Below are 60,948 nucleotides of genomic sequence, written 5' to 3' on the forward strand. Positions count from 1 at the left end.
TGCTGCGAGAACTTTGAGGGCACACTCCAGCCTCAGAGCTCTCTCCCTTGCACAGCACAAGGCCCTTGTTATTACCCATTTGGCGCCTTCCAAGCCGTCTCAGAGATGAGAACAATTACAGTAGCAGAGGGGAGAGACATCAGCACAGTAGATGGAAAGGGGCATTTTTATTCTCTCCCCTCTTGCCTCCCTGTACGCTTTGGCAGAGGTCTGTGTTAATACTGGAAACCACACCTGCCGGAAAGCAGTCAGTAAGTGAGGCTTGGTCCCTCTGCCCATGCAAGGAAGGTCCCTGCAGGTGCTGTGGGGTCCCCTTCCAATGGGACACAGCCCAAGATCACCTTCGTCTGGTTACAGACAGCTTTAAGTGCTTTTGGTCAAATTTCCACAGTATCATTCTTGCTAATACACTTACCATGGGAGATGGTTTTAATGGCTTCAAGATGATAGAGGGGAGATTTAGATTAGCTATTAGGAAGAAGTTCTTTACTACGAGGGTGGGGAGGCACTGGCACTGGTTGCCTAGAGAAGCTGTGGCTGCCCCATCCCTGGCAGTGTTCAAGGCCAGGTTGGATGGGACTTGGAGCACCCTGCTCTAGTGGAAGGTGTCCCTGCCCGTGGCAGGGGATTGAGACTGGGTGAGCTGTAAGGTCCCTTCCAACCTAAACCAGTCTGGGATTCTGTATTTCCCACAGCCTTCATTTACCAGGGGAAAAAAAAAGAAAAAAGAAAAAGATAATTTGCAGATGCAAATCTTCACCCAACTCTTGGAGCTGGGCAGAACTGAGAGCACAGCCTGAGGGTCTGAAGTTTCATTTGGACCCACCAAAAGGGAGCTGTTAGTGTCCCCTCTGTATGAACAGGCAAACTTGGGATAATGCTGGTGTAAACCCAACTCATTAAGGCATATGACCATACCACGCACTTAGGGTTGAAGCTGTGTGATTTTGAATACAATTCAATGCATAAGCATTCATGGGAACACAGGTTGTTCTGCACATCGTGAATGGTTCTAACATTTGTCATCTGGTTCCCTTCTCCTGTGGCACAGCTGTCCCTCCACCTTCCACCTTACAGGAAGTAAGGTGGAAGTCTCTACAGCATTCCAGGTTAGCCCAAACTGTGCCTCAGTAACAGAGGGACTGAAAGGTGAAACAGCACAGGGGGAAGGCTGGGGAAAAGGAAATACTTGGCTACAAAAAGACATCGCTTGGGTGGACTCTTTTCAAGCTTCGATAATAAAAAAGTATTAATGCCATTGAAGACTTCTTTGCATTTTCATGTGCCCTGAGAAGAAAGAGTTACATCTCTTAGCTGAGTAATCCATAGACGTTTGCCTTTGAATCTGTGCTTGGACAAGAAGTGAGCAGAGGGGCAGTGTAGGTGGGACCCAAAACCTTGAGCAGGGAAAGCAGAGCAGCTCCTACATGAACCCAACCATGAGGCTCAGCTCCCTCCAGCTACCTCTCTTGTGCAGAAGGATGGAATTCTGGTTGCAGTTAATTAGGGGTTGGAGGCAAAGGCCATTCCTTACAGATGTTTTATTCCTCCCTGTGCACGAGGTGTTCCATCAACCATAAAATCACATTTAGGCACGCAGGCAAGAACCCAGGTGCCAAGAATGCTCTGGTCACAGAATAAATGTGCAATTGCTGCAGTGAGTCCCCACAGCCCTCCATGCACCACCTGCAGACACGCTTGCTTCCTTCCTGGGAATCCTGAGGAAGGTTTCCCAGCCTCAGGAATAAGTGCATTTGTGCACCTGACACTAACCCCAGTTATCTGAAATCAGTTCCTGTCTCTGCCCCCCACTCCGGCTCAGCTTTGGGCTGCAGCAGGAGACAGAAGAGCGTCCCAGTTTCATCAAAACCAGATCTGGGATACAGATACAAAGTAATGCAGATACAGACATCTTGGAGGCACTTAGCAATTGGTCTCTTGCACATAGGGAAGACCTGGACCCGAACAAACCCAACCAGCATGGACCTTGCCTAATTAGCGTCGCACAGGGGCGTTAGAAAAGGTTTGTCTTGGATTCAGATGAAGGAATTTGGGGTTTTGTCACCTGGACAATGACACTCCTAAGCCTCAGCATATCCTGATTTACTAGATCTAGACCAGGTAACAGCACATGGGGAAACCCGCAAGGCAGAAGTTTGTATGCGACAAACCAGCATCCTCGCTGCTTTTTTGCCTCAAGGCATTTTAAGCCCTGTCTCCAGCTTTGCTCTTCCCCACCTCTCCCTGTGCTGTGCTGCAGTCGGACCTGCTGGGTCCAGGACTGTCACGTTGGTGTAAAGAACCTGATTTGTGGAATAAAAGCACCAGATCTGCCAGGAGAAAGCTGCGCTCCTCTCCTTCATGAGCATTAAACCAAAATGGAACACAAAGCTGGCAACTTGCTTTCCTCTCTCTTGTCTCCATGACAAGGCACTGAATGCATGGGGGACCCTAAGCTCCAAATCAAAGATTAAATGAAAACATTTCTGTTATGAATACAGATAACCTGCTCCTGGGTTTTATTATTGCAGTGAGAAGCTTTTAAGCATAATTCTAAGAGTCATTTTAGAAGGGATACAAAAAACTTCCTTAAAATCTAACTTAATCTTGGAGCATTTCTGGATGGCAGCATCAGGCATTTATTTTCCTCGATAAACATCAGTATTTCCTCTCCAATCCAAACTCTTTTTTATTACTAGGAGAGACCACAAGCTCCTGTTAAACCAGCCACTGCCTCACTGCCCACTGCTTCACAGCGTCAAGGAAATTCTCCTTAAGCCCCAGGAACAGCTTCCAAGGCAAACCTCTTACTGCAGGCACCCTCCTGACTTACTGCGTGAAGCTTTCTGCTGGGCTTCCACTTCTCTTTGTTCAGCCCTTGCCAAGCAAGCCCATGCTTGCATGGGGAGGATATTCTTGTGCCATCATCTCTCATGGGCTCATATCCCCACTCACCAGGCTCCCCTGGCAACCTGCTTTGTGCACAGGATACACCTGAGGTCAATTTAAGCACCTTTCCAAGCAACACCCAGGCATACTGTGTGTGCCCACAGATGTCCTGACCTGAGTTTTGAACATCAACCAAAGTCAGACAGCGGTGTCCTTGCTTAACAGTGAAGCCATTCCCTGCAGCATCAGGCTGAACACTGCAAGCTTTTCTTGTTTTAGGAAAGGATAAAATACTTACAAATAAAAGACATAATACATGGTGCTGCAGGTTTATCTGAGAAGGGTGCATTGTGCTGGTAGAGCATGCACCATCAGAAGCACTCCTCCAGCTTTATGTCAGTGCTCAACCCAGTGACAAAAAGCAGCTGTTTCTCGCCATTTAGCTGTGTGTCACACTGCATCAGGATCTTCAGAAAGAGATGTGGAGACCAAGCATTAGAGCAGCTGCCTGTGACCAGAGCTCTGCTAAAGTTCTTAAATGGGAAATACATTCAGAGTCCTCCTTTCGTGTCCAGCCTCCGGATTGTGATCTGGAAAACCTGTCTTTTCTGACCTTACTTGAAGGAATTGGAAAGGGTTGGTGGGCTGCCTTGTGGAAAATAGATAGAAATCAATAATAAAAATAGGTTTGGCTCTCCTCAAGGTGCACCACTCACAAGCCATCATCCACCATCCACCCTGGGTGTCTTCTGACATTGGGATTGTGGATGAAGGTGTAAAGAAACTGGGAATTAGTGTGGGGATAAACGACCCTGGTAGCTGGCTGCCAATGAGTTTCAGTGCCTCTTCTTGGGAGCCTAAAATTCACACGATGCAAAATGCAGCTCCTCTTTCATCTCCATCCCTGCACACACGTGCAAACCTAGTTAAGTCAAGAGAGGCATTTTTAAAATCACAGGCTAATCTTAACATGTTCATAGGCTGGAAGGATCACTCTGAAACAACCCAGGCTGCAGAGGAGTTGTCCTTTCCACAGATGCTTTCTCAGTTAATATAAAAGATAAATCTATTTACTAAAAGATTGGATTGGGGCAATCGCAAGCACAAACACAGGCTGGGCAGAGAATGGATGGAGAGCAGCCCTTAGGAGAGCAGCAGGGGGGTGGAACTAGATGAGCTTTAAGGTCCCTTCCAATGCAAACCAGTCTGTGACTCTATGATCCTGTGATTCAATGACTTGGCAGTCCATGCCAGGCTTTTGCACAGCACTTTATTTTTGCCCAAAGTTTCCTTACAGAAATTGTTTTATTGTCTTTTCACAGAACGTGAGAGAAGGCAGCATCAAATGTTCTTGTGCTACCCACACTGTTTACATGTAATTTTACTTTAAAATGCATTACTAGTTTATGCACTTTGTCAGAAGGCTACATGGCATCACAGGGGTAAGTAGGTGTGAACCCCCTGTCTCTTGCATAAAGTGTAAGTTACCCGTGGTGATAACAGGAATACACTGGCAGCAGCATTGAGACCGACAATGAAATCTGTTACTGCGATGATAGAGACTGAGAGCTTCTCCAGGTCTTTCCACAAGACTTTCCAATTATAAGTGGAACAGAGCATGTCTTGAGATGCTAACCCCATGCTGCATGACAGATTAGTAAAACATGTCAGGAAACTAATTTGAAATGGACTCAGGCACTCACATTGGCCCTTTTGCCATCAAGAGAGCTGAATCAGAAGCATAGATACACTACACTAGGGTGAAGAAAGCCCCACAATCATGGAAAATTTTCAATAGGGACATGGTAAGACCTCAAAATCGACTCTGAAATATGTCTAAGTTTGTGTATCCTTTTCAAATCTTGGGAGAACAGATGCGGATTTGGATGTTAGTGGGAGCCAATTTTGTGGTAAAAACTAAACCAGAGGGAGAATTAGTAATACACGGACATCTGTTGAAATTGGGATCACATTCTACTCCCATTCCAGACCTTAATCCCGATGAGATGGCAAGTGAACCAGGAAGAAGATGGGGAGGAAAGAAGTAAGAAATGAAAGACAAATTGAAACGGACCAATTGATCTATTTACCAAGAAAAAACCCAGGGTGAAAATCTGATGTTAGGATTAATGAAAGAGTTTGCTAATTTGCACATGTCACAAATGACTGCTTGTTTTCCAATTCCAAGAGCAGTGGGTGAATCACTCCCGTGGGGAATTTTAACTGTGAATCCGACAATTTAAAGAAAACATGAAACCACACCTTGTGAACAAAAACCTGTGGCTGCATGGCAACACCAAGCGGAAACCATTTGGGAACAATGGAAATCCTCAGGTAGTGGAGCTGACTGTGAGAAATTGTTATGTGTTTTCCAAAACAGGGAGATCTAAGACTCATCATAGTGTTTCTATGATGAACAAAGAAAGACAAATGGGAGTCAAATGATCATGGAACGGAAATGCAATGAGACAAGTCCAATACAAAAGAGCGAGGCAAACTGCGTCTCTGTTTGGGGGACTATGGCCATTTTATCTCCATTTGAATACATGGCTAAGGCACCTTGGTGTTTTATTTGGGGTGGAATGACTTTTGCAACCTGGACAAATGTAAAGGATAGGAGTAGTTAATGGCGAGAAAAGGAAAAGTGAGTGTCTTGGTGGAAGTGTAAAAAGGTATCTAATTGTAATAGCACTGATATGGCGATCCAGGCTAGTCCTCCTTTAGCTGCGCCTTTAAAATATGGATGCTTGTGTAGGGGCCTTAGGAATGACTTTAAATTGACTGAGACATACATACCCAAAAGAGAAGCAGTACTTCGTTGCAAAGAAATCTGCACTCCGGAGCCCAGGACACTTAGTGTGGACAATGAGGGATGAGACCTGGACAACTCATTTCCTCTAGATGGTAAAGGAAGACAACATGAGGCATGACAACTCCATGTTCAATCTGGAAGAGAACTCCGCTTAGAAGAGCATTATGAAATTCAAATTGGAACGGGTGAAGAGGTCAGAAATAGATGAAGAATGGAACGAACCTTCAACTGGAGTGAAAGCTGGTTGGGCTCTGGAGTCTTTGTTGACTCCTTTGGCAATACAGGAGAACAGGGAATGCATCTGTCAACTAACAGGACAAGTAGAAAGGCTAGCAAATGCAACCAGTAAAGGATTTAAGGATTTGAATTTACAATTACAGGAAACTTCAAGGATGGCTCTACAAAACAGAATGGCTTTGGATATGCTCTTAAAGAGCATGGGGTTGTATAGAAACATAGAATTGATCCCTGCTGTATACACATTCTGAATGTGACTCAAGATGTGGAGCATGACTTAGACTTCTTGGAAAAGGTAGAAGAGAATACTAAAAGCTTCAATAGGACATACAAGAAAGCTGGAGAGATAAATCTTCAAGGGGTTAGAATGGAATTTGAGTTCATGGATAAAATCACTGATTAGCACTGCATTAGCCATGTTGATAATCTTTTTAATAATTACTTTGATCTACTATTGCTTAAAATACAGAGCAACACTGCATTTAATGGCATGACAATCCAAGCAGTGGCCAGGCAACATGACAGACAAAAATCAATTCCGAAGACCCCTGCTAACATACAATGAATGATTCCCACCACCAAGTAATAAAAATAAATATTATGTTAGAATAAAGTTATAAATATATAACATATAATTATACAAAAATATAAATGTTAGAATGAAAGTACTGGAATGATTTTAGAAACTTTGCAAGGGAGGGGAACGCCAAGCAGGGTCGGGCTCGGTTAGTACTTGGATGGGAGACCGTCTGCGAATCCCGGGTGCTGCAGGCTTTTAGGGTGCTGCAGCCGATAGGGGATCCTGCGAGCAATGCCAGTCCCTTTTTGTTGGCGGGGTGGTGCAGATGGTGAGGTTCCCGGGGGTCCGCCTTGCCTCGCCCCGCTTTGCCTTCCCGTTTCTTCTTCAATCCCAACACATCCTGGCTCTTCAGCCTCACCCACAGCGCGAGTCTCCAGCCCCCGCCGGTTTTGCTTGCTCTAAGCCTGAAACAGGGAGTCCGAAACAGGCAGCCCCAAACCACACCGAGTACCTAGATGTGACCAAGCACCTCAAGGTGCTTAAGAGTCCCAAACCAAGGATGAGGGGGGGATTCGCCTCCTGGACCTCCACGCTCTCGGGATGTGACACCTGCGCAGCACCTTCCGTGCATGAACCCTCGTTATGCTGTAAAGGCAACGCGGTCCCTGCTTTCCAGGGCCAGCCCGACACACAGAGCCCTGCCCCCTGTTCCCAACCAACCCTCTTCCCTCTTCCTCCTCTTCACCCCCCGATACCGCCGCCAATACACCTCCCATGCTCCCCCGCGCCCCCCGGCAGCCCTCGCGCGGGGCAGGAAGCGGAAGCGGAAGCGGGGCGGCCAAGGCGACGTGTGAGCCATGGCGGGGACACTGGAGCCGCATCTGGAGGCGCTGCGGCGGGAGCTGCTGGCGCCCGATCCCACCGTGCTCTCCGTCCTCCTGGCGCTGATCGCCGTTATCGTCACGCTCCGTGAGTGACGGACCCCGCGGGTCTGTGTACCCCGCGCCCTGTGGGCCTGCCCGGGAGCACCCGGCTGAGGCAGCGGCTGGCTGAGGTGCTCTGTCCTCTCTCCTGCAGTGATCTGGAGGCTGGTGCAGGGCAGGAGGAGCAGCCGGAAGGCGGTGCTGCTGCTGGGCCTCTGCGACGCGGGGAAGACGCTGCTTTTCGCGAGGGTGAGCTGGGAATGGGGTGCTGGGAGCTGCTGCAGATGGAGCCTCAGGCGGGGAACTGCCCACCTGGAGCAGGCGGAGCTGAAAGATTGGGAGGCAGTCTTCCTTCTGGGCTTAGCAGTCATAGAATGGTTTGGATTGGAAAGGATTTCAAGATCATGCAGTTCCAGCCCCCTGCCATGGGCAGGGACACCTTCCACCAGACCATGTCACCCGAGGCTTTGTCCAACCCAGTCTGTAACACTGCCAGGAATGGAGCATTTGCCACTTCTTTGGACAACCTGTTCCACTGGTTCACCATATTTGCAGTAAAGAACTTCTTCCTTATATCTAACCTGAATTTCCTCTGTTTGAGTTTGAAACCATCACCCCTTACCCTGTGACTGCAGTCCCTGATGAAGAGTCCCTGTCCAGTGTCCTTATAGGCCCCCTTCAGATATTGGAAGGCTGCTATGAGGTCTCCACGCAGCCTTCTCTTCTCCATGTCTGACAGGCCCAAATCTTACAAGCCTGTGTTCATATGGGAGTTGCCACAGTCCCCTGATCATCCTCCTGGCCTTCCTCTGGACTTGCTCCAACAGCTCAATGTCTTCTTATGTTGAGGACACCAGAACTGTACACAATATATTTTATGTTTTTCTTTTAATGAGTGTTTTTTGGAGAAAAAAAACCACAAACCCAAACCTGAAACTGTTTCATGCACATAAATTGAAATGGATGTCTCAAGATACCAATGGATATCTCAAGCCCCTTACAGATCGTTTCAGTTTCTGAGTGGATGGAACACGGTGCCAGTGTTCCTTTGGCCTCCTTCTCCTAAAATGACTTTTTTTTCCCCACAGCTGTTGACGGGAAGATACCGGGATACCCAGACTTCGATAACTGACAGCTCTGCAGTTTACAGAGTCAGCAACGACAAGGTGAGCAGGCAGGTTTCTGGCTGTAACTTCTGAAGGGTTGCTACAGCAACCGGTGTCTGTCTTTTTCTGGTATCTGTGGTAAACCTGGTTTGATGGGTTTTGTGCTGCTCAGTCTTCCCAGCTCGAAATCAGTCTCAGGTTTGGTCTGAGTGTAGGATAGGATTTTTCTGGGTGATCAGAGCAGAGAAGGCAGGAAAATACCAGGAGGTATTAGGGGCTCCTCAGCTCTGCAGGTGCTTTTTAATTTGCTTGTCAAATTGTGACATTTGACTGAAAACCAGGTCTGTGTATCATGTTTTGAAAGGGGGGCAGTGTGTGGTGGTTTTTCCTGTAGAAGAGGAAAAGGAGCTACTTTTTCAAGTGGAATGAAACATGCAGCTCTGTGAGGACAGTGTTGTGCTTTGGAGCAGAAGGGAGATGTGTGAGGGAACATTTTTCTGTCATATTTGGTTGGTTTACTTGGCAGTAATTTCAGTTTCTTCCAAGAAAATCTGAAATTAAAAGCAGGCTTAAAAAGAACCTACCAGTTGAACTTCACGTAGTCTCAAAATTTCAGGTGCTGGACTGCTACAGACTTAATCAGTTTCAGTTTATGGCAATTTCTTTCATTTCAGAAGTGTTTCTTGCACTGGGTGCACATGTGGCAGTGAAAGCAGCAAGTTGGCAGCACGATACGTGCTGGGGAATTGAAGCAGAGGATGGTTTTGTGGCTTCTCTATGGCAGTCTTCAGTAATAGTGTTGATAATAAGAGGCTAAAAATTTAGTGAAGGGAAGTACAGGGTAATTTTTGTGTCCCTAAGATTGAGCAGATAAGTATTTAGAGGGGGAGAGGAAGGAGAATGCTGTAAGGTGGACTGCTGCTTTCCTGATTATTAGTATTTTTTAAATGGTAGACAAGGTTTCCATTACAATCAGAGCAGTGGGTAGGTGGGCTCTTGGGTAGTGTTCTCTTCCCGTCTTGAGAATGATGAGCATCATCTTGAGAATAGTGACATGATCCTACTTGGCTCCATCTTGATCAGGAGTGTGAGAGGCATTTGTGCTCTTAAATGTCCTTGCTGTGGCTGACATGCTGTGGAAAGGGAAACACTTGCAGCTTTCAATTTAAACAATCTATTGCAAGGGCATTTTTGTGTTATTCCCAGTAAAGTTTTGTGTGTTTAGGTAGACTTGCGGTAGGGTTGGTGGTGTGCATGAAAGGATAACTTGATTAAGAGGCTGTAAGATCAGTATTCTGTACTGGGGACTTGCAGGACAAGAGTTCATGATTTTGCTGTGCAAAGATCTATATGCTGTCACTCCAGGGATGGTGTAAATCTGCTGGTGTACTGATGAAGCTTTAGCACTCACACTGCATGCATTGTAGTTGTAGTGGGGTTGAGCATTATCTTTCCTCTGCGGCATGCTCTGTCCTCTCAGCAACGGTGAATAGTTTGCTGGTATTGGTGCCCTCCTTACTGAGTCCTGGCTGTGAATGTTGTTCCTCAGCATCTTTTTTGCCTGTCAGAACTGGGCTGGTTGTGTGTGTATGTGAACCATACATGGTTTCATAATGGGATGAGTTATGTGCTTCTGCCTGGTATAGGGATTCACTCATCCACTGCTGCCTCAACACCGGGCTAACTGGAATCCACTAGCAGACTGTTTTTCCCCAGTCTGTGATCACTGGGTGTCTAGGTGCCCCTAGATTAGGTGTTGTTAATGCCTTCTTGCTTTTGTCCTCAGAGTGCTAACGTCACCTTAATAGACCTTCCAGGCCATGAGAGTTTGCGGCTTCAGTTCTTGGAGAGATTCAAGGCTGCAGCCAGGTAACTTGGAGGAGATTGGCGGGAAAGGAGGGGGCAGGTAATGTTTTGGAAAGGGATGGAAAATGATGGTGCAGGGAATGCTGTGAGCTGGACGGGATTCCCTCTGTGTGGTGGTGCCCTGAGGGACAGAGCTTTGTGATGGGGTAGCAAGGCTTAGTTATTGTTCTGCTTTCCCACTTACCTGTGTCTGTAGTGCATCAGGAGGCAAAGCAACTGCAGTGGGGAGTTTAGGGGATGTGGTATATTCCTGGGGCAGAGAGGAGAAGATTTTCTGCTGGGGCTGGACATGGGGTGCATTTCAAGACAGCAGCTAACCTGCTCTTGGGTTGGATGAGATACTATGTGGAAACAAAAACCTTCGCTCAGGCTGAAATACGTGTAGGGGAAGATGGTTGCAGAACTTCACACCCAGCACATGTTCTTCCCTCTTTCCTCCAGAGCCATCGTGTTTGTGGTGGATAGTGTGGCCTTTCAGCGGGAGGTGAAGGATGTGGCAGAGTTCCTGTACCAGGTCCTAGTTGATAGCACTGTGCTCAAAAATGCACCCGCGCTCCTGATCGCTTGCAATAAACAAGGTATGTGTGCTGCCTTGTAGGCTGGACATTGAATTCAGGCCTTGAATTGAATGAACCTTAGGGATTCATGCCATAGATGATGAATTTCTGAGGAGTTGGGATTTCAGCAAAATGAAGGCTGGAACTTAGTTTTAAACTTGGACTACTCAGTAGGAACATTTCTACCAACCACTGGAAGAATTTTTAGGCCAGGTATATCTTAATAGCTTTGCAGAGAAGCACCACTTGGGAGAGCTACAGCTTTTTAGATGAGCTGAAATAAGGCAGGTGGCTTACTGCTTGTACAGAACTTACTGTCTTCCTGAATCAGCAGGCAGCTGAAAATGGGATTAATTTGCACATAATGAATTATTTATACACACTTCATCGTTTCAGTGTTAAAATCATACAGCCATTTAGCTGGTGAGATTGTATATTATTTTCTCTTGGTTGGGCTATCAGGAACATCCAGTTACTGGAAAGGACTAGATTTTCAGATCCTTACGGCTTTTACAGTGGAGATGTGAATCCCTGTATAACAGTCTGAAGCTTTTGGGCACTATCAGGTTTGGTTTTCTTGGTTATTTCGTGCACTACTTCACAAGTTTCCTGAGGCCTTCATGGCTCCACATGCCATAGGTTAAAAAATACTCTGTTGAGATCTGTAATGCCAGGACAGGTTAGGGTGCTGGGCTTGTCGTTGTGACATCAAACCCCGTCCTTTCTTTGAATCTACTTACTGCCCAGCAAGAATAGATTAATTCCCTGCATTATATCAGGATTTTATGTTGCTCCCATTCACATCTGCAAACCCAAGCTCTGGCATCCCATATCCTAGTACAGACACAGACATTGTTGTCCTGGTAGCTCTTAGGAATGCAGTGTAAGTGTGCCTTACTGTGCCTTTAGGAAGAGGTACCAGGTTCTGATTTCACACATAAAACCAAAGAGATGATTTCCTTTTCTTTTCTCTGTCTAGATGTCACAATGGCAAAATCAGCAAAACTTATTCAACAGCAGCTGGAAAAAGAGCTGTAAGTATGAAACTGGATCTAAACCTTGTGAGCTTCTCTCTTCTTTCTGTTTTTTACCTCAGGGCTCAGTGAGCTCCCTTTTAAGCTGCATCTAAGTTCATTGTAGAAAATGAGCAGTCTATTTTGTCTTATTTAGGTGTAACCAGGATGAGAGAAGATTGCTCTTTGTTAAATCATGCAAAAAAACAGTAGGCATTGACAGTGTATGGCCTCCTAAAAGCTGTGGGTTGGAGAAACAACATCCCAGTCCTTTCCTAAAAGCTGCCATATCTAATTCAGCAATACTTTCCGTGCCTAGGGCGCTGTCCCCTTTCAGGTTCAGCCAGAGTTGGCTTTCAGATGTCAGACTTCCTGTGAGTGGTGTGAAGATATCAGTAGCTCTGCTCAGCTGTACTGACATGGGTTGGGTTTTTTTATAAGGCTGCTCTGACTCAAAAGGGCTTGGCATGCAAAGCAGAGAGCTGGGGAGAGAGTCTCTAGTTTTCCTGTTCTAACAGGCATTGCAGGAGTCTGGGAGCCCATGTTGGTTCTGTATCCATCCTCTAGGAAGGACGTTAACCTGGGAAGAATGATGTATGATCTATTGCTAATTTCAAGTTCTTAAAAGAAGTGGAAGGAGGAGAAAGTGGCTTATAGACTGTGCTATATTGTAAGCTGCCTCTCTGCAGCTGTACCTTCTAGCAGGTACTTAAAAGAAGCGGCCAAAATGCTTGCCTCTGCCTGTGCCTCGCAGGATAGAGCCATGAGGCCTTCTACCCTTGGTGTAACTGGCATCCTGCTGACAGAGCTGGGTACAAAACATCTCAGCAGCCATGGTGTAGCTAATGTTTCCCTGGTTCACAGTTCTTGACACTCTTCCCTTTTCTGTCTGCAGCAACACCTTACGAGTGACCCGCTCTGCAGCCCCCACAAGTCTGGATGGCTCAGCCATTGGAGGCCCTGCCCAGCTGGGGAAGAAGGGCAAGGACTTCGACTTCTCCCAGCTACCCATGAAGGTGGAATTCGTGGAGTGCAGTGCTCGGGGCAGCAAGGGAGAGGAGGGAGATGCTGACTTTGAGGGTCTGGAGAAATGGCTGGCCAAGATCGCCTGAACGGAGAAGAGCAAGGCTGGAGGGGAGAGACTTGGAGAGGCAGGACACTTGGGCACTGAAAGGAAAAAGAGGGCCTGAAGGACTCAAATCTGTTCTTGCTTTAGAAAGAGAAAACTTAACCTGGAAATCAGCATTGTGGTAACTTCCTCTGCTGCTCAAGGGCTTGTGAGCAACATGACACAATTGCTGGTGTGATTTCCTCTGTCTCCATACTGCAGCATTTTTCTTCTCTCCCCTCTTCCTTTGTCTTGCTCTGGGATGCTGACTGGGCTTCTGTGTTTCGTTAATCTTTAGTCTTTCATTTGGTAGTTGCCAAGCAAATTAGGAAGGAGTGCATTGCCAGATGAGTTTTACAGATTGGAGTCTGCTTATTTTCTTCTTACTTCGTTTAGCATTGTGACCCTGCTGCCTCTTGGAGCTGCCAATCACCTCCTGATTCAGAATTCCCTCCCCAGCCTCTCACTGCTTAGAAGCACTGTACACATTGCCTATGCTGTCCTGGCAAAGGCACAGACTCTCAGTTAGGCAATCATTGGGTATAAAATGATGTTTTCCTCTGTGTCTGCTACCTTGCTGTTCTTCAAAAATGGTGCAGTTCCATTTCTGTGGGAGTGGAGTGGCCTATCAGATACCACAGCAAGGCTGGCAGCTCTGCCTTTGTCACTGTGCTCTGCCTGTGTCCAGCTGCGGTGCCCATATCTTCAGGTGATTTCCACTCTTGGACAGTTCTGGGGAGTTTAATGAGAGCTGTGTCCTAAAAGCTTGTTTCACTCTGCTTCTCCTCCTCTTACTTCAGACATGTATGCACACCCTCCAAGTGGCAGAGTTTATAGTAGGGTCTGAGCTTGTAATCATGAGATGGGCAAGTTTTCACATTCATACTTCCAGTACTTGTGAGATGTGGCATGACAGGCATTTGCTGTGCAGTCCCCTGCCTATCTGCTGCTCCATTGACAGCATCAAGATCTTTTCTTGCGTGTAATTAGTCAGCAGTCATGGCAAAGAGAGCGAAAGTCAAGGAGCTGCTAGGGAGGCAGTGTGATTCTTTCTCCTGAGGAAGATGCTCAATAAAAAGGGGAAAGAAATGTTTTTCTCAGTTAATTTTCATTTGTCTCTGGTGTTTAAAACCAAAGTGGCTGCTTGCAAGGAAGATTCATGGAATGCCTGTAGCTGTCTTGATGGCTCTGGAGGCTGCTTGGAGCACTGGAGGGCTCTCATTCAGCATGCTTGTGAACTGTCCAAGAGACATTTGCACTCCTACTTCTCATGCTTCCATGAGGAGCATTGGCTATACAAAGGGAGATCTTCCCACAGCAGTGGTGGTAGTCAGATGTGAGACAAGAGCCTGGTGCTGTTCATTCAGCTTCCTCTTCTTGATCAGCCTTAAAACACAGTTGCCTTGCCCAGCAGCTTCACAGCGCTTTCTGCTCTGATGTGTCATTTCTGTTCTGCACCTATGTGAGGATGATTGCTCTCCACACTGTGAGGTCCTATGGCATTGGCACACCCCCTTTGTTCTTGATGCAACCCCTTTTAGGGTAGGAAAGAGTGGATGGCTCCTGGTAGATTCTTTTTGTCCTTTGTGGGTTCCTCTGCTCTGTTTTGATGCTCCCTTCATCACTCAACTGATCTATTGTGTTCATTTGCTTTCTGGGGAATTCTCTGCCTCACTGTAGCATTGTCAAGTGTTAGGAGTGTTGGGAAGAGCAAAAACAGTCTTCAGCAAAGACTTGTGCTTGTAACAAAGCATTTCTAGTCTTTTGAACCCAGTGACTCTTCTGCTATCCTTGCAGGAGATGGGGAGGGTTATATTTACAAACTATGTTGTATTTCCTGCAGCCAGAATATTGTTGGAACATGTTTGTCATGCTTTGAACTCCTTTAGCTGGAGATCCTTTTTAGACCGCCTGCTTTGAATTCATGATGCTGAAGTGACATTATTGCTGTTTCTTTGAGTAGTTACTTTGCTTGCAAAGAAAGACCTGCATCCTTGAAAAGCAGAGGCCAAGCACCAGCCTCTGCTTGAGTGAAGTGGGAAGGTAGCATGAGGCCATGATTGCTTTTAAGTTATTAAAAATATTCCTTAAACTTTTTTGTTCTTAAGTGTTTGTTCTCAAGACTTGTTTTTGTCTGTATTTGCCTTGATTATTCTCAGCTGTGTCAAATCTGCGTGGATTGGGGCTTTCCTTCTGCTCAGCATTGATGATATTGGAGACGAACTTCCTGCTTGGTAGCCAGGTCTGTTACCAAAAAACTGCATTATCCACACACAGAGCTTTAGATTTGTCTTTTTTTGGGGTGTGTATTTAGTCTGAATGTTAGATGGTTGGTCTGTGTGGTGCTGTCAGCGTGCTGGGGGGCAGGGGTGGGATCCAGAGAGACATTGATAGGCTGGAGAGGTGGGACCATGTGAATCTCATTGAGTTCAACAAGGCCAAGGGCAAGGTCTTGCATCTGGGTCAGGGTAATCCCAAACGCAGACACAAGCTGGGTGGAGCAGCCCTGAGGAGAAGGACTTGGGGGTGTGGGTTGAGAAGCTCCCCATGTCGCCTCATGCCTGCAAATGGTGTAGGCAGGGTGGAGAGGGCTGGGAGCTGGCACAGCCTGCCTGCTCTCTACAGCCCCCCCATCCCTTGTGGAGTTACGTGAAGGAACACATGCCGCATCTGCTATCGTTTCTTTACCTTGGCCAGTGAGGAATGCACTCAGCATCTGCCAGGATGTGACCGGCAGACACCCCCACCACTGGGGACAACTCTCAGGGCACGGGGGTGTGACCAGCAAAGCACCACAGTTGGAAAAGTGACCTTTATTTAGAAAAAAATATATATATAATAAAGAGCAACAAACCCCCCTCTTCCCCCTCCGTAAACCCCTGGTGATAACTTCACATAACTTCACGTGTGCAGTGTCCACATTGACCTCTGCAAGGGGTGCGGGCAGGGAGGGACACGGGGCAGACTCGGGGTTGGCAGTTGTCTCCCCTGCTCCCACCCCAGCCAGGAGGGCATTACCTGGCTGGAAAACATCACACCAGAGTGGGGACCATTGCCCACAGCAGGCACTTCTCTGAGTATATAGAATAGGGCTGTGATCCAGTCCCCATCTGCCTCCTCTTCCAAAGTGATGGGCAAGGTGCAGCTGGAGAGCCTGGGAGAAGCTGGTCCCAGGATGGGGCTGGCATAGAGCATCCCTCGCTGGGAGGATGGCCCTGTCATGGGCTGCAGGAGAGGAGCTCAGAGCTGCTAAGGTGAAGTTGCTCCCTTAGGAGGAAAAACCCAAAAGAGACAAAGAACTGGCAGTGGGTAATGGGAGGTGTGGAGTCAGTCCTCGGGTGGGTTACACCAGCCCTGCTGCCTTCTCCTGCACGTTGTACTCTTTACTCCTCTTCACCTTCCAGCTGATGAGGGCCAGGAGGATAGTGCCCACCACCTTGTAGCCTATCTGCAGGCCCAGGTATCTGTTAGAAGAAGAGCAGGGAGATGCCATGTCTGGAGGTGGCACCTCCCAGCTGGCACCAGGCTGAGCTGGGGATCATCCCCATGGCCATCCCTGCTGGGGACATGTGGCAGGGGTACCTGTTGCGGAGGAAGTCGTTGTTGTAGTAGGCACAGAACCGGCGCTGGGTGCACTGCTTCTGCCAGTAGATGCAGGAGGAGTCGATGAGGGCACCGAACATGGCTGGAGCTGGCAGCCAGGCTTTGGAGAAGAGAGGATGGAGTCAGGCTGCCCATGCTGCCCCTGCCTGCGGGCTTTGCTTGCTGTCACCAAGAGGGTTCAACACCTCTGGGGCTCAAGCAAGCCTCTGAGCATGCTGCTGCCTTTCCCCAGCCTCCTTAGGCTATGGACACTCACCCAGCAATCTCATTAGTAAGAACTGGACTCCAATGGCAAATGATTTCTCATCCTGGTTCACCACCCTGGAGGAGAGAAGCCATGGGAGGTCAGAGCAGGCGGTGGCTCTGCATTTAGTGAAGCAGCTTTATTTGCCTGTTGCATGTTAAAGAGGCCCCATTGATCCCAGCATGGGGAACCCATTACATCATGGGTTCCCCCTGTGCCTTGTGACCTTCTCTGCCCATTGCTTACCTTAAAACCATCATGTAGAGGGGGTTGTGGGACAGGCAGGCTACCAGGGCAGCAAAGGAGATGAGGAATATGGCAGGAAGGAGCATGTGAGAACAGCTGAGAGGACAGGAGCCTGTCTTGGCAGAGGACAGCCCACTCCCTGCAGGGATCAGGGAACAGTTCCTGTAGATCTGTTGGAAACATTTGGAAAAAAAAACCAAAACATAGAACTCCAAAAGCCAAGAACAAGAGTTTTAGTGATGTACCAGACCCCATCACTTTGCAGAACGCTGACAAGAGTGTCAGATCCGATTTTAAGGCATGGCCATGGGATCCTGCAATGGGATGTGTCTCCATCCCTATTTCTCCAAGCAAAACCCCAGGGCATGAAAGCCGTTCTCTATTGTGCCTTCTCAAGACCACAGCTCCTCTGGTAGATCTCCCTGCCTACTAGGCTTTACCCTGTTACTGCTTTTGTCAGGTTCCTATGGCATCGCTGCAGCCTCCACTGCCACCAGTGAGCATGATGCACTCTGCTTTGCAAACCACTTATTTTACTCACCACTTGTTTGGGAGTGGAGGAATCAGTGGTGCTGTTTGTGCAGCCAGCGAAGCAGGGGGAGATGTACTCCACATTGTTTTCTCCACACACTGGGTGAAAGATGTGCTCAGAGCAGTGGCACCCTGTCGGCGTCTTAACCTGCTGCTGGGAACTCAATGTACTGCCAAAAAAGAGGAGAAAAAGAAGATCATAAAAAAAATGAAGAAATAGGACATAAAGGACGTAAAATCCCTCTCACTGGCTGACCAGGTTCCCTGATCCTATTTGTGCTGGGACACTGCCAGCAGCAGGCTGGCCTTCTGCCAGGCCCTGATCCCCTGCAGGTACCTCTGCAAGTGTACATTGAACTTCTTAGCGGTAATTATGTTATGTCTGTGAACAAGCACTCACACAGTTCTTATTTCCCCCCTTCCCAGCTGAAAACCAAACAGCCAAATGCCTGGAGAAATACATCTGGGCTCCATCCAGAACTGCACAAACAGATGTGCAAGCAGCCCCAGCTGGAAACACCATTCAGACAGAAACTGGAAGCGGGCTCATTTCCAAACAAGCCCGACAACAGCGTGAAATTCAAGAGGACAAACTGAATTATCTGTCCTGTCTTGCCTTACTAGCTAAGGGAACGCATCCGCTGGAGCAGCACAGTCTGTCTTCTACAGGAAGCTGGCATCAGGGACCTGCCCTTGGGCATGGAGGGATGGGGCAGAGCTCATGTTAACCCATCCACATAGTCCTCAGCTACCTGGGGATCCAGGCAAAAGGCATTTTATGCACTGCTGCCATTGCAGGGGGGGAGGTTTCCAAAATAATATAAGGAAACAACCTCTTTTTCCATGCAACTGCCTTCTTGTTACACCAGCAAAACTTATTCAGACTAGTGAGTCCCAGAGGAACTAAGACACTGACACAGGTGGCAAGAGGTGAACACTGTAAGGCCAACATGCCTCCCAAAATTCAGCATCTGCAGCACCTGATCTTGAGCTGAGGGGTCTCCCCACATTTGAAGCCCTGCTCTCACATGGGAAGCTTGAGATGACAGTGCCTCAGGGGTTTCCATATCCTCCTGAGTTCACGGGGCATGCCATGCGGATCTCAGAGCATGTATGCATTTGCAGAGTGCTTTGCTTTCCTTCACCATGGCTATTTAAGTGGTTTTTAAGTGGGAGAAGCACATGGACTGCCCTGTTCCTCACCCCCCCACCATGCCCCTGGGACAGGAGGCTTATTGCTGGCGAAGGGAAACATCTGTACAAAAGCCCCTTGCTGGCAGTGCATTGGGAAATGAGCGTGATGCACTTGGTGGAGTGGAGTCTAATTCTGGGGTGGAGCCTAAACGCAATAGTTATCTTAAAAAAAGACATGGTAAGAGCCAAGTTTCCACCCTGGTGAGCAGAAAGGTGATGTCCAGCTGGAACAAAGGGAATGCACAAGATGCCAATGCGGACATGAGCACTAATACCACTTATTTCTCCCTAGAAAGACAGAGTGGAAAATAAACCCTGCTTGGTCAGTACAGAAAATCAGGTGTTTTGTTTTGGTGTGTTGTTGTTGGGTGTGGGCATGAGTAGCATGGTGATGTCTACTGCTTCTTCCCATCCACTGGCGTGTATCCCACCCCATGGATAAACAGGTCAAGAGCTGGAGGAACAATGAGCTAAGAACAACCGAATGACCCGCAGTTACCTGGGGGGATAGATCCCATCGATGCGCCCTGTGGAGCAGCCCATGAAGAAAATGGGCAGGCAGATGAGGATGGAGAAGACAAGCACCACCACAGCAAACCGGGGAATGGCCCGGAGGGAGAAGGCAAAGCGCTTCATGATGATTCCTCCTAAAAGCATCCCGAGTGCTGCTGCTGGCAGGTTCACAGCTCCTGCCGAAGAACAAAGGCATTAGCTGAGGGGCCTCCCTGCCAAGCACCTCTCTGTGGGCAGTGGGTGGCAGTAGTGGCTTTGTGGACATCGTGGTGGTTGGGAGAACCCGCAGACCCACCTTTACCCACAATAGACCAAACCCCAAGGCGGCTGGCACCTATGAGAAATCAGCCTCAGGAACTTGGCTAATCAAGCTGGGTGTGTAATCGCTTGCTCTTGCAACATCAATACCTAAAGGGGGCCTACAAGAAGTCTGGAGAGAGACTTTTACAAAGGCCTGTTGTGACAGGACAAGGGGGAATGGCTATAAACTGAAAGAGGAGAGATTCAGGTTAGATATGAGGAAGAAGCTTTTCCCTGTGAGGGTGCTGAGGCGCTGGCACAGGGTGCCCAGAGAAGCTGTGGCTGCCCCATCCCTGGCAGTTCTCAAGGCCAGGTTGGACAGGGCTTGAAGCAACCTGGTCTAGTGGCAGGTGTCCCTGCCCGTGGCAGGGGTTTGGAAATGGATGAGCTTTAAGGTCCCTTCCAACCCAAATCATTCTATAATTCTACAATCTTTAAGCATCAGAGTGATTCAGAGCTGCTTCACTGCGTGAACTACAACTGTGGAGAGTCTTTGAGAGCTGCAAGACAGCCTGGCCTGCTGCAGACAGATCAGAAAAGCCATCAACCACCTTGTGGTGATCCCTAGGTCTCATCTGAGAATGAGTTCCCAGTGACTTCCTCCCGCAGGATTTGAAAAGCCTGGGGAATACAGGGAGGTGGCTCCCTGCTGATGGGTGTCCTCTACCGTGCGGCGGCTGCTCACCAATGAGGAAGTTGGCATACGAGGAGGAGGCACCGTACTGCTTCTCCAGGAACTTGTTGAGGAAGGTGGCCAAACCTGCGATGACCGAGGAGAAGCTGCACTGCGCCAGCACCAGCAGGATGAAGAGGGGGTTGAGGAGCAGCCTGAGAAAGATCTTTGGGAATCCTGCAGGGAACCAGGAGGGAAAATGTATTTCAGCCATATGATCCTCACATCGGTCATTCATACTGTGAAAGAAACACAGACCCTTAGACTGCTCCCAGTGAGTTCATGGGGATGAATTTAGACAAGGGATGTCTAAGGTCATCCTAATGTGGCCCAAACCATGGCCAAAGCGCCCTGAGAAGAGAGGTAGAAAGTAGCTCTGCCCACTGCCTTCCTCCCATGCTTTCCAAACGCACAAGCGTCTGGAGCACTTAGCAGCCACAGTGCAGTTGTTTGTCTGGACCAGGGCCCATACCCTCGGGTGGCGCAAACAGACAAAGCCTCAGGGGTTTTGGCAGAGCTCCGCTGGCTGTGTAAGGGCAGGGTCTGGCTCCTGCTGCTGCCAAACAGTGTTTTCCTGGTGGGACATCGTGTCCCCCTGCCCTTTCAGCAGAGGCAGGCTGACTCCAGGCTCCCCAGGAGCAGCTGTTTATTTGGTCTCTGATTAGCCTTCCCCTTCTAGCAAAGACGGGATCGTCTTTGTTCATCAAAGCCCAATGAGGCAGAGGGAGCTGACAGCTCCAGGATATGACTTCGGTGGATGGAGAGGGAACGAGGGAGGGGCTTTATCTGGAAAGAAACCATCATGGAGCTAAAAAAAGTCATTAGACTGGTCTCATTAGTGACATCCCTACGCAAGCCTGTTCCAGCTATGCATAAACAAACCAGTGTAAGCTGCAGTGCAGTGACCTTCCCAAAGCCAGTGGCTGGTGGTGCCGATAGTCCCATGCCCTCTCCTGGAGCTGTGGGTTAAGCCTAGTGTTTTCATGCCGTTTTAAGAGCCTCAAACCAATTTTCAGAAACAATTGAGGCCCCACTGTCTTACAGCAAGAGGGAGGCTGTGTCCGTCTTCCCATAGTCCTTAGGGAAGGGAATTCTACAGCCCTCCTGGTGCCTGAGCTGGCCTGGGCATCTCCACGGGACATGATGGATGGGCTCAGGGGCTCACAAGAAGCACCCTCAGCTTGAAAACAACAGTGTGGTGATCTCCACCCACCCAGCATGGCCTTAGGCCCTGTTCACCCTCGCCTTTATGAGCCAGTCCTTTACTTTTTATGAACTCTAGCAGAGAGGTTTCTTCAGCCATCCCCTTCTCCATCTTCCTGAGCATGCCGGCCTCCATGTTCGAGTCCTGGGAAGGAGAAAAGAGCAGCAACCCATGGTGAGAAGACATGCATGGGTGGCACCATCTCAGCACGCAGCAAGGCTCAAGAGGAGCAGGGTCTATCCCAGATGCATTTGAACCCCATTAGACCAAAGGGGTGAATTAGCTCAAAAATCACAGAGCTGCAAGGCAAAAGCTTGTCCTGATCCAAGAAGTTTTAAGGACTTGAAAAGCTTTTCTCTCCTTAACCCTGATGAGATAGCTGCAAAAAGTCTAAAAATGAAGGTTGGACACAGGTCAGCTCAAGCCTGGAGAGTCCTCTACCTATACTCATGAAACATTTTGGCTTTGATTTTGACCTTTAAAGAACTGATGATTAAACAATTTCAAAACAGCATAATTTTGAAACTGAACCAGTGGGACTTGGCTTTGAACACACTGAAATGAAACATCTTAATAATTTTGCATCTTTTAAAATGTGGTTTAGTGGGAAATTTGTCCCTTTTCTGCAATTTGTTCCCAAAGGAAAATCCCGTTATCACACACACACGCCAGTTCTCCACCCAGCTTTAAGACAGTGCTGCTCCCGTGTATGCCACACTGCAGGATGCTCTGCTCTGAGCAGGGGCTGTCACTGATGATGGGGCTGGCATTAGGGGTGTGTGACCTTGCCAGGGGTGTTGCAGCCATCACCAGCAGAACCACACTTTTCCCTTGTGAGAATTTGTAACCACATCTGAGAAGGGCTGAATGCTCCCTTTTCTCCCTCCCACCCCTCTCCTCTGGGGACAGGTATTCTGTCCATGGGCACAGCCCAGCCATCAAGATGTTCTGACCCTCTGGAGATGAGGTCTCACCTGTCCTTTCAGCATGTACCGAGGGAAAAAGAAATAAGGAATGGATGTGAGCACCAAGCAGCCTGAGGAGATCAGCAGCCCCAGCCACCAGGCTCCAATCCACCGCTGATCCCCTGGTGTCAGGGCCACAGTAGCTGCAAGACACAAGGACCTACCATAAGACTTTTGCTCCTGAACATCTACAGGTGAAAAGGGCAAACATCCATACACATATGGACTGGTGGGGCACAGAGACCATGTGGGCACAGTCCAAGGGTCTGTGCACTGGCAAGGAAGAGCAAGAGTGTTGGTAGCAAGCCCAGCCTTGGTTGCGTTTTGCCACCTTTTCCCCTGGCCAGATCTTTCTCCACCACCTCCCCATCTGAACCATGCTGAGCCTCCCGAATGACTGTAGGTTGGATTTAGTCAGCACTGCCATATGCTCATGGCACATGCTCAACTCTTGCCCATTGAGCCAGCCAGCAAGGCGGCAACTATGGGAGCCTGATTCCATCCTCTTCTGCCTGGGGCCTATGGTAGGTTTCGACCATGCTGTCTGCCAGGGGTGCTGAGCTGAGACAGTGACCGGGAAAGGGCACAGCTACATTCCTGGAACAAACTGCACTCCCATTGTTCCAGGCTTGGTCACTCTCTGCTTGCAGAGACCAAGGGAAAGACCTGTGCCGGCAGAAGAGTGCTGTTAATGAGCCTGGTTTCCGAGTGGATGAAACTCTAGGCGCCTTCTCCGGAAAAAGGAGGAGAAGGTGAGAGCCGCTCTGTCTCCAGTGCAGACATCCTTCAGCTGGGCCAAGCGATGCTCACGGGAGCTTGACGGATTGCTTGGCTTGGCATGGGGACTGCATCTCCCCATCGTCAGGACGTTAAGGCTGGGAAAGGAACCAGCAGCAGCCTCCGGGTGGGAGCCCTGTGCCAGGGTGCGGCACGAGAGGAGCCCACACCCCACTGAAACAATTGCCCCACTTCCCCAGACAGGACCACTCCACTCTTGGAGCTTGGACGTCATCATGGAGCGACCAGGCAGAGGCTGCTAAATTTGTCTGCTGCTGCAGGGAGTGAGCCAACGCTTTTTGCTGTTTCCTGCCCCAGGTTCATTTATTATTCTTATCAGGCACCGGACAAAAATGTCAGGCAAGCTCTGATCTCTCTAAGGAAACACAGGAAAAAGCCACGCTAATGATGGAGCTGGGGAGAATTCTTTAGTGATTAAGTTACCAGAAATAATAAGCGTGCACCACAGATAAAGAAAATAAGCCTTGTGGTGGGGTTGGCTTGATCCCTCTCTTTGCAGATACTGGTGGGGAGGAGGAGAAGTAGGCTCGAGCCTTCCTGTGCACCCATAGGGCAGTGGTTGCTCTGTGATTGCCTTCTCCATCCCTGAATGCTTCAGATGTCCCTACTCCTCTCCACCACCATGTTGGAGTAGTGTGATACTTCCTCAGCATGGTGGCAGTGGGTAGACCCCAGCAATGCCCACCAATGTTTCAGTGCAGCCCCATGAGTAGGACACTGAAATGTCCCTACCACAGGGCTCTGCTTCAGGACCATCTGTAGCCTTCCTCATGGGGAGATGGAGTGGAGAAATGTACTAGGGCTCTTTCCAGGAGAGCCGTTTTGTGGGTCATGGGGCTGGTGGCTGAAGCTCTCTCTCAGAGTGACCTTCTGGCTCACACAGGACTTTTAGGAGGGCCATCACTCCTTGAGAAATACTCACCAGTGTCAACTCTCCCAATGTCCACAAAGAGCCGCAGCACCACAGATCCCAGCAAGTATCCAAAAGCAGGGCCGAACACAGCAATTGCAAAGAGGATGGCTGAAGAGAGGGAGCAGAGCCAGTGTGAGAAGGGAACAGTAACTTCCATGTGGTTTTTGTCTTCCCATGCGAGGCATGAATGGTGTTACAATATGGAGAGGAGAGAAACCCATCTTTTATCAAGCAGCAGATGATGAGAAGATTCCCATTGCTCAGATACTGAACATGGTGTTTATCCAAAAAGATTAGTAGGAGGGCAGGCAGCTGCATGCAGAACTCCCTCTGCTCTGCTGTAATCAAGGCTTTGCTGATGCACCTCCCATATGAAGACAGGCTGAGAAACTTGGGGCTGTTTAGCCTGGAGAAGAGAAGGCTGCGTGGAGACCTCATAGCAGCCTTCCAGTATCTGAAGGGGGCCTATAGGGGTGCTGGGAAGGGACTCTTCATTAGGGACTGTAGTGACAGGACAAGGGGTAATGGGTTAAAACTTAAACAGGGGAAGTTTAGATTGGATATAAGGAGGAAATTCTTTCCTGTTAGGGTAGTGAGGCACTGGAATAGGTTGTCCAGGGAGGTTGTGAATGCTCCATCCCTGGCAGCGTTCAAGGCCAGGTTGGAAGAGGCCTTGGGTGATATGGTTTAGAGTGAGGTGTCCCTGCCCATGGCAGGGGGGTTGGAACTTGATGATCTTAAGGTCCTTTCCAACCCTAACTATTCTATGATTCTATGATTCTATGATGTGCTATAAGCTGTCAGCTACACCGTGAATATCCATGACTCACTGTGACAAAAGGGGTAGCCACAGAGAGCAGCAGGATGCTTGCATCCTGAGCTCCAGCAGGTAACAAAGACTTTTATCTCCTACAGGAGTCCAAGGAAACAAAGCCTTCTCAAGTCCTTAGATCCAAGCAAAGACTCTTGGTGCAAACTTCAGGGGAGGTGGAAAATGCTGAGAGCAAAAAGGCTGGCAGATCCGCCTTGGTTCAGCTGAACTACCCCTTTCAAAAAACAGATGACATGGACATAACCTAACCTAACCTAACCTGTGAGGTCAAAATATTTCCTTTTGACTTCTTTGGAAGGAAAGGATTTAAGGTTCCTCCCTGATAGAAACTCTCTGCACAACCTTCTTACGATGTTCAAAGAGGGATAGTTTGTTTGAACTGCACTGACCCTTCCTGTGCACTTTGCTGGTCAGGAGCCTTTGAGCATACTGGGTATGAAAGCACCTGATCCCATTGCTGTGCCCCAGCTGTGCATCTGTTTAAAAAGCTTTCTTATTTTTCCCCCAATTGGGCAAGGCAGTGCTTTTGTTTCTATAACATAAACCTATGTATTGAAGGGCAGGGTCATGAGAGAAGGAGTATTTAACCTCATACATAGACAGTAGTGTTCCCTTTCATAGGAAGATGTTAGGACGTAAACCAAAACAAGAGTTATGCAATTCAGACTCAGTAGCCGTATCACCTGACACTGACGTTCCCAGAGCCCTAGCTGTGGAATATCTGCATAAATATATATAAAATATATTTTGAATCATAGAATCATATATATTCATATATATGTATATTAAAATCTATATTTTGTAATTTATATATTTACATATAGTGTACATATATTTATATATAATATTCTATATTACAAAGAACAAACCAGTTCCATTTTCCTTCATCTTCAGGACCTTGCAGGTTTGGGATTCCAAAGTGCACTCAGAGGTCCTGGGAACAGAGACCCCTCCTTGCCTAAGGAAGACAACGATGCTCTGTCCCTCCTTTTGCCAGCCCAGACTACTATACTTGAGCTGAGAGGAGTGAGTACTACCCACATGGAAGCCTTTCTGTAGAGCTCTTAGGTGGAACAGCAGCCCTTTCCAGCATGAGCCTGGAGCACAGTGCGCCTGGGTGGGTCTGGAGACCCTGCCAAGCACTCCAGTGCTTGTCCAAACCCCGTCCTTGGGAGTCCAATTCCAAAGGCTTTCCTTCTCCTTTAGTGCTTACCTTATTTTGGAACATCTGCTTTCGATTCCTAAATCACTCTGATGCCTTTGGCTGCTTTAAAGACATTGTTTGGCACCAGGAAGAATTGGGGTTTTAAGTAACTGATGGACTGTGCTCAAAACTCACATGGGGAGGCCAGCACCAGATGGGTTTTGCCATTCGCAGGGAAAAAAAGATCAATTTAACACGGAAGCCAGCACACATCTGCAGTCAGGAAGTCCTCCTGAGGCTGAGAGTCCCCATAGGCAGGCACTGATCCCATGGCAAAAAATGTCAATTTTGAAGCCTTGATGCAAAAGCTGTGTTAATTGGCTTCTGCAGGCTGTCATATCTCTGCTTAAACCATGATCAATTGATGCTCAGTAAGAGCAGGAGGTGGCCTCTAAGGAGGTTTCCCTTCTATTCTTTACCCCTATGGATGACATGAGTTCTCACAGATGCAACATAGAAGCCCCAGCACATCCATCTCATCTCTTTGCCCTGATTCTTCAGCTTCCTAATACCCACACCACAAATACAACCCGACAGAAAACAGCTGACTATGAAAGGGAGGGGAACACAGCCCAGCCTTCTGATGGGGAGGATCTCATCTGAGTCCCACTGGCTGCTCAGCCCTTGTCTGCAGGTTCCTCTCCAGAAAAGCATTCCCATCTATCACCTCTACATCTTGCCTTTAAGGTCCAGTGGAAACAAAACAATATACAGAAATGGTCCCACTTACCAACATACAGTGGGGAGTTGTTTGCTTCTGCAAAGTCGTCTACATAGGATATCCCAAAGGGCTGGATGGGGACTGTCCCGATTCCAGCCAGCAGCTGTGCAATGACCATCATTGCCCATATGCTGCTGGCCTCCTTCTGGGGATCCTGGGTGGTGTTTGGGCACACAAACTTATTCTCTGCATAGCAGAGTTCAGCTTGGACCTGGCTTTTGTTACCTGCAAGGGAGAAGAGTGAGCATTATAATCCTGAGCACATCCCCTGCCTCCTCCCACAATAAATCCCTAAACACTGGGGATCTCCCAGAGCTGCTGAGTCGGAACACACTGGTGGATTCCAGATGGATTGCTCATTTTATTTAGCAGTTCTTACCACTTTTCCCTTTCTTTGGGAAGGTATCAAGGCCAGTGGGAAAGCCTAAATATCCATGGATGAAAAAAAATTGGTTTTCATGCAAAAAGAAGGCATTATGGAGCAAACAGAGTAAGTCCTGGACTTTTGATGCTATCTCTTGCCACTCCGACTTTTCTCTTTTTCTCTTTATTATTTGTAATTAGCTCATCATTCCTATCACGTTTTTCTTATTAAGGTAATAACTGTGGATTTTCTATGCTTCTGAGCAAACAGACACAAGTTTTTCAGGTGATGGGGGGTTTCCATTGGCATAGTGCAGGAGCACATTCCTAATAGCAGGTCACCATAAAAATCCCTGTGTGAGTCAATTCAAAGCTGCGTTGCCTAAAGGGTTCACATTGCCTGTCAGAAGGAGCCTCATTTTCTAATAAAGATTATACTGCAGCCAAAGCAAGAGCCACAGAAGCCTCACACCAGGTTGTGTGCTGTACAGTGAGGCTGTTCTTTGTTTAGTGAGGACAAACCTAATAACCCATGGCTGATTTTGCTCTTTGGTCCCTAGTGGTACCTGGGCAGGAACAGAAAGGGATGTCCCCTGGGGCAACTTGGCTGCCCTGAGCAGGACATCTTGCCCCTGAATCTCCATTCAGCAGCCCACCTCCTTCCAAAGCAAGGGCCTCACATCTTCATACTGTCCAGACATGTCAGCCTGCTCAAGGCTTCCAGCCAAACTCTAACCACAACTGGAACATCTTCATGGGCTGTAAATACTGGGCCAAGACACCTATGGCTTCAGGCAGGGAGCAGGATGATACCTGCACCTTTGACTTGTTTCCTTTGTGCTAAAAGAAGCCCCCGTCCTGAATCCTGACCAGTTCCTACCCCTGCAAATAAATTTAAGCTGTCATAAAACTTGGCGACTGATGCCTGATCCACTTTCCAAACTGGCTGATTTGGAGAACAGAGACATACGAGGCTGTGTAGCAGAGAGGAGGCTGCAAGCCAGCACAGAGCCGGTCTTCATATTCCTGTGTAAGCACTGGCACACTCAGCCCCACACTGGGCCATCATTTTTAATAACATTTCATGGGGTCTGGGCTTGCACATCAGCCATGGCGGTGCCAGATTCCCCTGAGCTGATGGGGGAGAGCAAAGCCAGAGGATCTCTAACCCTTTGGTGGGAGCAGAGGTTGTCAGGCACCTGTGAACAGCTCTGTCCTCACTGCAGCTGGGGTTTGCATTCTGTTGAGGTACATCAAGGTCAGGACCTAACTAAAGGCAGCAACCAGCCTAAGGCCACCCAGTGGCTCTCTGGCTCAGCCAAGACTCCCTGAGCCCAGAGTATCAAGCTAGGATGCGGTGCATGAGGCTCAAAAGGAGGAGAAAGCATCTTCTAACTCAGAAATGGAAGGCTTCCCCTGCTGACACTGCTGCAACCACTGCCATCCCCCTCAGTGGCACAGGTATGGGGGGAACAACTTGGTGCAGAGCCAGTATGTTTTGGGGTTTTCAGAGGTGGCAATCCCCAAGGAGACTAAGGCTCCTGAGGCATTAGGAGCCTGAAGCATTGGCATCCTGAAGATTTAGGGGCTGATGTTTCTTCGGGAAATCCAAAGCCAGCCTTGTGGCGTGTGAGGCAGGCTCTTCTGCATATTGCATTCTGCACAGAAAATGAGCTGTTGTCATACACACCGGTTTGTTCCCAAAGTCTGCCCAGTTACACTGGTAAAAACCTTCTTAGGACAGATCATAAGGCTTACTGGCTAGACAGAACAGGCCCTGGGGACTGGAGATCTTAATTCTGCTCTATCACCCACATACTGCTCAGCAGCATGGAGACGACCTCACTTCTCATACTGCAGCACCTCTGTGACTGATCTGCAGTGCCACAGCTATTAACTTCTTGAGCTATCCGAACGAGACTGATATGGCAAGAACTGTTTGGGTATGAATCCAACTCAGCATTCAGAAAAGCACAAAGCCTCAGTAGCAAGGTACTACAGAGCCCTTCAGGAAATGGAACAGTGCCCCAAAAGAACCAGAAGTGAAATTATTTGTCCACAGTCACACAGGGCATCAGCAGCAGAACCAGCATCTCCTGCACCCCAGGGTTTCAGGGTATCCCAAATCCACTGCCCCATCAGCAGCACTCTCTACTCACAGCTGTTTTCACACTCTCTCCCTGTCTGTTATTTTTTGATAGTTAAATGACATTCCATCATTAATAACAGTGCTGTCATCATGTCCCTTCCCTGGCAGTGCTCAAGGCCGGGTTGGATGGGGCTTTGAGCAGCCTGAAGAGCGAATCCTGCCTGCTGAACTTGAAACACTGACTGCTCCCTCTGGAGGCCTCCAGGAGCCTCTATGGGGAATTTAAGTACATTACCATGACTACAACTCTCTTCACCTGAAACAACAGCTGGAACACGTGCCCAGATGAGGCAAAAGGGATCCCAAATGCAGTTACTGAATTCAGAAGGAGTTGCAAAGCCATGCTGAAGTCAGCCATGAAATAGCAAATCTCTGCCCTAAGTCTTTCCCTCCAAACCCTGTGTGGATACAACCCCTCTTTTTGGGTAGGCACAGGTAACCCAGCCCAGGACAGCCGGAGATGGATTTGTGCTAGGACAGCTGATGGTGATAAGGGGAAGGCACTTACCGATGCTGAGTGTGGTGTATTCATAGGGGCCTGATAGGAAGTGGGGCAGGGTAACCAGGAATGCTCCCAGCGCCAGCAGCAGCCCCCCAGCACCAATCACCCGCGGGCGATGAACTCGGCTGCCAAAGTAGCTGACGAAGATGATGAGGACCACATTGCCAATCTGGAGCGGGCACAGTGAAACAGGGGGGATGTCAGAAGGCATCGTGGAGGAGTTCAAGACCCTATAACTGGTTCCCCATTGCTGTGTAAGAGCTCTCTTACCATGTGGTGTTTGACCCCCACAAGAGCATACCCACCCCGTACACTCACAGCAAGTCAGTGCTTGCTTCTCATCAGAAGCCAGCGGGCCAGCTCTTCAGCTTCTGTCACCTGTGCGCACCCTTTGTTGTCATTGACAGTCATCCACACATCCTCCCTGTGATCTGGTTGGGGCTTTTTCAGCACCCACACCTGCCCTCCCCCCATAGAGTGTGCCATAAACTACTAATTCCCCCAAACAGTCAGAAATGAAGCGTATTGCCTCTATTCCCATGACTCTAAACGGACACAAGTGAAGTCCAGCTCATTGCAAATGTTTGTAACTCTGGACATTTTCAACTGCAGATATGATCAGCTAAAAAGCTATGAAAACATGCAGCTTACTCAGGCAAGTGGACGAACAGCATAAAATGACCATTACATACCATAGACAGCTTGGGATAAGCTGGACGTTATTGTAACCTCGACATGTATGGCTAAGAATACTTTCAATATATGTTTACATAGGCTCCCTTGTTTGTCTGTCTGTGATTCCTGGTGCTGAAATTGCTGTACTCATCAAGCAAAAAGACTGTGGCCCTGGACAGGCAGAGCAGCTCACACAGAGCTGGAGTAAGGCACAGGAATTGCTCTTATAAAGCAAACAAATCAAGATGTATCTGTTGTCTGCAAGCTGTTATTCTTTAACAGATGGCATATGTCCTATTCCAGCCATTTTCCCTTTATATTCTTACAGTAACAGACTATTTTACATGATGTTTGCTCTGGTATTACTTCTCCAGGGATTAATTCCTGTAAGTATATGTAAGTTTTCTAGTGGATAAGGAGCACATGGGTTGCAGCTTTGAGACACTCTGCAGAGCTTAATTATGTCAGTTCATCATTAGCAATGTTACAACTGTCCATACTGGGTGTCTCTCTTTGTATGGTTTAGACCTAGTCACAATCACTGGGAAATCCTTCACTGTTCTCACTAGGCTTTGAACCAGATGTAGGTAATGGTTGTGGAAAGACCTGGGCATCTACTTCCCCAAGGACCTGGGAGGATTCCCAGTGGCCAGCCTCTTGCTGGAGGATCCCATGTGAAAAGACCAGCTGAATGGAAGATGAGCTGCCCACAAGCACTTCTTTCTCTGTGCCATTGCAAGAAAGGCTCTGCCAGCAAGTCCTTTCCTAGTTGGCCTTAAAGAGCTACCAGAAAGGATAGAGCTCATGACAAAGTGAACTAGAAAACCTATTCAAGAGGAGTAAGTGATTAGAAAGTGCTCATGAGAAAATACTCAGCCAGCTCAGCAATGTGCCAGTGAAAGTCAGTCCTTTGCCATAAGGCCATCAGGACCTGGGAGCACTGGAGAAAAAGGCTAGATCTTGGAGAGACTGCTGGACCAGGTCTCCTTTTAGAGAAAGCTTGGAATGATTTGGGCCAGGTTCATTCCTAAAGCCAATGAGAAACCTATGAAAACTGATACTTCCACTTGAAATTGCTCATAGAGTTGTGTGGATACTACTCACGATAAAACGCTCTTCACAAAAGCTGTAAGAACTGTAATGAACGGAGAAGAATCACATTGCATGTATTCTGCCTCCCAGTCTTGTCTCTGCTGGAGATGGATGTGAAATGGTCTCCTCTGAAGCAACCTGCTCTCTGCTGCCATTCTCTAAGGCCATGTTCTCACCACTTAACCCTATGCTCAACCTCGCACCATATGGTACAGTAGAAGTGAAGTGTGAAGATGTGTCCAAGTGCACAGCAGTAGCTGCTTCATCCAGAACATGTAGGCATAAGCCAAGGCATGAACAACCCTGAGACTCTATTCTGGGAAGGTACCTCCCAACATGTATTGGCCACCCCTCAGGACCCCCACATAAGCTTCTCACTCAGTTACCTCATGCAGGCTAGAGATGAAACCTGAAGAGAGACTGGAGAGCCCAAAGCGCTTCTCGATGGTGGTGAGGCTGCTCTTGAAGTTGGCACTGTAGAGGAGCTGGGAGAGCTGGAGAAGCCCATGGCACAGCACAAACACCTGCGGGCAAAGGGAAGTCCCATCCCAGTTAGTACACAGATAGTGCCCCACTGGTGTGTAACTGCTGGTGACCATGTCCCATGCAAGGGATTTGACAGTCATGCACATGTGGACTGAAGCTGACCAAAATGGCTGCATCTCTGCCATGCAACAGATCTACTTGCAGGGCTCAGTCTCTGGTTAACTTCACTTTGCAAAACGAGTGATGCAGTGTTCAGAAGACAGGACAACAAGTTCTGGTTTTGCTTTCCTCTGGTTTACTGCTATTAACATTCACTGGTAGTTGCACTGTGGCAACTGTTGTGCAACCCTCAAGAGCCCTAGGAGGACCCATTGTACTGCTCTGCGGTGTCCCCAGAGCCTTCTCTTCTCCAGGCTGAACAAGCCCAGCTCTCTCAGCCTGTCCCCATGGCAGAGGAGAGCATCTTTGTGGCCTCTGGACTCGTCCCAACAGCTTCATGTCCCTCCTGTGTTGTACAAAGATAAATGAGACAGGCTTGACTTTGCCTCAACTCAGTTTGTGATCCATGTTAGAGACAAGCCTGCGGCTGCTGTGCAACAGCTGAAAGGGAGCTGTACTGGTTTAGACTACCTGTGATCCAGTATTTCCAGTTGGTCCCTTGGATCCACTCAGCTGTAAAGCCAATTAACAGAACCTCCTCCAAGGTGTGTTGCAAGATTAAGCTGAACAGGGGCTTTAAAAGCCCCAGAGGGAAAGCATGAAGTATGCACAATGCAGCCTCACTACTGGAAAACCTCTGTAGTAGTCTAAATACAGCATCTTTCCCTTGAGAGAGGCTGTGAGCTGGGCCAGAACGCGAGCTGGAGGGAGGCACAGCCTCCCTGGGGCAGAGGAAAGAATACAGAGTTTACAGGGCAGGGCAGGAGAGTGGTCGAAAGAGCTCTGGTGGCCTGGGAGAGGAAAGTGCTCTCAGCCAGGGATGCAAGAGTCAGTTCACAAGTGTCTTTTGATCTATATTTAGCCAGAACAGTTCTCCTTTATTTTTCTTGGAATGGAAAGCATCCACATGGTGCCAAAGGTATTTTAAAGTCACTTTAAAAAAAAAAAAGAAAGGGGGGGGTAGAAGGTCTTTTAATTTAAATCTACAGGAAATCAAATATTTGCTGAATACCGGAAGCCTGTCCCACAAAGATAACGGTGGGAAGCCCAAGATGATGAATGTGGGATCAAAGGTACTGCAGGGCTGACAAATTCCTTATGTCCTTGGCTAGGAGAGCAGCAATCTTCCGTATTAGTATTTATGTGAAACAGTGGTAGTGCTCAGAGCCATGACCCATTGTATGGAAAAAAATCCTCAACCCAGAATAAGAACTAAATGGTCCATCCAATACAAGGGATACAAATGATGTAGGTGGGTGAAGTGGCTTTTTGGAGAGTAGAGAGGATGCAGAACCAGCTCCAGCAATAGCAAGAGAATTTGGTTCAAAGATAGGGAAGAAGAGAGCTTATGGGAAGCTTCTCCAGTAAGGCAGGATACCACCAGGCAAAAGACACAGACGGGTATCTAAAAGCATAAGAGATGGGAGAGATGCTGACAGACAGTCAGAGAGAGGAGGATGGAGACGAAGGAGCAAATGGAGCCCTGATAGTGTGAGGGCAGGCTGGGAACAACTTGGAGACAAGTTGGAGATAGGATAGCATCAGGCAGGCATCTGCCACCACAGCAGCTGAGCAGGAGAGGACAAAGTCTCAGGCTGGGACTTTGCCCAAATATAAAGCCGCAGAGCAATGACGTGGAGTGTAACATGGGAAACTCTCCCAGGCTGGGACAAAGTGGAAGTGAAACATCTGAGAGTAAACTCTTGAAGCAGAATGACCTCTACACCCTCCAGCTATCGACTCCTACATAAAAAATACCCATCCTAGCATGTAATCCTACAGGTAAAAACTGGATCCACCACCTTCTCCTTTTATCCCGACCTGGGATCACCATGTGATTAGTCCAGCCAGACTGTATCTCTGGCCAGACCCTATTTAAGTCATTCAAATAAAGAGGCACTAGCTAAACAGTGGAGGACCAGGACACCAGAGATGCAGAGCAGCTGGAGGAAGAGTTCTCCCATTATGAGGCATTAGCTGGAGAAGCAAAGCTATTTACCAATGGGGAGGGAAGGAGCGGATCACTGAGACTGAATTTAGTGCAGCAAATGGCAGCTGAATCCCAGGGCAGATGGGGACACTTTAAGTGTTGGGGGGAGAGGATGCTGGGAGGGAAGAAAGATGAGGAGAAGCAGCCTGACTCCCTGAAATGCTGGTGTTGGCAGGGGTTGGGGAGAAGGTAAAGGCATCAAAGGAGCATGGGGAACCAGCACTGTCTGTGCTTTATGAGAGGATGGAGGGCAAGAGATGAGAGGGACAAGCTGTGGTGAAAGGAGCCAGGAGATGGCCTAGTGATATGCATTGGTGATAACCTGGGGATGGACAAAACAGGGCCATGGATTCCAGAATGCCTGGGAGCAAACTGGGGCTGCCTGCTGTAAGGGAGGCATGGTGAGAGAAACAGCTGGAGAGCAGTGATGTGGGGAGAGAAAGACTTTGGGGGATGACTTTACTGCAGGACTGTGCGACTGGAGCTTGGCTTTTCCACATGTACTTCGACTGTCTGCAGGTGAGAGATGTGCCTGACCTCAGACTTCCCCTGCATTCAGCAGATCCGACTCTAATTAAAATACCAATAGCCCAAACCTTGGAGGCTTCCAAATAGCTGGGAGAGGGGCTTACTTGGAGGCCGCCCCAAAAGGAGCCCCTGTGTTCATGCTGGCCACCCACAGCCTGGTGGTTCATGGAAAGCAGCACCGACCTGGTCTGTTCCAGCTGCAGAGAGCACCAGATGGGCTGCGCTGGCTGCATGCACTCACTGAGCAACACCAGGAGGGGATGGAGCTGCTATCATCCATCTTCCATAACACTTAACGAAGAAGGGGTTTTTAAACAAGAGCCAAGCTCATGTGAAGAGAGGTTTTGCTGATGCAAAGCCAACATAACTGCACTGAACACGAAGGTTAAGGAGTCAGGGACGCTCCCACAAACACAAAGTGCTGACCCTTCAGAGCAGATGCCCCCACCAGACCCTGATGTGTTTTTGGAGCTGCAGGCAATCAGCAATCACAGGAAGCAGCACAGAGAGGCCAAAGGCATGCACCCACATGCACCCACACACACATACAAAATCCCCTCTTAATCATCCCCACGTTTCCTTCAGAGTGCTTGACCAATCCTGACTCCAGGCTGTTTATACAAGACACTTGACTCCTTTCCAAGATGTACTTCATTTAAAAGGGAAGCAAACACAGGGGGGAAGGTCCCTCACAGACACACAGTTCATGGGGCACCTCCCACATCAATGCTTTTTTATAAGAAGGAGAGGGGACTGTCCCCTCCAGTCTGGACAACACTCCTCAGAGTTCAAAGCAGGGATTTGGCAGCTGTTCAGTGAATCCCAACCAAAACCTCCTCCAGAGGAGACATGTTCAACAAGTACTCGACCTGGTGGGGTTAAAGGGGGTGCAGGCTGGGCTGCCAGCAGCCCCCAGGTATGAGGATGCAGCAACAAGGCTGAGGTCCAACACTGACACCAAGGCATCCCTGTAAGATGCCGGGTATGGCCACAGTGGCTGGTGTGCACATGGGAGATGTCTGAGATATTGTTTCAGCCCTTGCATTTGCCTCAAAGACCCACTTGCACCTTTTGCACTTCCCTCAAGCTATCAGGGAATAAAGTAAGGCTCTGGGAGGAGAAAGGGGTCTCCCAGCCTTGTGCTGAACCTATAAAGCAGAAAAGGGTGAGGAAGCCAGAGCCAGGGGGTAAATCATCTTTGAGGTGGGTGTTCTTGGGATCAGAAGCTTGTAGGGTCAGAGAGAGGTTGCTGCTCCGGGGGCTGGATGTGTGCACTAGGAGGAGGCACTGTTGCTGGCAGTGCTGGTAGGCAGCAGGTACTTGCACTACCCCATGTCATATACTGGGGCAAGTGAGCTGTATTCCCTTATCTTGTGGCTCTCTCTTTCCCTATTGCTTACTTAAGATAATGCACTGTCAACACTGTCACTGGCCTTACCAAACAAGTACACAGAGACTGGACTTAAGAAAAGTCTATTCTGAAAGGTGCGCTGTTTCAAAAGAGGGTTTTAGGGGGGCATGCTGGAGGAGCATCCCTTGGTCACTGGGTCAGCCAGTAAAATGCTTAGCAAGTAGGGTTAAATAAGAAAGAAACCCACAAAACAAACAAGAAATGCTTGATAACCCCAGCATGCATGTGCTGGCCACGGGTCAGAACCAAGGCCAGGTAAAAGAAATCAGGTTTGTTTTTATTTCAAAGCAGTGAATTGCCTCTATGGAGCCTCCAGGAGACTCCTCCAGGACCTAGGAGACTCCTCTAGGTGGGAGCCTGGCTTTGCTTTGCAGGAACCAGGGGCTTGGGAAGATGCTACTATGCGTGATATGATCACTTTCCCTTCCTCTCTGCCACCTGGAGGAGTGACTTAAGGGTTAACTCCTTGCTCTGCTTCCACAGCTTCATGCTGAGGTGATGGCACTCATGTCCAAAGTCATCCCTACCTTTTTTTTCAATGTCTTCTACTTGGCAGCCCTGCTTGGAGATAGAGACAGTGAAAATATTGATGGTGCTGCTTACCTTTGAGGAGAAAGCACTGGCAGCTCCTGGCTCTGGCTTTCATGTACATGCATCTGTGTGTGCCCAACAGCCTTCCCATAGCAACACCACTGCTATGATGGATGGAAAGGCAGGGATGGAAAGAGACAGGGCTTAATTCCTGGAGTTCTTAATTAAACCTGCAGTCTTGCATCCAGCTGTGGGTGCAACAACCAGTGGAAGGTGTCCTTGCCCATGGCAGGGGCTTGGAACTGGATGAGCTTTAAGGCCCTTTCAAACCCAAACCAGTCTGTGACTTTATGAGTAATTCATTAGATGGACACAAGAACTGCCTGGAGAGCTGTAAAGAGAAGTGGAGATCCTCACAGAGCCTGTCAAACAGCTCCTGTGTGACTGATGACAGCGAGGTAGGATGGGGCCAAGAGCAGTCATTGCAGGAAGGTGCAAAATGAATCTGTCTGGAGTAAATGTTTGGAGAGGCCTAGGAGTAAGGTCTCTATGTTAGCTCTTTCCCTCCACACAGTACTGTTAGAGCTACATTTTGGGCTCCAGAGGGCCAAAGCAATATTTTTTGCCCATAGTGGAAAGTTATGGCCCCTAGCAGGAAACCCCAACCTGCCCACCTCTGAAGGCTTCTTCTACTTTACTCTCCTGAGCTTTCAAGGGGGGGGGGGAAGACAGAAGGAGGGTGGGGGAAAGACAGGAGGGTGGAACTTTGGGAAGTAATAAGAATATCCCCAAAATCTTAATAGTCAGTGGAAGACAGGCTATTTATTTTAGAGCTTGTATACGATCAACACTCACTAGACGAAGAGATCCTCCTGCAGGAGAACAGCTGAGATCACTCAGTCCAAAAGAAATAAATCAGCTGGAAATGAAAAGTATACAGACGTGTATAGGGAAACACATCCCTCCTTGGCATCTCTTTCCTACATGCAGCTGCCTGGATGTGTAGATCAAAAAGCACTGTGAAAGATGTAAAAACCCCCAACATTCCCACAGGAGTAACCAAATCCTCTGCCACACAGTACATCCCTGAGCCCAGAGCTTGGTCCAGTGGGAGGACTTGGCTCCTAAATTATATTCCTACTGGAAAAAGAAAGAAAAGAAGGCATAAAAATGTAAAAAATAAAAATAAATAAATAATTTAAAAATTGTATAGTTGAGGATTGCCTGAAGCACACCCCTGCCCAGATTATGGGCTGCAATGATGACTGTCTGCTGCCAAGTAATCCACGTTTTACAACCCTCAATTGTCAAATGCAAAGATAATGTTTGCTCTTTTTGCAACAAATGTACACAAGGGATTTCCCTATGCCGTATCCCGATGCCCTTGCAAGGTCCGTGCAAGCCCTGCTTTGCTCAGCTGTTGTAGAGGGAGTGCTCCAGGACTTATGTCCCTGCCTTAACATGCAGGTGTACATTGCAGGTGTCAGAACAGAGGGGTTTGGCTGTGGAGGACAGCTGAGACCAGACCCACAGCATGTGGGGTGCAAGGGTTTGCTGCTTCCCAAGCTGCTGCTGAGAAAACCCTCCTGCCTGCAAACTACAAGAGGTGTTGTTCAGCAGCCTTCCTTCTTCCTGCCACCAGACCGAGTGTGCAGGTGGTTCTGTGGCTGGGCCTTTGCTCTTTCAGTTTTTCCCCAAAGCTCTCTCTTCCTTATGGTACATCAGGATCCAACCATGATTTCCTTGAAGGCAGCTTCAGCTTGACTGTGTTTTCCCTGACCCACAAGCATATGCAAACACTCCTCCCGCACACCAGCAGCCCTGGCCATGCCTCCCGCTCCCTATCAGCGACACTCCTCTCCCACTTTGCTCATGGTAATCTTATCTACGCTGACCACTCCTTGGTTGTATTTGGGCACTGAACCACCTCGCCCCTCATAAAATTATCTTGTTTGATGTCTCCTAGACCTTGATCCCACTAAACTTTCCAACCCATTTTACCGTCTGACTCTGCCCCATCTTTTTCCTTATCCCGCTGCTGGTGTTGTGGGTGAAGGACAAGCAGTTCTTCCCTCTTGAAACCCAGTTCCACCAAAACCAGACAAAAACACAGAGTCAGATCCATCCAAACCCAATCTTTGTTTTCTGATGCCAGCACCATCACCAGGAATGCTGGAAGACCCTGGTCATAGCAGGTGTTTCTCCCTATGCAACCCCATTTGTCCTAATGACCAAGCTTGCTTCTTCACTACTTACAAATACTCATCCAGCTTGCCACCTTTCCTTGCACACCGCTCAGTACTGGAATAGTCTTTGATTTTGTGCTTTAGTCAATGGCCCTAATCAACAATGACTTTCTCCTCTTGATGCTTCCCACTCCAAACCTACAGCCACACAGTCTTCAGATGAATGATGAATCTCCTGTTCTTGCTAACAGCTGAGAAAAGCAACTCACACTCTTTTCCAACAGGACATGAGATCACAACTATTATATCTCCAGGCTTCTGAAATACACTAATCTCAGCAAATTCCTTTAGTCCCTTTAAAGGCAGGGACAAAAAACTTGCCTTGGTGCTGTTGGGACCTCAGAGCCCAAGGCAAGGCTCCTGTTTCTTCTGCAGAAGGCATTTAGCCTCCCCAGTGAAAGGAGAGCTCCCCACTCCTGGCCGTTGCACACCACCTGCCCCAGCATCTTCACCCTGCAATGAGTTAAAGCCTTAACACACTCTGAGAGTCCACAGTTCCCTCCTGATCTTGCTGTCCCCCCTCCCTACACTTTTCCATACCATTCCTCTCCCTATCCCAATATAACACCCAATTTAAATCTGCCCCTAAGACTTTTAAATCTCTCCCTGGACTCCCTCCAGCTGACATAAGTGACAAAAACTTTCTGTTATCCTCCTGTTTCCTCTTCCATGTTGGGCAGTCACAGGGTAAAAGCCTCCCCCTGCCTGCTCTCCCAACCGCTTCGCACTGCTCCCCTGCACAACTCCAGCTAACAGGCTTCCAGCTGAAACCAGTCCAACTCCACTAAGCAACAAGATATTTATAAAGCTCTCCTCCTTTTCATGTTTCTGGGGATCCTGCACAAGCAATTCACTATCAATAAAAACAGCGCAAAACCATGGGAGAGACAATAAAGGTGAAAAAGCCAAAATATCTGAGGCGCTGTAGATAGATAACAGCCTTGATATAATCCTTTCTCAGTGGATGTCTGAAAGGGCAAGATGGGCATGGACAAGATGATTGGAGACAGTGGTTAGGACTCTGGACCCAGGGACATTGATGGGCCATGCATGGGTATCAAAAAGGCTAACTGTGCACCTCAGCTTTTGAATCTGTTTTCTTCCTTTAGGCTCTTCAGTGTCTCCAGTGCCACTGGGTGTTGGCATCCACCCGAAGCTGGCTTCATCCTGCATTTGCCAAGCAGCACAACTGCAACCTCCTAAAATCCCAGTGCCAGTCAGCACAAGCCTGGAAGCTCTGGTGAACTACAAAGTTCCATTCTCTGTTCAATTCAAAGGATGATGCCCTTGCTCATTATCACCTATGTCCACCACTGCTGTAGGATTACTGAGATGCTCTAGACTTCTTCTAGGGGACAGTGCTCAGCAGCAACCTCCCAGCTCCAAAACCTGAAGTCCTTTTGCATTCTGCTTTCTCTCTTTAAGGTGATTCAAGATAAACAGCCAGATTCTAGCAGAGTTCAAGCAACATCTGAGAGAGCACTCAGAAACATAAGCACAATGACCAGGTTTACTCCAGCTACAAGATACAGTGCAGACAGCAAACACGCTGCTGGCTGAGCCAGGCGGTGCCCTTAAGTATCAGTGTAGACAGAGCCTTGGTGCCACTTGGAGTAATTGCAGTATTAGCTACAGTCATTAATACCCACATGTAACAGGGAGTAACTTCCACAGCAGCAACAAGGAACTGCCACGAACCCCATTCCCATAGGGTACAGAGATCAGCTGTAAATGCCTGCTGTGTCAGAGCACAGGTATGAGCCAGCGGCCACATCCACAGGACATTGCCTGCTCCTCAAGCACCTGCTTCTGCACCACTCCTGCATCCCCAGCAGCGATCCCTTGCACACCATCCATCCCCATAGCTGTCATCCCCATCCTGCTCTTCCCTGTGAGGGTGCTGAGGCGCTGGCACAGGGTGCGCAGAGAAGCTGTGGCTGCCCCATCCCTGGCAGTGTTCAAGGCCAGGTTGGATGGGGCTTGGAGCAACCTGGTCTAGAAGAAGGTGTCCCCACCCACGGCAGGGTTTTAAACTGGATGAACTGTAAGGTCCCTTCATATCCAAACCAGGATTCTATAATTCCACTATTTTCCACCAGGACCTTTCCCTTTCTGATGCCCATCTCCAGAATCATCATGATCCCACGCCTCTGAATATCAGCAGCAATGGGGCTAGGGCTGAAAAACACTCCAAGAGCAACAGGAAACAGTGCAGGGAGGCAGTGGTCCCCATTGCTGGGAGCAAGGAAGAGCGGGATGGTTAACATAGCAAAGCAATTCATTATTTTTGGCACCAGCCATGCAAAAGGAACTCCAAAAATGATCCTGGCATGTGAGCTTTATGGATTAAATACGAACTTCTTGATCAAGACTTGGAGCCTGCTACGGCTGGCGAATTTTGTTGTGCTGGAAAGAGTGTCTCTGTCAGAAACTGCTGTTGTTTCTATGAGGAAGCTGTCTCTTATTAATTTTAATTCCTTTATAGAGTACCTGTCTCTGTATGGGATGGTGCCAGCAATTTCCCACACAATTAGGTACTGGATGAAGACTTTAGATAATACGGTATGTGCAGCACCAATGGCTTCTCATAACAAGCAAGTGCTATAAAGCCATATAAACCGAGATGCTTACAGTATGCCTTGTCCTCTGATGACCCATTCACAACAAAAGAGCTTGCCAAACCTGGAAATTCATTAGTGACCCTTAGATTCTCTGTTACTCTGGGAGGGGCTGAGAGGATGGACTGACAACTGTGCACAGGCAGTGCTTTCCTACCTTGAAGCAGTTGTTTTTTAAAAGTATATAGACTTTTAACACAAATATCACAGCAGAGGAAGAATGAAGAGCTCAGGAAAGGGTAGGGGACATCACTGCCTGTCAATTACATACATTTGCTCTTAAAAGCAAGAACTTTTCTCCAAGGGATGGATGTCCTGATTCCCCACCATTCCAGACGGTACACATCATCTGGTGCCAAGAAGCATGTTTTAATAGGGCTCAAACTGTTTCTTAACACACTTGCACAATGCCAGTGTTGGGCTGTTGACTTTTTAAAACAGAAGTGGTTTTCTTCGCACATGCTGGTGTTCCCTTAGGGGCACCCATGGCCCGCATCCTGCCTATAGGATGCAGAAATGGATTAACACGTATTTGCTGGGCTTTTTTTCAAACCTTGAAGTTTTATATCCTGAAAAAGGCATCAAGTCTGGGGATGTTTTGTCCAGATCCAGGATATTTTTGCGTGCTGCCCTGTGAGCACACAGCTGAAAGGAGCTGTGCACATTTCCAGGAAACAGCAGGAGCTGCAAGAAGGGCTCAGTTTGGGGGTGACTTTACTCACTCCAAGCCATGGCAATTACTGGAGCAGCCGATGGGCTTTAGGGCCACCTTTTGCACCTCCAGCAGAGGAGGGGTGAGGTGACCAGTACCTTCCAGAGTAGGCTGGAGGCAGCCCTAAATTACACAGGGTAACTCTTCCTCCTGGAGCTCACAGCCAGAAGGGGCCATCAAGTCACCTGCTGGAATAGCACAGTGGGATGTAGGGCTGAACGACATCACCTGGGATGATGTCTCCAGCCCCAGGAGCCTGGAGGAGGAGGAGCAGCCTGTTGAGAGCAGCCCCATGATACCTTACAGCATTCCCACAGCACCCCAACAGAACTGTTTGGCTCCCCCCACCATGATTTGGTGAAAGTTTTGCTGCCCAGTAACCAGCCACAAACAAGCATAGCCCAAAAAGCAGTGGGCAGTGCCATCCTTCGGGGAAGGCGAGGAAAGATGGGTGGAAAATAAACCCCAAACCCATCCCAGACCACAGTGCCCTCCCCATGGCTGCACACTCCTTGGAACACAGTTAGCTGGAAAGTGCTGACAAACCTCTCCTCACAGCAAACAACACACTCACAGTCAAGAACACCAGTGGGAAATCGCACCCCAGCCCTGGGCACCATTGGCAGCAGCAGCAGGAAGGGGTCCTGGAGAGGGTGTCCCCTTTCTCATGTACCCAAAGCTGCAAAACCCCTGGGAGCTCCCATTCCAAAACCTTCACCCAGCTGCTTTGAATGCCGATGTACGGAGGTGCTGCCAAGAGAGGCACGAACATCCCCCCCACCCAGGGAAATCCTGGCTGGCAGGCGGATGTCCCAGGGACAGGAATCAATACATGCAACAGTCCTGGTGCCCATCCAAAATGGGCCAAAATGTGCTGCATGGGTCAAAAAAAGAGACAGGGCGAGGGATGGTGTAAAAGCAGGGTTCAAAACACAAGAGGTGGCCATGGGCTGGTGTTTTCCCATGCGGGCAGTGAGCTTAAGAGCCTGAAGTTCAGGCAAGAACCGGCTTTCGGATGACAGCCTTTGCTAATAGGAGCAGGTGAGTAACCAGGCAGCCAGCACCAGAAAACCCACTTCAACCTGCCGAGATTTTGCTTCTGTCACTCCAAAGCCCTCCTCACCAAGGTTTTTAAAGCAAGTCAGCATTATGATAGGGCAGCGTTTTCTTTTTGCACCAGGATGTGGTTAATCATTCCCTAAGCAGCAGCACACAGCGTACCGGACACCGTGGGTAAACCCCACCGCTCACGGAGAGCTGCCCACGCCACTTCCACACAGCACAACACCCACACGCCGTGCCAGGTACCACTGAAACACAGCCAGGCCCCCCAGCCCTTCCTGTGCCGAGCAGGACACACCTCAGCGGTGCCAGCACTGCCCAAGGAGCTGACTTCCAAATTCTGCATCTTAGCAAGCACCCTTCGTTTTACTGGCAGTTTGGATTGGGAATGCGGGGACCTGTGGGATGGGCTGGCATTGCTCTCGGTGCAAGTGCTCTCCCTCGCCACCAGGGAGGCAGGCGCATCCCTGCCCGGCACTGCTGCTTACCTTGATGTTGCAGAAGATACTCCTGGAGCAGGTGCCGGAGCTTTTGGGGACGTCAGCTGGGGACTTGCTGGCTTCAGGGTGGACTCCCATCATGGGGGCTTCCAGGGGAGCCCCAAATAGCAATGCTGTGTGTGGGGTCCCGTCCCTCTCTGGCCTGTCCTGCTCCTCACAGCGCGCAGTCAGTGCCGAAAACCCTGTAAGCCTGTGAGTGAGGCAGGCAGCGTGAGCGCAAAGTTTTTATAAGTCTGCTCTGGGGAGTGATGATGAAACCCTTTCTCCTCCCTCTTTTCCTTTGTGCACCGAAGGAACTTTAAAGTCGCAGGAAGCCAAAGCCAGCATGAACGGAGCAGGTGGGAGCAAGGGCTCCTTGAGAATGGAGACCACGGCGCTGCTACAATGCGTGCCCACCCCTGGGGGACACCCAGCGCCCTGACCCCGCAGCTCCCCTCTGCCCTGCTCATTGCCCAAGGGTGCAGGACGTGGCTGGACAAGGCACTGGCACCAGCAGTGCAGCGCTTCAGCAGGGAAAACAACTGGGGGGTTAGTATTGAAGGGGCGAGAGGAAGGGGAGGCACCTTTTGGGAAGCTGAGATTTGGCTCCTGGGCGGTGGGAGGGGGGAAATTGGGTGGCCATAGAAATCCCTCCCTGGGTTAAAGGGTTACGGAAGAAAAAAACCTTCTGCTTTTCTCTCGTGTTGAAAATCACATCTGTGAAGCTCCTGAGCACTGGTGTTTTAGCAATACCTTCCCAGGGCTCTGCCTATGCAAAGCACTGATTCATTTTGCAGGCTCCTCACAGGGAGGAAAAGGGCAGGTTGGTCCCAGCTGAGGGAAAGCCAGCTTGGAGTATTTCGTATGAATTCTTGGTTTTTTTGCTGCATAAAGCAGGGGGAGAGGGAGGTGGGCACACCCCATGGGAAACGGTGAAGCATGCTTTGGGGTGTCCTGAGCCTAGAGAAACCAGATCCCTGAACCATTCCATGGGATGGCTGGCAAGTCACTATGCACGCCCCGGGTATGATGCCAAGGAGCCAAGCCCCAAACAGCGAGCACCCACAGACACACAGACCCTGCCCAGGCACCTGCCATAGCTGCTTGCCACGAGAGGGTGCATTGAACCTGTAGGAGAGTCTCCATGGGTGCTCCCTTCCTCCGAATCCCTCGAGAGGACCCCCAGCTCAGGATCTTTGGGCTCCAGCACCAGTCAGACCAGGCGCAGGGCTTGAAAGCAGCATGAAAATGAGCATCGCTAAGATATAAACAGCTCATTTGGGCTTGTCAGCTTCCCTGCTTCTGAACCCTGTCCCAGGAGCACCACTTGCAGGGACAGGATGGTATCACTGGCCTATGGTGGCAAAAGAAAAAAAAAAAGGCACCCTGTTTTCCCATCTTTTTCCACTTCCATTCCCAAATTCACCAGATGTAGGTTCAGGACGTGATGTGAAGAGAACCTTTTCACCTATCAGAGTTAGTCAAACCCTTTTTTCTGCCACTCAATGGTAAGAGACAAAGTTTCAGCCTCACCAATAGAAAAGTTCAAGCAAATCAACAAGTCCTCTGCTCACGTCTCATCCTCCCCATGAGCCCAGCATGCTGCTGAGCTCATTTTTCAGGCACTGCCTGCCCTGCTCACTAATAGCCCTGTCTTCTCAGTTTATTCTGCAGAGATCCGCAATGCTCACTTTGTTATAACAACCACCTCCACACAGCAGCTGTTTCAGCCACTAGCCTCAGCTTTTCAATAGAGATCTGTCTCCATGCAGAAAAATGTACCAGGGAAGAGGTGTGATGCCCAATAAGCCTCTGCCCTGCCTGGCAATGGGACTATTGGAGAGCACTACTGACATCTCCCAAGCTTTTATCCTGCTGGAATTGAAATTCCAGCCCTTGGACACAAATTCAGCTCTAGCTTTCTTCTACCACTATTGCTTTTAAATTACAGACCTCAGAAAAGGGGTAGTACAACAGGATTAACAAAATGAGATGAACATCGGAAAACAGGGGACTCTTACCTCTTTCTAAGGACTCTCCTCTGTTTCCATCCCCTCAGGGTTACAGCCTTGGCAAGGAACAGTTTGGTCTGCAGACAAGTGCAGAGCATGAAAGTGATTTATGATGGTGCTGACAGGGGGAGGAGAGTTTGGTTTCAGATTCTTCTCATGATACTTTGTTAGTGTGATCGGTTGATGTTAAGTGCCTGGCAGGAAATATCACACTTTGACAGGGTTTGGTTCATTTTATGTGGCTCCTGGGGCAGCATTTCTTTCTCAGCCTTTGAAACGCGTTCCTCCTACAGCAGTCACACTGCCCTGGCCAAGACATTGGCTGAAAGAAGACCTCACTGATGCTAAGTGGGATCCAGCTGCTTCAACTAGCAAAGGTGAATCAGGCCCACAGCTATTCATGCACACCACCAGCTCATTCTGTACCCTGCCATCTCCCATCATCCAAAACAAGCCATCAACTGAAATCTGCCCACTGGGCACATTTCCCATGCGCAGATCAAACTCACACTGGTGTAGCTCTGCAGGAACTGAGACAGGTCCTTCTGATACCAGGAAAAGCCCACCTTGTTCACTGAGCATCAGAACCCTCAAAAGCCACGTTTCTTCTGCTGGGGAGGAGATTGGGTCAAACTCTTTCAACATGACCAAAGCTCTTCTCTTTCCCTGCATCATCCTCCTTACTCCTTTCTACCAAGCAGTGGGTTGAAGCTTTCATGAGGTGAGGACCACACTAGCTCTGCTTCACCAGCTGGTTTCAATCTGTCAAGTCCTGAAGCATCTCAGTTTCCCTTCACAGTATCCCTATTCTTCTCAAAGGTTATATGGCCTTTGGGCTTTGAGAGGCAGTATATACCCACCCACACTGAATCACAGAACACCTGGAGCTGGAAAGGGACCTTTAAGGATTATCAAATCCAACTGAGACTCAACTGAGAAGATCTTCCTGGCCTTGGGAAGATTAGATGAAGAGACACTGCATCCCAGAGTGGAAGATGATTTTGCTCTGTGCTGCGCATGCACAGTAGGACAGTCCCTGCTACATCTGAAGCTGGACCAGAAGATATTTCTTAAAGGGAAGTGTTTCTTTCCAAGTAGCCTCCCCGTCAGTGACTTAGGATAATGAAATACTGCTGCAATCAGCATTTCATTTTATACAGACCTGCTTGAAGCATCCATAGTGTGGAGCCAGACACCCCCAGCCACAAGGGAATGATGGACCAAGGAATTCATTTTCCTATCATGAGCTATCAAAATGTGAACTGAGTGGTCAGACATCCCAAGGAATCTGGGTCCTGCTAGATCAGAAGTTATTTCGCTTGCTCCAATGGTGTGGATCCAGAAGACTCATCTGCCTTCCATACTCTTTGGTAGCTTCATATGATCCAGCAGTAGCAGGGAAGCCCATAGCAAGCCTGTATGCCTTCCCCCAGCCTGGGAAATCATCTGCTGTTGGATAAAACTAGAAGCTGGAGAAAGGACTGGACCTCAGGACTCCCTGGCTCAATAGAAGAAGGAAGTGAGATCTGATCCAAGTGAACTTCTAGTCTTTTCAGACATAGGGTTTGGCAGTTCCTACCACCAAGGACAACCATGGGACGTGAGGATGGACAGATGTAGATTTTCTACTTAGAGAATCACATTGTGTTGGAAAGACCTGGGAAGGCTCTGCAAGAGAGAGGAAAGAACAAAAACGGGATCAGAGCCTGAAATTCAGCTCATAAAAGGCACAGGCCTAGAGGTTGTTGCCAGAGACGTGCAGGGTCTCCTGCTTTGTGGGTAGTGCTGTCGCGAGCAGGACTAGGAAGAGAGCGAAAGGTGATCTCCCTGTTTACTTGGGAACCTCATACAGCTTGAACACAAACTTCCTGGAGCCATGCAGCCTCCAGTTTACTCACTGCACACCAGTACCAGAACACCACAAGCTTAAGCAGAAGCAAACACGAAGGCCTTAGGCTCCTGGAGGGTTTCAGACTCACAGGTACCAGAGCCAGACCTTGGGGTTGCAGACCAGCATGCCAAACCCACCCCCTAGAAACCCCATTTATTCTGCATGGCTGGTGGTGTGGCTGGTGGTGGATGAGGACCAAAGGGGACAGAGTGGGGAAGCATGAACCAGCAGTTCCTGCCAGTGCCTGTGGTTGCAATGGAAATTACAGACCATAACAGGCTGGGTTTAATTTACAGCAATGTATATTTGATCTGGAGCAGAAATACTGGTCAGAGGGAGGTACACAGCCATACCTGAAGAACAGGCTTGGCTGGCCCACAGCCTGACCTGCTCCTCGGCATGAGGGGAAGGTGGTTTAGCAGCAGCCGAGGAGGTGCTCCAGCCTTCAGGGAAGGATCACCACAGTCCCCATGGTGGAGAGGCATGTACCAAGGAGCTTTTTGGACAAGCAAAAGTGAAGCTGCCGAGCAGGATGTGATACTGCTTACCCTCTGGCCAAGGCCACCACCAGAGATTAGGAGTGAAGTCAAGGTGGGATGGGAGAGCAGATAATTTATACTAAAGATGGTAGCAGAGGTGCATGTCAGCATTAAACCATCCCTCCCATGGCTGGCTGCCCACAACCACCTAACCTGAAGCAGAACATACCTGTCTGCACTGCTGACCAATAAATACGTTATGCACCTCTGTTGTGCTCTCCATCCCATATGCAAACCTAGTCAGTTAAACCTCTTGCAGGTCAATGGGAGGAGAAAGGTGCCTTATCGAAGAATAAATGGTAAGACAAGCTTTGCATAGCTGCAACTGCACCTTGAAGGTGATTGCAGAGCCTGGAAGCTAAGAGACTGTTGATTTTGGCAGGATGAGTCTTTAAAACCAGCAGAGAAGAAATCAGAAATCCTCTCCACTTTTAAGAGTACTGTAAGTGGTCTTATAGTGAACTCCTCCAGTCTACAGGAATGGAGGAAATGCTTTTTAAATGTGAACCCTGGTGGTACTTGGTGTCATATCTCTTAAACAGCTATTTGTTTTTTCCTCTGCCTTTTCTAAGTGAGTCTTGCTTATAATTAGGCCATTTGAGTCTCACCATCAATTGAATCCCTGCTCTAATGTATTAAATGCTCTTCAGTTATACTGGCGGTGACCCGGTGTGTGGATTATTTTGGTGGGTCCCTGTTGGCCCAGCCTACTCTTCTTTCTCTGCAGTACCTTTTTCACCTCTCCTTTCTCTGCAGCAGCTTTTGGAGATGCCAGCCCCGAGGTTTGGGGGATGCTGGGACCTTTTGCTCAGCACATTCCAGAGAAGGAACTCTGATGGTTAGTATAAGGAGGAGCTGGAAGATTGGAATTAAGATTATTAATTCCACACCCTCCCCAGATAGTCATTTGCATGACATTTGCATGTGCAGTAAATTCTGCCCCACCATAAACAAGAACAATTGCAGGGATGGAAGATGATGTGCATCACTCAGTGCAACATGATTGTTGTGAATACCGGAGGTCAGCATTCAGCAGGGCTGTGCCAGCAAGGACTCCACAACTCTTACACCCTCGAGCCACCAGTATAAAGACCTCCTCGCACTCTATGCAAAATAACCAGGTGTTTGTAGTCTGGCCAGATCCCTGGCCTTCGCTGCAGGATGTGTTCTGCAAACCCAGAACAAAGAGACAAGTCCTTGCCTTGAAGGATTTGCAATCTAAAGCATCAGTATCCTGTAGTAAAGCAATTAAGAGAGGCAGACAAGGATCTGTCTGTGCCATTCAAAGCAGGATTGCGTTTCCTTGAAATTGCTTCAAGTGATCATGATGAGGCAGCCTAATTTAACTCTGCCCACTGCCAATAAACTTCACAGTCGGTAAACACTTCAGGAACAGTGCCCCAAAGCAAGGTTCTCCAGCCTAGAAAGGTAAAGTCTCAGATATGTTTATAAAATTCCTTAACCCTGATTCCTCCACAGACCTCCATACCTGAGAGAGACAGCTTTTCCCAGGTTCTCCTGTGCCTTGAAATCAGTTGCAGGGAAAATCTGTTACTTCACGCCAAGAAAACTGCATCTGGCAGCACCAAAACCTGCTGCTGCTCATAGGTGTGGTGTTAAATCCCTGGTAGAAGGCCTACAAAGGTGCTATCCTAGGTGGTGAGGGGGGATGTGTGACCAAATCAGACCTACAGTAGCTCAAGGGCAGTCCTAACCAGAAGGCTGCTGGTGGGGAAAGAAAGAAGCACAGGGAAGAAGGTGGTGACATCTGGGCATCACCTACCTCAACAACTGCTCTCAGTTGGGTGCAGTCCAGAAGCACTGGCCTCCCCAGGCACAGAGCTGATGGAGAGCTCATGCTTCAGCCTCCTCCTGTTGCGAAGGCCTGGCAGGCGATGTGGAAGACGCCTCACTATGAGTGATGCAGCATCCTCTTATTCACTCCTGGTGACACGTCCCTGCTCTCTGACAAGGGATCAATGTGACTACAAGAGTCTCCACAAAAGCCCCCAGAAGGGGCAGAAGGGCTGAGATGGTCTTCATGGTTTCAGAGCTTCAGAGACCCATGTGCTTACATCTGTCACATCCCACTGGAAATCTTCACTTCCTCAGAGAGCTGATGCTTGTTGATTATATTGACCTTTTACCTTGGAAATTACTTTATTTAGCTGTTCTGCCACCTCTGAAAGACCTCAGACTGCTCTGGCAGCCATCATGTGAATTGTCATTTAATTAAATACATAAATAAATAACTAAATTAAATACACAAAAGCTTTAATGAATATTACCCCAGTGCATGAAAGGAGCTAGACCAAACATTGTGCGGTGATCACAGCTCTGATTCAATACCCTCTTGAGGTTGTGGTAAGGACAGTTAAGCCACAAAGTTTGAATGTTTGTCTACTTCTGTCTTGGAAAAAGAAAAAGGTTAAATTCAATAAAAAGAGGATAAAAGAGAGTGAAATCAGCACATCTCATTCCTAATATCTGGCCACAAGACTCTGCTCATACTGCTACAAGTCCTGAAGTCACAGAATGAGAGTTCTGTGTTTGCAAGGAAAATGGTTCAGTCTCCACTAATATGGAGCAAACCATTTTTTATTATCCTATATATTGACCAATTTAATGATGATGGCAACAAGAGTGCCAACAAAATTGCATAATCATCTAATTCTATTTTTTTCCAATTACTTAGATGTTTCATAAAAGCTCCTTGTTTAGTTTGAAGTCTTCCAAACTTCCTGATGCTATGAGAGCGTGTGCGTGTGGTTTGGCTGCCACTGTGTAAGGGCCAACCCACTAAATAAAACCAGCCTGAATTTCAATAAGCAGTGAACCAAAAACAAGCTAATAAAACCTGTCCTTCTCACGCTGAATGCAAGGCAGGGTGGTTGTGAGATTTGGCAGCCACCAACCCCTGCTGACATGTGTTTTGTCCAGCTCTACTAGAAATTGGTTTTGACAGACCCATTTTTGCATGCCCAAAGCAGTTCAGATTTCTTAATGTGTTTTTGTAGGGTGCCTTTTCCCCGTGGGGTTGCCTCTAGTGTTGTTATTTAGCATCTAGAAGCTCAACATTCAGGTTTACGTTTGGCGATACCTTGCTGCTGTCAGCTTTGTCTTCCATTTTGGGGTGCAGCCCAAGAGATGACCCAGGCATCACCCAGGGCAGGAGGGAAAGCAACAACGCCAATTGTACAAAAAGTGCTGGAAATTTTCTGTTTGGAGAAGCTGGAATAAAAACAGCAAGAATGGTTTGGATCACAACGAGATCCTCTCCTAACTCTGAGCGCATGGTAGGGAAGGGCTGATTCTGAGCTGGTATCAGCATTAGCCATTTCAAGTCAAAATGTATTTGTTTTCCTTGGAACAGAGAAGTCAAACTGGAACAATGGCTGGAACTGACATTTTGCAAGGGAAGATTTTGTTTCATCTTGAAAGGCTGAAACACCTTGAAATATTTTCCAATGGAAATGACATTTTGTTTCTGCTGATGCACATGGGAATCATCTCATCACAGTTTCCATCCTCCTCTAATCACTCCCACTTCAGCAGGAGGGACCCAATCTGCCACCAACACACATGGACTGAGGGTGATGGGCAGCCATCAAACCACTATGGAGCAATCCAAGTACTCACCATGGGCACAGCTCATGAAAACGCCCTTTTTAATGGGGAAAATGGAGGGGCAAGACATCCAGCGAGATCCATTTTGGTCTGCATGAGCAAATTATGAAAGGAGCTGTAAGACCTCAAGGGAAGGTGAATAAATAAATAATCCACCTATAAACTAAATGAGCTATGAGCAAGGAAAAACCCGCTACTAAAATGTGACAAGACCTCTCAATACATAAAATAGGCAAACAGCAGGCCTGGGAATAGATTTTAAAGTTCTTGATTTCTATCTGACAGGAGGACATTGCCTCTTTACACTTCCTCCACAGGTTACTAGAGGAGACAAGCATGGGAGCAAGTCCCTGTGAGAGCTGTATTCAAGGGCACTGGTGTAGGATTGCTGAAGGTGAAGAGATCCTGTTGTAATTTTTGTGCAGCTACCAGTGGAGCACTGGAATGAAGAGAAGTCAAAAATCCTGTCAGGGTTCCATAAAGAAGGGGAGTAAAAGATGACAATTCAGGAATTGAAGCCCTGCTTTGCTGTAGTCTCAGATTTCATGTATACCTGGAGGGTTTGAGAAGCCTCAAACCACTCCCATCTCAAATCCAGACAAAAAGCCCTATTCTTGAGAAGCATCATCAACAGAAGAATGTCTCAGTGTCAGGCTGACAGCAACATTTCCCTTCCACAGTTTTAAAACATTTCCTTTAGATCATGGCTTCTTTAGTACTATGGGATTAGCTACATTAATAAACCATCATTTCAGAGCAAAGTAATCTGCTGCTATTTCCTTTCAAACACGGGCTGACAACTCTGAAACCATTTTTTCCCCAACATTCTAAATGAATACTAAAATTTTGGGATTTGAACCAAAATGTGCTTTTTTTTCCTTTTTTCTTTCTTTTTTCTTTTTTCTTTTTTTTAATATGAGAAAATTAAAAAAGCTTCCACAGTCAAATATTTTGGAAACAGGATCCTTTCTTTCCTGTCCTCCTTTATTTTGCACAGACAAACCAAGGGGTTCACAGGCTGGGGAGATGCTTGGGGTCTATTTGGAACAGACTCAAACCCATCCTGTTCACACAGCCAGCACTTTTCTCACTTTAGCAACCACTTCTCTCTCAGTCTGGATTCTCTAAATGAACATCAATGGAAGGATACAGTCCACTGAGCATGGTGTGACCCCCACAGAAAGAGGATCATAGAATCCTAAAATGGTTTGGGTTGAAGGGACCTTAAAGCTCATCCATGAGCAGAGACACCTTTCACTAGACCAGGTTGCTCCAAGCCCTGTCCAGCCTTTAAGCAGCCTCTCATCAGAGCAGGGGTTTGTAGGAATGAGCCTTGGCATGCTGCTGTTCCTCCCAGGTGCACTCATGAAGAACCAGAGACGTAAGACACAGAAGGTTTTCTTTTCCTGGTTTCATTTTCCTTTTCTAACCACAGGGCTGAGGTTTTGGCCAGCATGTGAAGCTCTTGTTAGGCCTAAGAAGAATCTGCACCGGGTCCTCCCTGAAGAACACACCAGTTGTGGTGAGTGCAGTCACGCTCTAACATCTATCTGAGAACAGACTGACAGAGAAAATGCTTTTGCTTCCAGACTGCCTTGTGCCTTGTGAACCACTGTCTCTGCTGCAGCAGGGCTGGTGGGGGCACTGACTCACCCACCACATCCTTGGACCAACACAGTCCTCTACCCCATGGGTTTCAACATTACCAGGTCAGCTTAGATTTAAATCAGTGGAGAAACCTGACTACTTACAGCTGCTCCAAGAAGAGTAATGATCATTGATTGACATACAAACAAGAAAGCAGAGCACCAAGAAATAAACACATCTGATGAAGAGCTGTCAGCTCTGATGATACAGCATGCCTTCACACTTCACTGGTGCTTGCTTCAGAGCCACCCCACAGATGACTGGTTGACTTCTTAGCCAGGTATGCCTCTGCTATAGCTGCTTAATTTCACCCTAGAAAATGAGACAAATATTTATTGTTTTTACAGGGAAATCAGTAAATTGTTCTGACAGCCATGGTAGAGCACTCCCACCTGAAAGAACTCCTTTGACCAAGAGATACGTCATGTTCCTGATGGGGCTGAATTGTCTCAGCTTGGAAATTAGTCATTTTGAATCAGGAACATTGTGTTCCTAGTCTGTATTTTACATCTCTAGCTGAACATTAGGTAAAGGATCTGCCACAAGGTTTGAACCCCAGAGTAAAAGGCACGGCTGAGATTCAACTAATAGGAGTCACACTGGTTGGCTGCACAGAGACATTGCAAACACAGAGCTGGAAGCCTGAGAAACCGTAGGGGAAGGTATGCTCCAGCATAAAAAGGGATGGGGTCAAAGGTGTTCCACTGAAGATGACACAAAGTCAATCATTTCAAGAGTGAGCTGACAGCTCAGGGACCTGTTTTCCCTTGGAAGTGGCACTTTAAATGGCTTTTCTGCACCTTAGGCAAAAAGAGAGGTACAGGAGCTGCTGCTCCTTAGAGAAGAGACTTTGAGCTTCTCACCTGAAGGGAGGGCCACACACCATCACCATATGGGTGGAATGGCAGAGGCCAATGCCTGCACTAACGGGGTTTGATCAGCATTTAGAAATTCACAGTACTTCTGCAGTTCCCTTCTTTTATCACATCTCCTCATGGAGCTGGCATTTAGGATGAGCAGCTTCATCTGAATCATAGAATAGTTAGGGTTGGAAAGGACCTTAAGATCATCAAGTTCCAACCCCCCTGCCATGGGCAGGGACACCTCACTCTAAACCATATCACCCAAGGCCTCATCCAACCTGGCCTTGAACGCTGCCAGGGATGGAGCATTCACAACCTCCTTGGGCAACCTATTCCAGTGCCTCACCACATTAACAGGAAAGAATTTCCTCCTTATATCCAATCTAAACTTCCCCTGTTTAAGTTGTAGCCCATTACCCCTTGTCCTACCACTACAGTCCCTAATGAAGAGTCCATCCCCAGCATCCCTACAGGCCCCCTTCAGATACTGGAAGGCTGCTATGAGGTCTCCATGCAGCCTTCTCTTCTCCAGGCTCAACAGCCCCAACTTTCTCAGCCTGTCTTCATATGGGAGGTGCTCCAGTCCCCTGATCATCCTCGTAGCCCTCCTCTGGACTTGTTCCAACAGATCCATGTCCTTTTTATGTTGAGGACACCAGAACTGTACACAATACTCCAAGTGAGGTCTCACGAGAGCAGAATAAAGGGGCAGGATCACCTAATCTGGCAAGATTAGTCAATGCCTGGCAAGAATGATGGAAATCTACATGGACATCAATGCACTTTCTGGAGGCCAGCTGATGAGCCCTCCGCAAACAGCCTTTGGGATGTTGTCACTGGGGGCTGTCAAGCCATCACTTCTTGAGTCTTTCTTTTGGTGAGGAACCACTGAAATCCTCACCCCATTTGGCACAGACCCCTTCTTCCCTGATGCCCAGAAACCCCACAGCCTCGTGCTCCCCTCAGCACCATGAAAGGAAAAGCAGTGACTCACCCTGAATGGCATGTTATCCTGCGAGTTCATTAATTTCAGCGAGGGATCATTTCCTCAATGCCTGTTCCTGTTGTTTGACCTCTGGCTTCACTTTTCTTTCTTTTGCAAGGACAGCAGTTGGCCCAGGTCACAGCAGTGTCAAGCCAGTTCTGGGAACTGCTTCCTGAAACATGTCTATGTTATCAGTGCACTGGCACACTTCTCAAAGAGCCTCTTGACTGGAAACATTCAACTGGGAAGAGAAACGTGTCATCCCATCCCACTCCTGCCTCCTTCCCCACTCCTTTGGGGAGCTGCTGTAGGAAAGAAAAACCTGTCTCTTGCAGAGAGGATGACCAACAGTAGAACAGGGCTGCTCTGGCACAAGGTCTTCATCACAACAATAGTGCATCTCACCATGGCACCAAATATCAGACAACAGCTTTCCTCATGTGACTTTTTCTATTCCTAATTTATCACAGAACACAATGAAGCCACAAAGACAGAAAAGGAAACCCTTTTACAAAGGTTTAAAATTAGGTAGAATAGACTGAGAGGCATCATCAACACTTCCCCTTCCAGTGACAGCACTTTGCGACCAAGAGGCGGCAAACAAAACAGGAGGAGAAGCTGCCAGGCCAGCTGAAGGATGAATTTGCTGAGGAGATAGCCAAGGAAAGACGTGATGATGTTTGTCCCATGGAGACTCTCTGGACAATGGCTGACTCATCGCTTGTAGGCTGGATCTCTGGGATTGAGCTGTCTCCCCTGCTAGACCAAGCGAGGAATAGGTGGAGTAGCAGTTCCTCTCTCATGACTCAGGCTACCTCCTCCCATCCCCAGAGGCCCTTGCATTGAGGGTCTTACAAGCACCTGGAGACCCAACTACTTTTCCAGTCCCATCAGGAGATTTGCCCTCAGATGAACGGCACCAACTCAAACTCAGTCTGGGCACAAACGAAGCAGAAGCGGTGGGAGAGGAAGATGCCACGAGAAATTAAGACTAACCCAGAACCCCTCTGCTTCCACAAACCACAGTGCAGGTATCACTTGGTGCATCCAAGCAGCAGAAAGCAGGTTCCTTGCTCACTTTCCCGCAGAGGTTGCTGGCACTGGCTGTTGGCAGGGAGCACAAGTTCAGATTAACGTCCCTGCTGAAAGAGAAGGGAAACGTGTCTGCTGTTTCTGGCCACCATGTGCATGGTCCCAGCAGGTCCTGGTGTATGCAGAGCTCTAACTGAGTCCCAAGCACCTGCTGCTCTGCTCCTGCCCTCCAGAGAGGAGAGTAGGGCTGTGCAGGCAAGCTCAGAGCCAGAAAACACAATCCCATTAAAAACCAGCAGCTCTTCTCCAGCCTCCATCATCCCCACCACCTGTCAAAGGCTCTCTGTGATTTTTCAGGACAGCAATGGACCACATGGTCAGCACTAATCCTGACTTACCCCTGACCTGCTGCAAAATCAAATGCCTTTCAGACAAACCCATACCTGGCCCTCCGCACCTGCCTCCATCCCTGCTATGTTTAGCATGAGATCCTGCTCCCACCCAGCAGGGCTGGCAAAGAGCCCAGGCACGGGCAGATGCAGATACCACACTGCAAAGAGCTGTGGGATGTGAAAGGACTGTCGCTCAGTGCCTGAACCTGGGAGGCAGAGTCTTCAGTTGGGATTCAGTACCCTGCCTTGAATGCTGCTGCCCCCTCCAAGAGGTGGGGAAAGACCCAAGGACAGGCACATAAACCAGTCTAGCTCTTGACTTGTCCTGTCAGCCAGGAAAACTCTCAGAGGAGACACCAAGGGTGCAATACAAAGCTGGGGATAAGTAGAAACTCCAGAGGTTTTAACAATTTGTGATATCTGGGAGAAATAGGGGGAAGGTTACAGCCTGGTGTAAACACAAGCCATTGAATAAGCATCTGGGATGGGTACAGGCAGCAGGTTCCCTGCACTGCAGATGGTACCATCCAGATGGACAAAGCAGCTGTGTTTTCGTGCTGGGTGCAGGGTGATGGTGTCTCCTGCTCTGCTGCGCTATGGTCCAGAGACAGAGGTTTGGGAAAGAGAGTATTATACACCTGAAAGAAGAAACTGGCATCCTCCTCACAGGTCATCAGCACAAGAGGACTTGAAAGGGCTGCGCTTCCAGCTGTTTTTCCGTTCCTGCAGAGGACTTTGCACCCCAGGCAACAAGACCACAGCGTTTCCCTGCCTCCTCCAGCCTGGAGGAGCACAAGATACCTCTGATGGGTTCCCCATGCCAACATTTTCCTCTGCAGCATGGAGTCCCTTTCCGCTTACTGGACTACTGCTATTCACAGAACACTCCTATTCACATACTCTTATGACACAGAGTAAACCCAACATATACAGAGTGAGAAGAGAGAAAGAAGAGCCATAGCTCGTTACAGCAGAGCCTTCCCCACCACACACTGCCAAGTCTCATATGTTTTTTACCTTCTTTTGCTACCCCATCCCAGGAAGCCTCACCTCTGCTGCTGGCATCCTCCTGACTCAGCGAAGTGCCAGGACAGGGTCTTCCTTCAAACATTCCCAGAGTAATTCCCCTTTTCCTCAGGCCAGCTGATGCCAGGACATCTCCCCCCTTCTCCTGCAGCCTGCAGAGTCCATGAGGAAAGGTAAACAGGACACTCATCGGGCTCAGAGGGTGTGTGCCCTTCATTAAAAATACTTTGGAAAGTCTGCCTGGAATGCTGGGATGGTTTCCTCTGTCTGATGGGGAATTTCCCCTTATCACTGACAGGGTTTGGACCAGGACCAGACCAAGAGGTGGCTGTATGCAGAAATAGTAGAAATGAGACAAAAAAAACCACCCCAGAACTTCAGGAAATCAGTGTGAAAACACATCATTTGGAAACAAGCACTGTAGATTTAAGGTGGAAATGGAAACCAATTACACAGTAGTAGATAGAGCAAGTGAGGACCAAGGATCCACAACAGCTGTGTTCATGCCAGCTTGATGGTGCAGACAATATAACACAGACACCCTTCTGTCTCCCCAGCAGGACATCTGGTGGCTTTCAATGACCAAGGTGGGTACCTTCCATGCCTACATGCCATGGGGTTCTTGTGCTTTCTGGTCCCATCTCCCAGTGTCTGCTGGTGCTGGCCCTATCCAGAAATGTGATCCTGGACCTGGTCTGGCCCAATCGTGCCTGTATCCTACCCAGCTGGTGGAGAATGTGCAGGGGGTGCACATGCACTCCTGACATGGAGATGGAGCAACAGAGATGTGTTTTGGTTAAGCATTGCGCACCAGGCAACTACACCCCACTGCTCAAAACGCTCACCTCACCTATGTATTGAGCTTTGCATGCCAGAGCCAAAAACCTGACAATGCCAGGCTGTTATCTGTGCTGGCACTCAACACAGACCACAGGCAATCACCTCCCCATCCTTCCTCTGCTTATGGAGCAGGTCAGGGCCAGGAAGACACACAGGGATGTGATAAGAACTGCCTGCACCCTGTTAGCACAGGAGGAGATGCAGACTCCCGTGCTGCTGCCCCAGGCTCGCCTCTGCCGCTGTGGTGGTCCTGATGGCCACAAGCCACGGTGGGAATGTGGCCCAGGAGAAAACATCACTGAAGGACCGGGGTTGTGATGCCGTTGCCTCTGGATAGTGAAGAACAGAGAGCAATCCCAGCATTAGCTTTTGCTCTGGAAGTGAAAATGAAAACAAATCACAGAGACCAACTATTTTAAACTCACTCCAGCCTCCTTTGCAAAGCCCAAAGGGTCTGGTGGTCCCTTTCTTTCCTGTGGTGGATGGAAATGAATGCAGCTCGAGCAGAGTATTTTCCCTGCTTCATTGTTTTCAAGCCATTTCAGGAGCTAAGCGAGTTTCCAAAGAGAGGGGTGGATTGGCATCACCCTAATGAAAACTAATTAAAGATAATTATTTAGCCTGTTGAAAATATTTGTGCTGTACCAGGAACACCCTGCAGTTGGCTGTTAAAAGGCAGGAAGAAAGCACTTTTTCCAGAAGCAACTTTTCATGTTGGTTACGCTGGTGATTAGAGCTTCTCAAAGGGGCTTTTCATGCACCGTCCACTTACAGAAACTGGCTGGCACAGAGTCGGCACAACCAACCTGATCCTTAAATTTCTGGGGTAGGGAACTCCCTTCCGCACCCAGTTTCATGGGCTTAGGAAACACAAAGGGAGGTGGGTAGAGCGAGGGGTGCAGCTTCATCCCCACCTTTTGTTTTTTTGCCTGAAAGCAGCTGGATTTGGGGGTGAAGAAGAGGGCGGCTGTCTGGGGTTTTTTAGAGAAAGCAGATTCCTCCCAAAACACGTTCTCTGCTAGAAAAATCTCCCCAGAACAGGCAAGCACGTGCACAGCAAGCTGCAAGGGAGTAATTTGTATTAAATCAGTAAGTTCTATCAGATGATCTCAGTTCACATGGAAAGCCATTTCTCATAAGCAAAGGGCCAGCCCCTGGTCTGCAGAAATGGATGAGCACGGAGCTAAGCTGTCAGTTAACACGAAGATTCTCACATCTCAGGCTTTTCATAACCCCCTTATGCAGAAAACATGCAATTTTTAATCAAAAGAAGCCCAAAGGTGCCACCCTCTGACACACGTGGCTGGTTTGGGGCAGGACCTGCTGCAGCCCTACCTTCTGCAGAGGTCTCCAGCTGCACCATCCCTCCTTCCCCACAAGGCCACCTACACCTCATCCCACTGTCCTTACAGCCACTGCTTCCTCATAGAGTCCCAGACTGGTTTGGATTGAAGGGACCTTAAAGCTCATCCAGTTCCAACCCCCTGCCATGAGCAGAGACACCTTCCACTAGACCAGGTTGCTCCAAGTCCCATCCAACCTGGCCTTGAGCACTGCCAGGGATGGGGCAGCCACAGCTTCTCTGGGCACCCTGTGCCAGTGCCTCAGCATCCTCACAGGGAAGATCTGATCTCATCCCAGCCACAAAACCCCAATCTAGGCAATAGAAACCATGCAAACTGTGGCTGATGCCCTGCGGTTTCCTCTTTGTCTATTCCCGGAGGCTTCACAGCAGCCATGCACACGTGAAGCATTATCTTCCCCAAGAGTTACTTGTAGCAAAAAGGCAAAGCACGCCTGCAGAGGGAAGGTGCCAGTGCTCCAGCTCAGCACACCCATTCTCTCTTCTGGTTTCCCTCCCTGATTACTGCTCCAAGATCCTTCTACCTCTTGACTTGCTTACCAACTGCTGGATGAGCTTCTGCAAGACCTCATGCTGACTTGCTTCTGACAAAGCCCTGTTAAATATGGGTGAAAATAGCAAAAAGTCATCAGGTTTCTAATACTATTACAAAAGACAACAACTTCCATCTGGCAGTCAAAAACCTTCAGTCCCTTATCTGGGCACAAACCAGGTCCTCCATCAGCTGCACACTCACTGAGGAAGCCTCTCCCAAGG

At 48.5% G+C, this 60,948-nt stretch overlaps 2 protein-coding genes and 1 long non-coding RNA gene across 6 annotated transcripts; 1 reads left to right on the top strand and 2 right to left on the bottom strand.

Moving 5' to 3' along the window:
- The first annotated feature begins 7,263 nt into the window (after positions 1-7,263).
- SRPRB (SRP receptor subunit beta) lies at positions 7,264-13,230 on the top strand. The gene is made up of 7 exons (XM_061354442.1): positions 7,264-7,427; positions 7,536-7,630; positions 8,470-8,547; positions 10,274-10,356; positions 10,795-10,931; positions 11,890-11,944; positions 12,819-13,230. Exons 1-7 carry the CDS (start codon positions 7,316-7,318, stop codon positions 13,033-13,035), a joined length of 777 nt encoding a protein of 258 aa, XP_061210426.1. The 5' UTR covers positions 7,264-7,315; the 3' UTR covers positions 13,036-13,230.
- A 2,595-nt stretch (positions 13,231-15,825) lies between these two features.
- Positions 15,826-46,823, bottom strand: SLCO2A1 (solute carrier organic anion transporter family member 2A1). Of its 4 annotated transcripts, XM_061354416.1 has the most exons (15): positions 45,997-46,806; positions 43,985-44,178; positions 32,140-32,277; positions 29,993-30,155; positions 26,982-27,197; positions 24,225-24,323; positions 22,514-22,647; positions 21,602-21,683; positions 20,348-20,512; positions 19,349-19,538; positions 17,666-17,825; positions 17,125-17,294; positions 16,891-16,955; positions 16,614-16,734; positions 15,826-16,495 (listed from the first exon to the last, which is right to left on the bottom strand). In XM_061354416.1, the coding sequence occupies exons 2-15, from the start codon at positions 44,075-44,077 to the stop codon at positions 16,375-16,377; spliced, it is 1,917 nt and encodes a 638-aa protein (XP_061210400.1). In that variant the 5' UTR covers positions 44,078-44,178; positions 45,997-46,806; the 3' UTR covers positions 15,826-16,374. The 4 variants fall into 4 exon arrangements, 3 of the variants coding, with proteins under 3 accessions (XP_061210400.1, XP_061210401.1, XP_061210402.1); XM_061354417.1 differs by lacking the exon at positions 32,140-32,277 and having other exon boundaries at positions 45,997-46,811; XM_061354418.1 differs by lacking the exon at positions 26,982-27,197 and having other exon boundaries at positions 45,997-46,808.
- An 8,575-nt stretch (positions 46,824-55,398) lies between these two features.
- On the bottom strand, positions 55,399-59,784 carry LOC133212720 (uncharacterized). The gene is made up of 3 exons (XR_009725587.1): positions 58,014-59,784; positions 55,862-56,681; positions 55,399-55,711 (listed from the first exon to the last, which is right to left on the bottom strand). It is a non-coding gene; the product is annotated as an uncharacterized LOC133212720 (long non-coding RNA).
- Positions 59,785-60,948: the final 1,164 nt, after the last annotated feature.

This window comes from Neopsephotus bourkii, unplaced genomic scaffold, assembly GCF_033783945.1.
Source record: "Neopsephotus bourkii isolate Nb327-2 ecotype Australia unplaced genomic scaffold, CSIRO-AGI_Nbou_v1 NB_739, whole genome shotgun sequence".
Taxonomy (NCBI): Eukaryota; Metazoa; Chordata; class Aves; order Psittaciformes; family Psittacidae; genus Neopsephotus; species Neopsephotus bourkii.

What these genes read in the sequence shown, in the direction of transcription:
- SRPRB (XM_061354442.1), top strand. Translation starts at nt 7,316, where the DNA reads ATGGCGGGGACACTGGAGCCGCATCTGGAGGCGCTGCGGCGGGAGCTG. An exon ending in ACAGAGTCAGCAACGACAAG is followed by an intron (nt 8,548 to 10,273) that starts GTGAGCAGGCAG and finishes TTTTGTCCTCAG; the next exon opens with AGTGCTAACGTCACCTTAAT. An exon ending in CAGCAGCTGGAAAAAGAGCT is followed by an intron (nt 11,945 to 12,818) that starts GTAAGTATGAAA and finishes TTCTGTCTGCAG; the next exon opens with CAACACCTTACGAGTGACCC.
- SLCO2A1 (XM_061354416.1), bottom strand. Translation starts at nt 44,077, where the DNA reads ATGATGGGAGTCCACCCTGAAGCCAGCAAGTCCCCAGCTGACGTCCCC. An exon ending in CATTGGGAGAGTTGACACTG is followed by an intron (nt 22,648 to 24,224) that starts GTGAGTATTTCT and finishes TGTGTCTTGCAG; the next exon opens with CTACTGTGGCCCTGACACCA. An exon ending in AACGACTTCCTCCGCAACAG is followed by an intron (nt 16,496 to 16,613) that starts GTACCCCTGCCA and finishes TTCTTCTAACAG; the next exon opens with ATACCTGGGCCTGCAGATAG.